A 69525-nucleotide genomic window follows, 5' to 3' on the forward strand; every position below is an offset into this window, starting at 1 on the left:
AGGGGGGCAAGAAGGCCAAGGGCATCGTGGCCTTTGTGGAGAAGAGTGTGGCCAGCAGGAGCAGAGAACTGATTGCCCCTCTGTGCTGGGCACTGGGGAGGCCCCACCTGGAGTGCTGTGTCCAGTTCTGGCCCCTCAGTGCCAAAAGGCCCCTGAGGGGCTGGAGCGTGTCCAGAGAAGGGAACGGAGCTGGGGAAGGCTCTGGAAAACATGTCTGCTGAGGGACGGCTGAGGGAACTGGGCTGGTTGAGTCTGGAGAAGGGGAGGCTCAGGGGGGACCTCATTGCTCTCTGCAATGCCCTGAAAGGAGGTTTTAGTGGGTGTGGGAGTCAGACTCTTCTGCAAAGCCTTTAGTGACAGGAAGAGAGGAAACAGCCTTAAATTGCAGTAGGTGAGTCTCAGATTAGATATTCAAAACCCCTTTTTCCACTGAGAGAGTGTTCAGGCATTGGAACAAGCAGCCCAGGAAGGTGGTGGAGTCTCTGGAAGTGTTCAGGTGTGTGGTGGGTTGACCTTGACTGGACACCAGGTGCCCTCCCAGCCGCTCTATCACTCCCCTTCCCATAGGGATGGTGGAGAGAGTAAGGTGATAAAAAAAAAACCAACTTGTGGGTTGAGATAAGACAGTTTATTTAAAGCGAAAGACAGCAGGGTTTGTTCTCTACTCCCCATGAGCAGCCATGGTCAGCCACTCCCGAGGAGCAGGGCTTGGGTACCTGTGAGGGTTCCTCAGCAGGCAGCCATTAGACAATGAATGCCCCCCTCCTGCTCCAGGCCTCAGCTTTTAGAGCTGAGCTGACCTCCCATGGTCTGCAATGTCCCTTGGGTCAGTTGGGCTCAGCTGGCCTACTTGGGTCCCCTGCCAGGCTCTTGCCCTCAGCTAAGGAAGGAATGTCCCAGGGTTGGTGCTGTGCTCAGCAGTGCCCAAAACACTGGGGTGTTCTCAACCCCCTTCCAGCTGCCAATGCCAAGCCCAGCCCTGGGAGGGCTGCTGTGGGGAACTGAACTGCAGCTCAGCCAGACTCAACCCAAATATCTCTGGCACATATTCTATAGAATCCATCCTTAGCTGTTGTGTGATAGATCTATAAGATATTACAAATAATAAGCAATAATAAGGCAAGTGTCCTCCTTAGGGACACCCCCCAAACTCCTGCCTGGGTTTGTTCCCTGGGGGTCTCTGCAGCAGCAAGCACAGCCCCACACTGACTGCTCTGGGCTGTGCAGGCATTTGTGGTTCTGCCTGTCTGACACACCCCCAACCTTGGGATGGATCTGGATGTCACTGGATGTGATGTCACAGGGGAGCTGTGATGTCATAGGATGGATGGGACGTCATAGAGGAGCCCTGATGTCCCAACAAGGATGCGATATCACAAGGGGATGTAATGTCACAACAAGGAGGTGATGTCACAGGAGAGATGTGATGTCACAGGGGAGCTGTTATGTCATGAGGAGGTGTGATGTCATAGGGGAGATGTCGTGTCACAGGGGAGGACGTGATGTCACAGGGATGATATGATATCACAGGAGAGGTGTGATGTCATATGATGGATGTGACATCATAGGGGAGATGTGATGTCACGGGAAGGGTGCGATGTCATATGATGGATGTGACGTCATAAGGGAGATGTGATGTCACATGATGGGTGTGATGTCATAAGGGAGCTGTGATGTCACAGGAAGGATGTAATGTCACAGGGGAGGACATGACATCACAGGAATTATATGATATCACATGTGAGGTGTGATGTCATATGATGGTTGTGACGTCACAGGGGAGATGTGATGTCACTGGGAGCTGTGATGTCATGGGGGAGATGTGATGCCACCACAAGGATGTGATGTCATAGAGGAGCTGTGCTGTCTCGGGAGGATGTGATGTCAGAGGAGAGGACGTGATTTCACAGAGATGATATGACATCACAGGAGAGGTGTGATGTCACAGGGGAGGATGTAATGTCATATGGGAGCTGTGATGCCATTTGCTACCCCGGCTTGGCTCCTCCTCGGAACCGATTAAGGTGAGTGGGAGGGGTCAGGCTCATTAGCAGGTGATAGGGGAGGCATAATAAGAGCCTCCAAGAGAGCGTGAGCGACCTTCGCTCACGCACCCCACACAGGAGCGGGCAAACAGGGGCGTGGCACGTCAGTGAGGGCGTGGCACGGCAGTTTGCACGGCAGTTCCCATAGGCAGGGCAAACAGCCAGGGCAGAAGCCTAAGGTATTTCTGCGGCTTTTTTCTCACAGCTCAAGGCAGTCATGCCTCCCAAAAAAATGAAAGCTGTTGCTCCTATTACCAGTAGAGGGGTGTCAATACAGACAGAACCCTCTAAAAAGGATGCAGCCACTCAGGCCTCTGGCTGCATAGACTGTTTGAGCCTAGAACTGCTACCAGAGGACAGCGTGAGAAACACCTGCATACGATGTGAGCAGGTGGATGATTTGCTATGTCTGGTGGCAGAGCTAAAGGAAGAGGTGGAAAGGCTAAGGAGTATAAGGGAGAGTGAAAGGGAAATTGACTGCTGGAGTCACACCCTTTCGATTCCTAAGGAAGCCCAGCAGGAGGTGGTGAAGCCCAGCCCCCCCTGCCATCAGGCAGACAGAACGGACAATATGGATGGGGAGGAATGGAAACAGGTGCCTGCTCGTAGAGGCAAAAACACCCCTCTCAACCCCTTTCACCTGCCAGGGTGCCCTTAAAAAACAGGTATATGGCCCTGGTTTCAGAAAGTCTGATGGAGGACAGTCAGGAGGAAGATCTGTCTACAAGGTCTTCTGGTTACCCCCAGTCTACTGGATCTGTTACAACTACGGGTAAGAGGAAAAAGAGAAGGGTTATTGTAGTTGGTGACTCCATTTTGAGGGGAACTGAGGGCCCTATATGTCGGCCAGACCCATCCCACAGGGAAGTTTGCTGTCTTCCTGGAGCCAGGGTGAGGGATATTACAAAAACACTTCCTAAGCTTATTCAACCCTCAGACTATTACCCGCTGTTGGTTCTCCAGGTTGGAAGTGAAGACATCAATAATAGGAGTACCAGGGTAATTAAAAAAGATTTTAAGGCTCTGACCCGATCACTTCATGGGACAGGAGCACAGGTAGTAATTGGCTCAGTTCCTGTGCTAGCTGGGATGAATGAGGAGATAAATGAGGAGAGGTTTAGGAAAGCACAGCTTACCAATAGGTGGCTTAGAGGATGGTGCTATCATCAAAATTTTGGGTTTTTTGATCATGGGGCAAACTCCATGTTGCCTGGTCTCGTCAAACCAGATGGGCTTCATCTATATGGGAAGGGCAAAAGAACTGTAGCCCGTAAGTTGGCAGGGTTAGTTAGGAAGGCTTTAAACTAGGTTTGAAGGGGGAAGGGGCGGCACCTGGGCTCTCCAGAAATAAGCCTAAGGGTGTAGAGCCCGAGTTGAGAATAAAATCAGTGGCCCAGCTGAAGTGCATGTACACCAATGCATGCAGTATGGGAAACAAACAAGAGGAGCTGGAAGCCATAGTGCAGCAGGAAAACTATGACATAGTTGCTGTCACAGAAACGTGGTGGGATGACGCACACGACTGGAGTGCTGCTATGGGGGGCTACAAGCTCTTCAGAAAGGACAGGCAGGGAAGGAGAGGTGGAGGGGTGGCTTTATATGTTAGAGAGTCTCTTGACTCTGTTGAAGTTGAGGTCAGCAGTGACAAGGTTGAGTGCCTGTGGACCAGAATCAGGGGGAAGGCCAACAAGGCTGACATCCTTGTGGGTGTCTGTTACAGACCGCCCAACCAGGATGATGAAGGAGATGAATTATTCTACAAGCAGCTGGCAGATGTCTCAAAATCTCCAGCCCTTGTGCTTGTGGGTGACTTTAACCTGCCGGATATCTGCTGGGAGCTTCATACTGCAGAGAAGAGGCAGTCAAGGAGGTTCCTGGAGTGTATAGAGGATAATTGTCTGCAACATCAGAGCTCTCTATGACATCACATCCACCTCTGGACATCACATCCTTCTCTGTGATGTCACATGTCTCCTATGACATCACGTTTCCCTCTGTGACATCACACGCTCCTCTGTGATATCACAGCTTCCTGTGACATCACATCCTCCTCTTTGACATCATATCTTCCCTGGTGACATCACATCCTCCTCTGTGACATCACATCCGCCTCTGTGACATCACAGCTCTCCTATGACATCACAGCTCTACTGTGACATCGCATCCTTCCTGTCACATCACATCCTCCTCTGTGAGATCACATCCTTCTCTATGACATCACAACTCCCTCTGATGTAACATCCTCCTTTGTGACATCACAGCTCTCCTATGACATCACATCCTGCTGTGTGACATCACAGCTCTCCTATGACATCACAGCTCTACTGTGACATCACATCCTTTCTGTGACATCACATCCTCCTCTGTGGCATCACAGCTCTCCTATGAGATCACATCCTCCTTGTGACATAGCATGTCTCCTATGACATCACATCCTCCCCTGTGACATCACATCCTTTTCTGTGACATCACATCCCCCTCTGTGACATCGCATGTCTCCTATGACATCACATCCTCCTCTGTGACATCACACCCTTGACTGTGACATCACAGCTCCCCTGTGATATCACATCCTCCCTGTGACATCACATCATCCTCTGTGACATCACATTATCCTCTGTGAGATAGCATGTCTCCTATGACATCACATCCTCCTCTGTGACATCACATCCTCCTCTCTGACATCACAGTTCTTTTGTGACATCACATCCTCCTCTGTGACATCATAGCTCCACTGTGACATCACATCCTCCTCAGTGACATCCCAGCTCCCGGTGACATCACATCCTCCTCTGTGGCATCACAGTTCTCCTATGTCATCACATCCTCCTTGTGACATAGCATGTCTCCTGTGACATCACAGCTCCCTTTGACATCAAATCCTCCTCTGTGACATCACATCCCTCTCTGTGACATCGCATGTCTCCTATGATATCACATCCTCCTCTGGACATCAGTTCCTCTTCTCTGACGTCGCATGTCTCCTATGAAATCACATCCTCCTCTGTGACATTACAGCTTCTCTGGGACATCTCATCCTCCTCTGTGACATCGCATGTCTCCTATGACATCACATCCTCCTGTGTGACATCACAGCTCTCCTATAATATCACATCGTCTTTGACATCACCTCTCCTATGACATCACATCCTCCCTGTGACATCCCATCCTCTCCTGTGATATCACATCTCCCCTGTTACATCACAGCTCTCCTGTGACATCACATCCTCCTCTATGACATCAAATGCTTCTCTGTGACATCACATGTCTCCTATGACATCGCATCCTCCCTGTGACTTCACATCCACCTCTGGACATCACAACCTCCTCTGTGACATCATAACCCCCCCTGTGACATCGCATGTCTCCTATGTCATCACATCCTCCTCTGTGACATCACATCCTCCTCTGTGACATCACATCCTCCTCTGTGGCATCACATGTTTGCTATGACATCACATCCTCCCTGTGACATCACACCTCTCCTGTGACATCACATCCTTTCAGTGACATCACTTCCTCCTCTGTGACATCGCATTTCTCCTATGACATCACATTCTCCTCTGTGACATCACAGCTCTCCTGTGACATCACATACTTTCTGTGACATCACATCTTCCTCTGTGACATCACATCCTCCCTGAAACATCACAACTCTCTATGACATCACATCCCCCCTTTGACATCACATCCTCCTCTGTGACATCGCATGTCTCCTATGACATCACATTCTCTTCTGTGACATCACAGCTCTCTGTGACATAACATCCTCTTCTGTGACTTCACATACTCCTCTCTGACATCGCATGTCTCCTATGACTTCACATCCTTGTCTCAGACATCACAGGTCTCCTATGTCGTTACATCCACCTCTGTGACATCACGTCCTCCTCTGTGACATCACATCTTCCCCTGTGACATCACATCCCCCTCTGTGACATGGCATGTTTCCTAGGACATCACATCCTCCTCTGTGACATCACAGCTCCCCTGTGACATCACATCCTCCTCTGTGACATCACATCCACCTCTGGACATCACATCCTTCTCTGTGATGTCACATGTCTCCTATGACATCACGTTTCCCTCTGTGACATCACACGCTCCTCTGTGATATCACAGCTTCCTGTGACATCACATCCTCCTCTTTGACATCATATCTTCCCTTGTGACATCACATCCTCCTCTGTGACATCACATCCGCCTCTGTGACATCACAGCTCTCCTATGACATCACAGCTCTACTGTGACATCGCATCCTTCCTGTCACATCACATCCTCCTCTGTGAGATCACATCCTTCTCTATGACATCACAACTCCCTCTGATGTCACATCCTCCTTTGTGACATCACAGCTCTCCTATGACATCACATCCTGCTGTGTGACATCACAGCTCTCCTATGACATCACAGCTCTACTGTGACATCACATCCTTTCTGTGACATCACATCCTCCTCTGTGGCATCACAGCTCTCCTATGTCATCACATCCTCCTTGTGACATAGCATGTCTCCTATGACATCACATCTTCCCCTGTGACATCACATCCTTTTCTGTGACATCACATCCCCCTCTGTGACATCGCATGTCTCCTATGACATCACATCCTCCCTGTGACATCACATCCTCCTCTGTGACATCACATTATCCTCTGTGAGATAGCATGTCTCCTATGACATCACATCCTCCTCTGTGACATCATAGCTCCACTGTGACATCACATCCTCCTCAGTGACATCCCAGCTCCCGGTGACATCACATTCTCCTCTGTGGCATCACAGCTCTCCTATGTCATCACATCCTCCTTGTGACATAGCATGTCTCCTGTGACATCACAGCTCCCTTTAACATCAAATCCTCCTCTGTGACATCACATCCCTCTCTGTGACATCGCATGTCTCCTATGATATCACATCCTCCTCTGGACATCAGTTCCTCTTCTCTGACGTCGCATGTCTCCTATGAAATCACATCCTCCTCTGTGACATCGCATGTCTCCTATGACATCACATCCTCCTGTGTGACATCGCATGTCTCCTATGACATCACATCCCCCTGTGTGACATCACAGCTCTCCTATGACATCACATCGTCTTTGACATCACCTCTCCTATGACATCACATCCTCCCTGTGACATCACATTCTCTCCTGTGATATCACATCTCCCCTGTTACATCCCTGCTCCCCTGTGACATCACATCCTTCACGTTTCTTTTTATAGATTTACACCCTAAATGGCTGTTTTTCAATGTTTTTTATTCCAAAATGCTTTCAAATCTTTGCATGTTTATGTGTTCTCTTACATAAAAATCATCCATAATGAATCCCCATACATGTGTCATTTGATATGGTCACTTTTCTGTGTTAAGTTCCCTGCAATACACTCTCCTTAAAATATGACAGCTGATCCATTTGGAAACTCACCAAAGGACAGGTGAGCTTCGTTTCTAGTTTCGTTCATTATCTCCTAAGATTTGATATTCAGGGACTGAAACATGATGGTCTCTCCTTCTGTCCTGATCTGTCTCCTCTAAGCCCTCCTTTTCCTGTTCCCGTGGCTTCCACTACCTTGTTAGCTTGTCATCCCCCCCAGCTTTACACCCCCAAATAACACGTTTTTCCTCTCCCCCTGTGAGCCATCACTACTTTTCTCTCAACCCTCTTCCATCCAAACCAGCAGTTTTTCCCTGCCAGTGCTGCTGCCTGGAGAACCAGAAATCCTGGGCTGTCCTTTGCCTGTTGATAAACAAAGCAGTGGCTTCTTCCCCAGGGGACTGAAAGTGTCACCTCCCCCAGAATGGGGCCTGGAATTCCAACCACATTCCTGACCTTGGGTTTCACAGTCACCCATCAGTTTGGGGGAGGGGAAAAGAAAAAAGGTCAAGAGATTAGAGCAGCAAGTAAACTGGGGCTACCTGTACCTTCATTTTCTCAAACTGTTCTGGAGAAATAAATAAAAATAATACTGGGGGGGGGGGAAGATAAAGCAAGTATCAGTTCACTGAATTTGATCAGGGAATACAGAAGAAGAACATGCCTGCAAACACACATCTGCACTAACTTATCAAACTGTACAGTGCAAAATCTGACCCCAAGGAGTCTGTACAAAACAGTGGGAATGGAATCAGAGAGGGGAAGGGAAAAATCGTCAGCAGTGCCTGTCCCAGTCAAGGGGCATCACTGAGCAGCACCTACATTTCCATGGCTCTCTGGGCAGGTCATTTTTCCTGTGTGCCAAACAGCACATCTGGAAGCTTCTTCCCACTGAAATACTACAGGCATTTCAGGGCATCTGAACAGCCAGATTCTTAAAGCACAGCTACCTCAAGGCAAGGGAAGAAGTGAGATTCAGTGGCACTTGGCAGAAGCTGCCCGGTGCATTGTGTCAAATGGGTATTTACCAAAAGGAGCAACAAGCTCAAGCCATCAGGGAAAGAGCCAGATGATGAAAGGGTGTTAGCTGCTGAGAATTTCTTTGGGAAGAAGTAGACCGTTACCTTGAGATAGAAATTTGCAATATACCATGGAACCTTATTCAAAGTCCAGCTGGAAAATACCTTCTTGTTAAAAGTGTGAAATAAATCCTAAAGTGTCATCAACTATGTGATTTCTCTTTATTCCCAATCACTAATTAAAGAAACATAACTCAGAAGTGATCTCACTCTGTTCTCCAGTGAGATTAACATTAGAACAATATTGTCACTGTCTCCTCGTCTCTTGTGTTCCTCACTGGAAGGCACTTGGTGCACCCCTGGATATCCTGCTAATGAGGTAAAACACTAACCCTTCTAAAGTTCCAGATTTTCCTCACCTGTTTGTACACAGTTGGACAAACTGAACCAAGTTATTACAAGTTATTACTTGAAAGTCATCTGCTGTATTTAGCATTAATTACTCCTTGTTCTGATCGTAGAGGAAAAAAGCTCACACAACACAATCTCTGTGGGCCCAACAGAGAAAACATCCCCAGGGTCTTGTTAGAGCACAAACCTGAAAAAAAGGGATGACAGGTCAGAGAATCACAGAATCATCAACGTTGGAAGAGACCTTCCAGATCTTCTAGTCCAACTGTCAACCCAGCACCACCAGAATCACCCCTAAACCCCATCCCAAAGCACTACATCCAGATGCCACCAGAATGCTTCCAGAGACTCCACCACCTCCCTGGGCTACTTGTTCCAATGCTTCAACACTCTCTCAGTGGAAAAAGGGTTTTTGAATATCTAATGTGAACCTTGCCCGATGCAATTTAAGGCCGTTTCCTCTCTTCCTGTCACTAAAGGCTTTGCAGAAGAGACCAACCCCCACCCCACTAAAACCTCCTTTCAGGGCATTGCAGAGAGCAATGAGGTCCCCCCTGAGCCTCCCCTTCTCCAGACTCAACCAGCCCAGTTCCCTCAGCCGTCCCTCAGCAGACATGTTTTCCAGAGCCTTCCCCAGCTCCGTTCCCTTCTCTGGACACGCTCCAGCCCCTCAAGGGCCTTTTGGCACTGAGGGGCCAGAACTGGACACAGCACTCCAGCTGGGGCCTCCCCAGTGCCCAGCACAGAGGGGCAATCAGTTCTCTGCTCCTGCTGGCCACACTCTTCTCCACAAAGGCCACGATGCCCTTGGCCTTCTTGCCCCCCTGGGCACACTCTGCCTCATATCCAGTCTCTGTCAAGCAGCACCCCCAAGTCCCTTCCTGCTGAGCAGCTCTCCAGCCCCTCTGCCCCCAGCCTGGAGCGTTCCAGGGGGTTGTTGGGAGCCAAGGGCAGGCCCTGACACTTGGCCTTATTGATCCAGCCTGTCCAGATCCCTCTGCAGAGCCTTCCTGCCCTCCAGCACATCCACACTCACACCCAGCTCAGTCAGTCTCCCAAACAGAACAAAGTCTGACCACCAGCAGTCCAAGGTGTCAGTTCTGCTGCCCCCTCCTTCCTTCACTCAGAATGGAAAACTCCATCATTTTGGGGTCTCTCTGCCCGTTGGCTCCGACCACCACATCCCCCACCAGTCCCAGAATCATGGAATGGTTTGGGTTGGAAGGGACCTTAAAGAGCATCTCAGTCCAACCCGCTGCCATGGGCAGGGACACCTTCCACTAGACTCAGAGCTCAGAGCCCCATCCAACCTGGTCGTGAACACTTCCAGGGATGGGGCAGCCAGAACTTCTCTGAGCAACCTGTGCCAGGATCTCACTACCATCACAGTCCAGAAATGCTTCCTAATATCCCATCTCACCCTTCCCTTTCTCAGTGTGAAGCCATTCCCCTCGTCCTGTCACTCCAGGCCCTTGTAAATAGTCTCTCTCCATCTTTCTTGTTGGCTCCCTTCAGGCACTGCAAGGCCACAATTAGGTCACCCCAAAACCTTCTTTTCTCCAACCTGAACAATCCCAATTCTCTCAGCCTTTCCTCACAGCAGAGCTGCTCCAGCCCTCTGATAACCTTGCTGCTCCCCTCTGGACTCGCTCCAACAGGTCCATGTCCTTCCTGTGCTGGAGCCCAGAGCTGGAGGCAGCTCTGCAGGGGTGACAACATTACAGCCCTGTGTGTTCCAGCAAGGACACTGTGGAACCTCCTGGAGTAAAGGGACCATTGTGACCCTGCAGGGCCTTCTGGAGCCAAAGGAACCCTGGGACACTGTGGAATCTCATGGAATCAAGGGAGCATTGTGACAATGTGAAAACTCATGGAATTAAGGGGCCATTGTGACACTGCAAGACCTCATGGAACCAAAGGAACCCTGGGAGACTGTGGAAACTCATGGAACCAAGGGTTCATTGTGCCATGAAGGGTCTCATGGAACCAAGGGAGCCCTGAGACATTTTGAGCCCTCATAGAATCAAGGGGCCATTGTGACACTGAGGAACCTCAGGGACTCAAAGGCCACTGTGACACTGCAGGGCCTCATGGAACCAAAGGAACCCTGAGACTTTTCAGAACCTCCTGGAATCAAGGGGCCACTGTGACACTGCAGAGTGTGAGGGAGACAAAGGGACCCCGGGACACTGCGAACCTCAAGAAATCAAGGGCCCATATTGGCACTGTGGAATGTCAAGGAATCAAGGAGACATTCTTACACTGCAGGGCATTATTGAGCCTAAGTGACCATTGTGACACTGTGGAACCTGATGGAGTCAAGGGGCCATTGTGACACTGCAGGGCCTCATGGAACTGATATAGGAGGCTAGGCCCCAAAGAGTTAACTGAGAGATTTGGGTCTGCAAACAAGTTGATTTGGGCCTGCAAACATGCTACCAATATTCAAAACTATCTGTACCCGTTCTGTTCTACTTACTGGACCAAAGCTTAAGGGAATAGTACAAGAACATGTAATAGACTTAGAAGCAATAAATTAGAAGTATAACAGGATCAGGTAGACATTTGAATAGGAGAAATAGGCCTGGAGCCAGGGCCTTTTCCAAGCTTCAGTGAGCGGGTCAAGAACAATGGAAAGGAAGAAGGGTCAAGCTGAGGAAGATGAGTTAGAGACCCCTGCCCTATGGATGAAGGCCGGAACTACCCCTCGAAATGGGGTGCCAAGAGAAGCACCGCCCTGAGCTCTGCCTATACTCCACCTATTTTTAATATGTATTGATAGATGTTGTAATTGTTTGAATATGCATTTAATCACATCTGAAAATTGTATAAAAGTGCTGATTTTCTGAGGAGCCGGTGAGCAAGTTTTTCCAGCAATAGCTGGCTTGCTCCCAGCGCTGCTAATAAATACCTTTGCTGCTCAAAAGATCAAAAGCCTCTGGGCAGTTTGTCTGACCGGTTTTACGGATTCATGATGGGCAGCCAGAAAGGGGATTTGGATACTGGGCAAGATTTGTCATGGGATGTCTTGGAAAGAACCAAAGTAAGGGTAGGATCACAGTGGTTTCTGAAGGACCAGGAATGAGAAAACACAGAGAAAAAGGAATGAAAAAGCTGGTCATGGTAAACAGGAAGATATTCAAGACATGTCCTTGGTTGTGCCCTGCAAGTGATCCCCACAGCCTGTCCTGTTTTCCTAATAACTCCATGGTCAAGAAGTTTCTGTGGGGAGGGACCTCTCTGCTCCTGGCACAGATTGTGGATCAAGTTCCAGCCACTGCAGCAGGAGCCACAAATAGTCAGGTCTTGTGTTCTCTGGGGGGCCAGACTCTGCCCAGACTGGGGGGTGTGTGTGTTGGAAGCACAAAAGAGTGAAGCAAATGCAAAGCTAAACACCCAATGGAGCCTGACTTTGTCCCTAAGTGGGGGATGAGAATTGGACCCAACATGTGCAGGGACAGATGGAGGGGTTTGTCCCCCTGGCCCTGCCCAGAAGGGACACCTTTCAGGAAGGGTTGTGGCCTTGGCTGTGCTGAGGGTTGCCCCGGGCAATGCAGCTTGGGATTGCAGTGGCACTGTCAGGGCTCTGCAGAGCTCCTGGCAGTTCCTGCCTTTGTCCCCAGCAATGCCAGAGACCTGCAGGGGTTGCAGTCAATCACTTGTGCTCTTTGGGACCCCGACTGGCTCTGCTGAATGTCAGCAGGCCTGGAGTTCCCAGACTGTTCCTGCATCCAGGGTCGGGCCTGCAGTGACGTTTGTGCAGCATTCAATTGGGGCAGTGGCAGGATGGCCATGGATCCATTCCTGCACAAACACAATGGGGCTCCATCCCAGGCAGGGAGAGAATGGGCCCACAAATTTTGGAAGGATAAGAACCAGAGAGATTTGTCACTGTGGAACCCCATGGAACCAAAGGAACCGTGGGACATGGTGGAACCTCATGGAATAAAGGGGACATTGTGACCCTGCAGCACCTCCTGGAACCAAAGGGAGTCTGGGACATGGCAGGGCCTGATGGAAACAAAGGAACCTCCTGGGAACAAAGGGACCCCGGGACACTGCAAAAGTCAGGGAGACAAGGGAACCCCAGGACACTGTGGAATCTCCTGGAATCCAGGGGCCATTGGAATCCACTGGGGCCTCCTGGAACCAAAGGGAACATGGGACACTGCGGAACCTCATGGAATCAAAAGGACCCCGGGACTTTGTCAGGGAATCAAGGGGCCAGTGTGACATCCCAGAACCTTTTGGAACCAAAGGGAACCAACGGGACATTGTGGAATCTCATGGAATCAAGGGTCCATTGTGACAGTGGGGAAAATGATAGAATCAGTGGGCCGTTGTCACACTGCAAGGCCTGATAGAGCCAAAGAACGTTGGGAAACAGTGCAATCTTATGGAATCAAGGAGCCATTGTCCCACTGCGGAGCCTCAAGAAAAAAGGGATCCAATCTTTGCCTCAGAGTTTGTCAACAAATTAAATTTAAGGAATTACAGAAGTGGGATTGAACCACTTTTGTCCCACAGGTTTTTATGATTGGTAAAATGAAAATATTTATATAAAATAATCCTTTATTCTTACAAATGATCAGACAAAAGATCTTAATCAGAATTATTTACTACACAATACAAAGGCTAAAACTACAAGTAGTACAGTATGAGATAGGATAGTGCACTATATTGAGGCAATTATTGAAACAATTATATTAAAGCTAGCCAAAAGAAATAATTATTACATAGAGATCTGATGGAACTCACCCAGACCAATGATCGTGGGGAGATTTCTTTTGCTCAGCCTTGAGGAGTGTCCTTGGAGGGCGTCCCCACCCAAGGCAGGAATCTCCACACATCTACCCCAAGAAGGGCTGTGTTAGAAGAAACTGCCTGAATGAAAGGGGACTGGACTTCTCTAGTAGGAAGGGATTGACTGCTCCTCACAAATGGACAGGCCAGTGAGCAGCTTCTCTGTCCCATCCAATTTCCAAAAGCAGGATGTGTGTTTGGAGTTGGGTGAACCAGGCTGGTTTGAGCATCATTCAACACCAAAACCATTCCCAGGGTGCCACCGGTGACTGGCAGATCTCACAGACAGCTTGCATGAGAGCTGGCACTGTTGGCATTGTCTGATGGCATTTTAGGCCTTCTCAGGGTAGGCCCTCCTGCCACCCGGGTCGAGAGGTTGGCTGTGAAAGTCCATCCTGGAGATGCACAGGGAGCCAAGAGTTGGGCTCCTGAGTGACATCCAACAATGGACAGGGGGATGGGACTGACCAGATGAAAGTGTCTCAGGCAGAGCAGGACTGGCAACACAAGGGGGAATTATTCCTGGCTCGCTGGGCCCAGGACACCTCAGGGCCTCAGGGAAGAGCTGCAACATCCAGCTGGGCTTGTGATCCAGGGCTGCATTTAACCATGGACACCAACTGCCAGGTTCTCCAGACCTGGGAAACATGTGCTGCCATCAAAGAGGCCAAGAGGGTAAAGCCCCTGTGGGGTGGGGGATGATGGCTGAACTAGAGATGTGGGCAGGCCTGGCAGATTGATCCCAGCACACTCCCCAAACCCACCAAGGCAAGCTCTACGGGCTGACCATGGTGGACACAACCCCTGGATGGCAGGAGACACCCCCTGTGCCTCCCACCACTGCCCAGAAAACCATCCTGGACCTGGAAAACAAGTCCTGTGGAGACACGGCCCTCCAGAAACACTGGAGTTGGACAGCAGGACTCTTTTCCAAAACAACCTTGTGCACACCTGGACCAGAGAGCTCAGCACGGAGTGGATGGATCATATTCCCTGTCAGGCACCAGCCTCTGGGAAAGTTGAATGGTAGAGTGGACTGTTCAAAACCACCTGGAAAGCAATGGGCACTGGGACCTTCAAACCTTGGGATCTGCATTCAGCAAAAGCCACCTAGTTAGTTAATCCTGTAAGCTCAAGAGACAAAACTCCAGGCCAGTTCAGTGTCTAAGATCAGCTAAAAAGGGCAGGTCTTTAATCAGGCCCACAGGCCCAGGGGAACACACACGACGCACCCTCCCAGGCAATGGTTCTACAGTTTTAGAAGATGGTCCATCCAATGCCAGAACTCTCCACCCCCCGGTTCTGCCCAGTTCTGCCCCCCGACAAGGCCCTTGGGGAATTGGGTTTGGGGTCTTTGGGACCCCTTCTTCCTCATCTTTATCTTCTTCACCGCACAGACAGTCCTTGGAGCGCCTCCAGAGTTCTGGGCTGGAAGGTTGCTTTGTCTCTTGTGGGATGTTTTTCAATAGAGGAGTTTTTCTACAATTCTACCTTGAAAAGAAGTCTAAACACGCTAAAGGAATTTAGAAAGTTTGATAACAAATGGGGTAATAGGGTTGGGTCTTCTGTGTAAACTACTATGCTAATGGGTGGCATATGATACAGCTACATTAACATCTACATTTAGTGCACAACTACTTTTAAAATATAAAAAAAGCAAAAATATCCAGAAACCTTTAAGACATCACACAAACCTAGTTAGGTAACTCTACCAGTTGAACTGGTCCTGCCCAAAAAGAACCTCTACGTACCATAGAAGGGGATAAACTCCCTGTGGTCCATATGAGGAATATGTTGGGGAGGACGGTTGGGATTAGTCCTGCCTTAAGCAAAGGCAAAGCCACCCATGGGATTGTTTCTGCTCAAGGACTTGGGTGCACTTGGTGGATGATGCAGAGGGATGGGGAAACACTCTGTGTACCTCCAGGGGATTTGATTTTTGGGTCAGAACAGTCCGTGAGGTTGAATTGTAGAATATTGTTTGCCCAATGATGCTCCCACTGTGTGCCAGAAATCCCACAAACAGTGAGGTGTTTCCTTATGTACATTTTTTTATTTTCTATGCTTTTGATGTTTTCTTAAAAAAAAAAGTCCTGTTTCCATTCCCTCCTTCTTCAGTAGCCCCATCTTGTGCGTCCCAGAGATTTAGTCTAAATGGGGACTCTCATATTGGTTTTGAGTGACATAAATAAACCTGCAATAAACTTTTGTTTGAGATTTCTTTCCTGAGCAGAGCAGGACTGATCAGGAAATGAGAACAGTTTTCTGGTTGTCCCAGCTTAGGGACTGGCCCTGTGACTGGAGCTGGAAGAGCTGAGACTATCTACTGTGCAAACTGGACTTCAGTGGAGGCAACGTGGACTTAATACATAGCAGGTTTTTGTTTTTTATTGAGCTGTGCCTTCCTTTGGTTTTGTTTGCTGGCAATAAATGAACATCCCTCTGTGTCTCAGGCAGCTCTTTCTCCAAGCCAAGCAGGTGGGAGTTGGTGCCAAGGAGCTGAAACCTGCAGGTCCAGCCTTGAGTGGAGGGAGCTCAGATTTGCCCACGGCTGCTTTGAGTGCCAGGGGTTTGATGAGGGAATGGTGGGGTGGGGATAGGGATAAAGTCTGATGGATTGTCAGACAGAAAGGGTCTTGATTTTCTTATCTATTCAGACTGAATTAGGAGGTGCCTGGGATCAATATCGACTGGGGATTGTTGATATCAGTGTAAAAACAGGAAAGAAGTAAACAGGACACAGAAAAAGACATCTTTTCTCATTGTTTCTTTAATACAATATATTCACTTGGAATGCACTTCTGAGATCTGTCTAATTAACCACAAAGGAATTGAAGACTTAGAAGTCAATTATTCCCAGGGGCTTCTCCGGTTAAGATGCCATCAGTGAGAACAGTGTGTGGAGGAATGAGCAGACAAGGAGACCATCCCTGGGAGTGGGGAAGCAGGAACTCAAAGTCACTGGTTCCAGGTGGCAACTGGACTCGGGGATGTTGCTGTGAGAGCTCCTAAAGGGTGTGATGATTTCAGGGGGAGTACAGTTAAATTTCTTCCCCTTGGCTGGTGCAGGGCTGTGTTTTGGCTTTGTGCTGAACACAGGGTTGATAATCACAGAATGACAGAATAGGATGAGTTGGAAGGGAGCCACAAGGATCATCCAGTCCAACCCTTAGCCCTGCACAGGACCATCCCCAAGGGTCACACCATGAGCCTGAGAGGATCATGGAAACACTTCTTGAGCTCTGCCAGCCTTGGTGCTGAGCCCACTGCCCTGGGGAGACTGGTCAGTGCCCAACCACCCTCTGGGGGAAAAATCTTTTTCTAATACCCAACCTAACCCCGCCTGACACAGCTCCAGGCCATTCCCTCAGTCCCGTCCCTGGTCCCCCCAGAGCAGAGCTCAGGGCCTGCCCCTCCTCTGCCCCTCCCCAGGAAGTGGGACCTGCAGTGAGGTCTCCCCTCAGTCTCCTCTTCTCCAGCTGAACACACCAAGTGCCCTCAGTGTCCTCACACACCTTCCCCCCAAGGCCCTTCCCCCTCTTCCTTGCCCTCCTTTGGACACTCTCTAATGGCTCAATCTCTCCCTTCCCTTGTGTCCCCCCAAACTGCCCCAATGGTGCAGGTGAGGCCGCCCCAGGGCAGAGCAGAGCGGGACAATCCCCTCCCTGGCCCGGCCGGCCATGCTGGGCCTGATGCCCCCAGGACAGGCTTGGCCCTCCTGGCTGCCAGGGCACTGCTGACTCAGGGCCAACTGGCCACCCACCAGCACCCCCAGGGCCCTTTCCCGGCCCTGCTTTCCAGCCTCTCCTTCCCAGTCTGTCCGTCCATGCGGGGTTGCCCCATCCCAGGGCAGAATCCGGCACTTCCCCCTGGTGAAGTTCTCAGGGCTCCTAATGAGCCGGGAGGTCACGGGATGTCAAAGAGCCCCACGGAGCTAAAGGGACCCTTGGGACACTGTGGAACCTCCTGGAATCAAGGGACCTTTGTGACATGTGAGGCCTCATGGAATCAGAGGAACCCTGTGGAATATCATGGAATCAAGGGGCACCTGTGACACTGCAGGGTCTCCTGCTCCAGAAGGAACCCTGGGACACTGTAGGATCTCATGGAACCAAGGTGCCATTGGGACACAGCATGGCTGCAGGGAATCAGGGCTCCAGAGTAAAAGTCCACGGCCTCATGGAAAAAATGAATTGTGGGACACTGTGGAACCTCATGGAAACAAGGGGCCATTGTGACACTACAGGGCCTCATGGAGCCAAAGGAACCCTGGGACTTTTTGGATCCTCATGGAGTCAAGGACCAGTTGTGACACTGCAGAGCCTCATGGAACTAAAGGAATTGTGGAGACCTGCTGATGCCTAAAATCTGTCCTGACACAGTTTTAAACTTTTACTATTCTTGGCTGTTAATAAAGACAATCTGACTGTGTCACTAAAAATAGAAGTTTTATTCTTCCGTCCTCCTCGTCCACCCCAAAATGGCAGAAAAGGCATGCAATGTTTACAGTAAAGCTTTTTTATCCCACCTAGCGCAGGAATTTCTAGGCTACAGGGAAGGAGGCATGCATGGACCTTTTTAACACACTGTCACACACTTTTTCTAACTTATCCACACTAGTCAAATTTTTCTAACAACACACTGTCATTCTTAATTATAAATTAATTCCTATTTCATAAGTGGGGTGAACTAAAGCAGTCTCTTCCTTCTCATTTTTAACTTTGGTAGCAGGTGTTCACCCCAGGTGTCCTTCCCCTGAAGTTGCAGCTTCTTCTCTCCCTCTCACAGAGTGCCCAAGGCCGTCTGATGGATTCCATCCCTATCTCTGAGGCCTCTCTCTGGGGAGCTGCCTCTGGCTCTCCAGCCTGAACACCTGCTTGGTCTCCCACCCCCCAGCTGTGATTCAGTTTTCTGGAATGATTATAAATGAATTAAAAAGCTTTTCTGGGCCATGATCTAGGCAACTGCTGCCGTGGATAACGTGGATTCCAGGAAGGCAGAAGAGAAGGACATGAAAGGGCCACCTGTGAGCAAAAGGTATTTTTCATGTTCAGTAGTCTCTGAATTTTTGTTACTAGTTTTCTGTTTCTGTTTCTGTGGAAGAGTTCAGTGTCCTCCCTCCTGGGAGGGATGGGAATAAATGATTAAACATGGAAAATGTTGTGGCTGAGCTGTTCCAACACTGCAAACTGTCATTTGTCCAGATGGTCTAAAGATGTCCAGATTATTGAAAACCTTCCATATGTTTCTTTTCAGGGAGAGAGAAATATTTGATGAAGAAATCCAGCAAAGGCAAAAGTGCAAGGCCAAGCCTCAGCCTGCTGAGAGCTGAGGAGTGGCACCAGCTGCCCCAGAATTACACAGGGAAAATAAGAAACACAGAGGTTTTGGAATGGGATCGAGCCATTTTCAATGGGATTGATTCACTTTGAGGTGACAGACTGATCCCTCTCGACTTTTGGGATGCAGAGCTGGGAGAGACTGGAATGTTAATGGTCCACAGCTCCAACACTCTCCAGCTGCAGAAGCAGTGGGGGCTTTGCTGCCCATGGGCAAAGGAACCACCTGGGGAAGGGGGGGTTAATGGGGCTGGGGGGGGAGAGGAGGGGCAGCACCACGAGCAGGTGAGTCCTGAGACCCTCCTGGTGTCCCCAAGACCATCTTGGTGTCCCCACCCCCCCCCTTGACACCCCGAGACCCCCCTGGTGTCTCCAATGTCCCCAGGGCCTCCCCATGGCCCCAATCCCCCCTTGACACCCCCAATTCCACTGTCCCCAAACCCCTTCCCACTGTCCCCACTGTCCCCACTGTCCCCAACCCTCCATCTCACCCCAGGAGCCCCCCCGGACCCTCTGACCACAAAAACACCCCTCCTTCCCCCCACGCTCACAGAAAGGCCAAGGGCATTTGGGGACATGTTGGGGACAGTTGGGGGGCTTTGCGGGGCACTGGGTGATTACTGGGGGATACTGGGACACACTGGGGGGAACCAGGGGGCACTGGGAGGGACTGGAGGTGAACTGGGGCACACTGGGGGACACTGGCAGATGACTGAGGAGTTCCTGGGGGATTACCAGGACACACGGGGGGACACTGGGAGGTTACTGGGCCACACTGGGGGTTACTGGGTGCTCACTGGAGGATCACTGGGCCACACTGGGATGCACTGGGTGGTCACTGAGGGGGTTACTGGGCCGTACTGAGAGTCACTGGGAGGTCATTGGGCTGTACTGGGGACACTGGGATCCCCTTACCCAGATGTGGTACATCTCGACCCTGGACTTTGGGGGGCACCACCAGGCCCCCTCCCCTGGGGGCTGGGGGACCCCCTGAACCCCACTGCTGAACCCTCCCTGTAGGATCTCTGTGTGCTGAGTTTCGCGGTCTCTGGGGTTCAGGGCGGGCATCAGGATCCCCTTTCCCTGAGGTCGGTCCGCCGGGCCGGCAGGGGCGCTGTGGCCCGAAAAGAAATGGCGGGTCCAGCACGTGACGCGGGGCCTCATGGGAGTTGTAGTTCTTTCATGAGCTCTCCGCCGGCGCGCCTGCGCAGTGCAGCCAGGGCGCTGGAAAAGCCCCCGAGCCCCGCAGCTCCCAAGAGGGCTCCAAGGCCCCGCGCTCTGCCCCTCGGGAACCCCCGAACCCCTCCGCTAAACCCTCCCGAGCCCTCCAGCCTTTCCACTCACAGTGCAGTGCACCCGCCGCCGCCTCCTCCATCACTTCCCCACAGCCAACATGGCGCTCTGTGCGCTCCCCGCCTCCAGAGAGACCCCCACAGTCAATCAGCGGGCGGTCTCGCCCAGGCATCGGGCGAGCGGGAGAGGAAGACTATGAGCCTTCATCCCCTGCGACCACCCGAGAGGAGCACCAGAGAGAAGTGCGCAGGCGCCAGAAGGCGCGTCCCGAGATTTACATGGAACACCGCGCACTCTCGGGGAGCTCGTGAAGATGTAAAAATGTGCAATGAATATGGATGAGCTAATTTCCCAGGAACTGGAACAGCCCTGTGTGTGCAGGGACACGGGTCAGGGGGTGCTCCCCCAGCAGCCCTCTGTCCCCACAGCAGGTTGGGAGCTCAGGGGGCCACCCCGGACCCCCCTTTCCCACCCCCCTCTGCCCCACAGCTGCTGCAGCACCAGCTGCTGGGTGGGGGGAGTCCCCCCATCAGCCCCCAGGGTTGGGGACCTGTGGAGAATCGTGACCAGAGCAAGCACAGAAAGGGTTACAGAAGCAGTGGACATTCCCAGGGCGGATCTGCCCCCTCCCAGAGCCCCAGGGAACCGCTCCAGGGCCCAACTGATGGGGGACAGGGGGGACCCATATGGGAACCCCCCGCCCTCTGTCCCCCTGCCCACTGTCCAACACCCCTTTTCTCCCCTCTCCCACCCTTTTCTCATCATCCCCACAGTCCTCAGCTCCCTCCCCGGCTCGGTTTGGGGCTGTTTCTTCCCCTCTGCCCTGCTCGGTTTCAGAGTCTCAGCCCCTTCCCTGCTCAGTTTGGAGGTCCCAGCCCCCCTTTTCTCCCGTTCTCCCCCCCCTTTTTCCACTGTCCCCTGAAAGAGAGCTGTTAAATATTGGGTGCTGAAAAAGCTGCTACATCGTGTCCATTCCAAATTAAGCCTGCATTTATTAGGATGGACTGGCATCCAAATGGCAGCAGGGACAGGGAGCAAGAATAGTCTTCTAATTGTCTTCTTTTTTAATCCTCTCTGCAGTCGCCGGTTTTCCCCTCTAAGAGGGCAGGAAAACAGGAACAGCCCTGGTGTGGTCGGGGAGCAGCGCTGACCCCAAAGGGCTGCATTTCCCCTGCCGATTGTCCTGCTCTGCCCTCCCCGGGGCTGGCTCTGCCTGGCGCTGGCCGGACGTGCCGGGGCTCCTCACTGAGCAAACCCCTTCCCAAACTTCAGGGGCAAGTCCAGCCCCCGGCTGGCCCGGGAGGAAGCGACAGCAGCGCGGGCCGAGCGGGCGGGATGGGGTCCGAGCAGCGGCGGGAAGTTGCAAGATTGCCAGCAAAGAAGTCAAAATAAAGTGAAGCAGCTAAAAAAGCCCGTGGTCTCGGCATGGGTGCGGGAGGAAGGGGAGCTCCGTGACTCCAGCCGGGGCTGCCCCCGGGGCGCGCGGGGGCCAACGGGGAACGGACAAATGGACAAACGGACGAACCGACGAACGGACCAACGGCCCCGGCGCTTCGGCAGCAGCAGCGGCGGCAGCAGCAGCGACTCTAGAGACGAGCTCTCGGTCTTTCTCCTGCTCTTGCTCTTCTTCCTCCTCTCCCTCTCCCGGTGTCCCACTGTCCCAGTGTCCCTGTCCCGGTGTCCCTGTCCTGGTGTCCCGGTGTCCCTCTCCCAGTGTCCCTCTCCCGGTGTCCCTCTCCCGGTGTCCCAGTCCCGGTGTCCCTGTCCCGTTCCCGGTCCCCCCTCCCCTTGCCGGCCCGGGCCATGGCCCCGGCCGTTCCCCTCTGCCGGGCGGGGCCGCCCCGTCCCCGGCCCTGGGCGGCCCGGCGCGGTCCCGCCCTCGCCCGGCTCCCGGCGCGCCGGTTGTGGCGCTGCTGGGCGCTCCTGTGGGGCGGGCTGTGGGGCGGGCTGTGGGGCGGGTTTTGGGGCGGGCTATGGGGCGGGTTTTGGGATGGGCTGTGGGACGGGCTGTGGGACGGGTTTTGGGACGGGCTGTGGGGCGGGCTCGGCCTCGCCGCCCCTTGGCTCCGCCCGGCTCGAGCCCGGCGCCTGCCGGGGCCGGCGGGGGACGCGGGCGCCGCGGCCGCTGCCGCCTCCTCGGCGGGTTCCCCGGGCAGAGCTCCGCCGCCGCTGCCCGCTGCGGGTGGGGAAGCCCGGCCCGGGCCGCTCGAGGGGCGCTCGGGGGCCGTGCCGGGCCCCGGCCCGAACGCTGACGGCCACGTCTCGCCCGCGCGGAAGGCGAAGGGGCCCCTGCAGAAGCGCTACCGGCTGGGTTCGCTGCTGGGCAGCGGCGGCTTCGGCCGCGTCTACGCGGGGACCCGCCTGGCGGACGGAGCCCCGGTGAGTGCAGGAGGAGGAGGAGGAGGAGGAGGAGGAGAGCGGGACGGGCGGCGAGCTCAACCCGCCCTTCCCCTTGGCTTGCAGGTGGCCATCAAAGCCGTGCCCCGGGATCTCATCCGGCGCTGGGGCGAGCTGGTGAGCGAGCGGGGCCAGCGGCAGAAAGCGGGGCGGGACGGGCGGGGACGAGCCGAGGCCCGGGAGGGTGGAAGCCGCCGGGACACCTGGAGGGAGAGTGGCCGTGGGGTCGGTGGGGGACGGGGAGCATCCAGGGCTGGCAGAGGGGGAGCAGGCAGACAGGCACGGCATCAGCCCCACTGACGACCCCGTGGTCCCCCCGCAGCCCGACGGCACCCTGGCACCCCTGGAGATCGTGCTGCTGGACAAGGTGTCCAATGGCTTTCGTGGTGTCATCCAGCTCCTGGAGTGGTTCGAGCTCCCCAACAGTTTCTTGTTGGTGATGGAGCGTCCGGAGCGCTCTCGGGACCTCTCTCGCGTAATCACGGCGTGGAGGTTCCTGCCGGAGGAGATGGCGTGGGGGCTGTTCCGCCAGGTGCTGAAGGCCGTGCGGCACTGCACCAGCTGCGGCGTCCTGCACCGGGACATCAAGCCCCAGAACATCCTCCTCGACCTGGCCACTGGTGAGGCGAAGCTCCTTGACTTTGGATGTGCCACCTTCCTTCAGGACACGATCTACACCCAGTTTGCAGGTGAGCCCACAGCCGGGGGATGCTCCTGGTGCCGGGCACTGCATGGCCATGCCCGGGTGTGGCACCAGAGATTGCCCCTTTGGCTGAGGGGGAATAGGATTAGTTCTTCAGCCGAGTTGGCTTTTGGATGGGGCTGGGGGGTGATTGTGAGACGGGCCCTGGCCTTGCTGCCACCCACCCTGTTCTGGGCTGGGTGTGGGGCAGGGGGGGGCCAACCTGACAAAAACCCCTGTGAGGGTAGCAGAGAAGGGAGTCAGAACTGTGCACCAGCTGGCTTGGTGTGCAGGCAAGGAAGGGCTTGGGCTGCTCCACTCGCCTTGTTTGCCTTGGCTTATGATGAATTGTTGGGGGCAGTGCAGTGGGGCGGGGAGAAGGCATGGCTTTTCCTCACCACTGGCTGGGTTTTTCCCTTGCATGTAATGGTTGGGCCTTGCCAGGGCTTCTGCTGCCCTCTTGGACATCAGTGGCTTCTTCTCCAACCCCAAGTTTGTAACCAAGAGTCAAGGGCCGGTGAGAAGGCAGTGGGGCACAGCGTGTGCCACTGGGGCAGGCCCCACCTTGCCAGGGATGCTGGGGTGAGGCTCTGGGAGCAGGCAGCATCCACCTGATGAACTCCATCTGTATTCCGTAGGAACACCGTCATACAGCCCGCCAGAGTGGATCTGCTTCAGACGCTACCGCGGCGAGGCGGCCACGGTCTGGTCCCTGGGCATCCTGCTCTACCAGATGGTCTGCGGGAAGCACCCGTTCTGCAGAGGCACCAACACCATCTGGGACCAGCTCCCGTTCCCACCACGGGTCTCTCGAGGTGGATACCAATCTTTGTGGCACGGGGGGAATAACGGTGTTGGGAGAGGGCAGCGGGCTCACGAGGACGCCGCTCTTGAAGCTGTTTCTGTCCCATGGTTGGCTGGAGGAGGTGGCCTGTGTCCTGCCATCCTGCTCTCCTCCAAAAGGGAGAATCAATGGAGAAGTTTGGGCACAGCTCTGAGCACAGCCAGCACAGCCTGGGCACGTGGACAGTGGGACAAAGGGGACAGGATCCTTCTCCAACTGACCGGCGATTTTCCCCCCAGGGTGCCAGCACCTTATCAGGTGGTGTTTGTCCATCCGCCCCTCGGACAGGCCATCATTGGAAGACCTATTGTGCCATCCTTGGGTGCAGGGCATTCACCTGCTCTAGAAGATGGGAGAGATCCACGTGCTCACTTTGATCCAGGGGCCTGGCAAGTAACACCTCCACACATCTCTTGGCAATAAGAAGTAAAGAAAACCAGATTTTTTTGTCATGCCTGTAGCACTGAGGGGGGATCATCACATGGGAACATGCACCTCTTTGTGCTGGAGCTGGGCTGCAGACCCGGTCTCCCAAGTGCTGGTGGCCACCATCCAACCTGGTTTTGCTCATCCTGCTTCACAGACAGCTGGGCCCTCGGCAGAACACTGACAGCCTGGTCTGGCCCCCAGGGAAGGAGAAGGGGCCTCTGGAGAAGCTGTGCCGGGTGGGGCTGCTGCTGGAGACATCGAGGACGACATCAGGGATGACAAGCTCTTTGTTGTTGACCTGGACTGAAGATGATGGGCTTTGATTCTGGCCCCTTCCTCCAAGCCGTGCTCCACACGCCGTTTGCAGATGAGTCCACACCCAGGGGGTGCTCCCGGGCATTGCTCAGCCTGGCTGGGCACCGAAGGTTCCCCCTTTGCTGGCGGGAACCCGATGAATTCTTCAGCCGGCTGCCAAGCTGCTTCTTGGCAGGAGGGTGGGCTGGGCTCTGGGCTGGGTGTGAAATGGGAGCCCGGCTCTGCCTCCAGCCTCTGCCACTGCCCCTTTGCTGGGCGGGGCTGGGGCAGGGGCAGCCAGCCTGCCAAAAACCAACCCCCGTGGGGGGAGCAAAGGTGGGGCTGCAGAACACCAGCTGCTTTGGGCTGCAGGCCAGGAAAGGCTTGGGCTGCCTTGGCTTAGGAGCCTTTCTTTGGGCCAATGCAGCAGGGCAGGGAGAAGGCCTGGGTTTTCCTGAGCTGGAGGAGGTGGGGTTTTTCTTTGGCCTGGAGGGGTTGGGCCTTCCTCAGAACCCTGACAGAATGTTAACATTTTACCTTTTTGTCTTGTTTCCACTTTTTGTTTGTAATCTCTTGTCATGAATTTGTTGTTTGTTTTCGAGGGAAGAGTAGGAGCTGGTGCCCAGTCCGGATTGGGAAGGGCTGGGACCATCCCTGGAGAGGATCTGACGTCCCCTCTGAGAAGGCTGAGGACATCCTTTGGGACACGCTCTTCTTCCGGCAGCAGATCTTGTGAGGTAGATCCTCATCTTGCCCATCTTGTCAGCAGGAGTGGGATAATGGCTTTTGGGAGATGGCAGCAGGCACATGAACATCCCACTCTTGCACCTGCTGAGGAGGTTGATCTCCTGGGCTTGGCTGGAGGAGGTGGCACCTGTGTTGAGTAATTTCTGAAATCCAGTCGATCTGGGATGACCCCAAATGACAGTTTAGTTTTCAGCTTGCTCGAGCTGTATCTCAGCTGTTCTCTGAACAGTTCTCTCCCCCACCTGCCTGTTACTTCCCAACTGCTCCCTCTTTTCCCTGCAACGAGTTCCCAGCTCCTCATGGTCTCCATCAAACCATTGATAGAAGAAATAGAAACTCTACTCCCAGTACCCTGGAGTGCCCAAATGAGGAACAATGTAATCCTGGAGAAGTCCTAGAGAATTAGATAAGGGATGTCCCAAACCAGCAGGATGTAAACTAAGCCCTGTGTACCCAGTTAAAGGAAACACAGTGGTGCTGTGACAGAGAAGGCCTGGAAGGACCAGAAAAGGACTTCCAACAGGGGTGTGACTATGTAAAGCAGAGTAATGAATATGTATTCAGTAAGCAAGGCTATCAAATGCACATGTAAACAATGTGTGTAATAAAAAGCCCTGTCTGTCATTTGGCACACTGGATTAGAGGAACTCTCCTCTGAACCTCCAGCATGCTGAACAAAGAAGAATGCCCTTTTTAACATCTCCAAATTGGGGTTAAGAAGTTTGTTTCTGCTGCTTTTGGGTGTAATTTTTGGCCCCCCAGACAGGACACCTCTGCCTGATCTTCCACAGATCTGAGGGATCTCTGGATCTTCAACCAGCACCAGGACTTTGCTGGAGAAGAGCACAGATCCCCAGCCCAGTCTGGGACACAGGTAAGATCCCACTGGATAATAAGGCATTCTTTTTGGGAATCCTGCCCATGTCAAACACATGGATCTTTCAGCACACTGGGTGGGCTCTTTGGTATTTTGGGAATCTTGCTCATCTGAGACCTGTGGATCTTCCAGCCCTTTGGGTGGGTTATTTGGTATTTTGGAATTTGGTATTTGGCTTTGTTTTATCAATCAATATTGTTGTGTTCTTATTTGTTTCTGTATTGTAACATTTTGGGTCTACTGTTTAGAGATGGGGAGTGGGCAGTCTGAAGGGGGAATTGTGAAGAGGTCCCCACTTGGTTGCATTTTGCAATTTTGGATGAAGTTTGGCAGCCCCCCCAGAGGAACAGCTCCCAGGGAGAATTTAATGGAGTGTTGGAATCAATGGGTGGCTGTTCTGGAACATTGAATTCTAATCCATTGTTACAGTTGGTGCTGTTTCAGAACGGGAACAGAAGTGGAAGGAGGTTATATCTGGTGATGTGTTTTTCACTTTGCAGAACCCTGTGAAATGGCAGAAGGATTGTGGTGTGAATGCAGCACCCTCAGAGCCCTTGGTGTGATCCCAGAAAGGAAAATCAAGGGAAATGGTTAAAGCCTTGTTGTTCAATGTGGAGCACAGGAGAACTTTGTTCTCATCGTCTCCCCGATAAGGAGGAGGACTCAGATCTTCTGGTTGGCCCCACGGGCAGGTTGAGTGGGGGAACAGAAAATCAAGATGCAGAAACCAATCTTGCAGGGGAACTGGCATGTGAAGAGGCAGATTTAGCATGTCCAGAAGGAAAGGGAGAGAGAATGTGTCAGAGAGAGAGCAGTGCAGCTGCAGGAAGAACTAGAGCTGAACAAGGAGGGGTGGGAGTGGCCCCCCTGTGTGATAGAACCCAGACTAAATGGCAAAAGCCTTCAAAATGATGATTCAAACCCAGGATCTGGGCTAGAAGGATCCTATGTTAGAAGTGTTGTTTGGTAGTAGGGAGAAAGCAATGGTTGTTAAAACTAGTCAGAGGTTCTTGGAAGAGCAGATTTTGGTGGGGAATATACAGAGTACATTGGACATTCCCTTTCCCACTGCAGATCCTGAATGGGATCCTAACATCCCTATTTTTAGAGAAAGGTTCAATAGATACCTGCAGTGGATGTTGTCTGCAATGAAACATGCCAGGCCAAAGGCAATGAACACGTCAAAATTCTCTGCAATGAAGCAGGATCACAGGGAATAGCCTACTGAATTTTTAAATCATCTGGAAGAAACAGCACAAAAATATACTAATATCCATCCTGAAACACGGGGGGAAGGACTCAACTGGCCCCCATATTTGTGGGGCAGTCCTCAGATGTGGTTAGGAGGGAATGACAAAAAGCTGAGGGACAAGATCAAGATAATTTAGGGACATTGTTGGAGGTTGGGAGAATCAGTGGGAATCAGCTAAGCAGGAAGGAGTTGCAGTTCTGGAAGAAATCCCTGAGGAAATGGTGCCCCCAGGGAGAGGAAGAGGATGAGAGCATGGGCAGCCTGCTTCAAACATCCCCCCAGGAGACTTGGGATCAATCCCTGTGCATCCTGTAAGAAAGATGGACACTGGAAATGGGATTGTCCACAACTGAAACTTCAGAACCCTCCGAACCCTCTCCTGGCATCACTGAAGACGACTGAGGGGGCACCAGAGGATTCTTCCCCATCAGAACATCTGGTTCCAGCCAAGCTAAGTACAATTGGTTGTGGCTGTGGGAACTTGTTCCCCTGTCTTAAATAAGGGAAAATGAAACTCAAGTCACAATTCTGGAACAATTGTCTGGTGTGCCAGGGAATTGAGAAACTGGGCCATTTTTAATGCTGTGGATTTGAAATTGGGAAAACAGTGGTTGGCTCCCCAGTGTTTGTATTTCCCCAATTCCCCAAAGCCTCTGCCTGGGAGAGATCTCTTGGAAAAATTAAATGCCACAATCCAATTTAAAAATGGTAAAATATAGGTTATTATTCCAGAGCCTAATTCTGTGGAAGATTCTAGTTTTGCATGAGAGTCTCCAAAAGCAGAACTAATCCATCTGCCAACGTCACCTGGGGATGCAGTGATTCCAATAGGATGGGCTGGAGAGGTGCCTCCATGATCCAAAAGAGCAGAACCCGTGAGAATTCCAGGGAAACCTGGAGCAGGGTTGGTCAGGCCAAAGCAATAGCCTTTGAAAATGGAAAGTTGTGAGGGATTCTCACTCTCTGTAGAAAAACTGATGAAATTTTGCTTGTTAAAAGAATGTGAATCTAAATGTAATGCTCCAGTTTTGCCAGTCAAGCAGGCAAATGGAAGGCTATCCCAGTTAGTCCAAGACCTCAGAGCTATAAATGATAGAGTAGAAGATATACAAGCAGTTGTAGCAAATCCTTACACTTTGCTAACTCCCCTAAATGAAAGTTTAATGTTTCACAGTATTAGATTTGAAAGCTGCCTTTTTCTGTCTCCCTTTGAGTTGTGAAAGTCAAGAGCTTTTTGCTTTCAAATGGGAAAATCCAAAGACAGGGAGGAAAACCCAGCTGACTTTGGTGGTCCTCCTGCAGGTGATGCCAGCTCAGCTGATGCTAAGGAAAAACCTCAGGAGCAGTTAATTGAGTGTGAGATAAGGAAAGGGTTTGATTTGTGCCAAGGCACAGATGTTACAGGGTGCATGCCCGCTGTGCCTGAGATGTTACATTTTATAATACTACCTGTCCAGTCCCAAGTGTTTCCACCCCGTAGCCTTTGCTCTGGTCTGCTCCGGGCCCACTCCCTGGGAATTGAGTCTGGGGTGCATTTCGGGACCCTCTCTTCATCACCATCACCATCCTCAGAGCACAAAGGGTACACGGTCACCCAGTTCTTGACTCTGTTCTGTTGTTCAGGCCAAGATAGGAGTGTTCTCTAAACAGCACAGGCCTTGCCTTGACAAGAGACTAAACATTTCTACTGAATTCAGGGGTAGGATTGATATGGGGAGCATGGAATGAGATTGGAGCGTTGAGGAATGTGTAAACTAAAGGGTGCTAAAGGGTGAGGAATACAATATAGCTACTTCTAAAATCTACTTCTACTATAATGACATATAAAGCTTATAAAAATTAGCAAAGTCAAAAAACCCCTAAAAGGGTCTTAAGGCATCACAGGGGTTTAAAAATATCCCCCCAGTATTTGGAACTCAATTGGCAAAGGAACTGGAGGAATGGAAAAGTCAAAACCCTCTTGGAGCCTTGTTCCAGTGTGTGGATATTTTGATAGCCACTGATGCTGAGCAGCAATGTTGGGATCAGACACTATGGAATTTCCTTGGACTGGGTGGATATGGGGTGTCCCAAACACAAAGTGCAAGTAGTCCAGACCCCAGGAGCCTCCCTGGGCTTTGGAATTCTCCAAGGACAAGGGAGGCTGGGCCAGGAATGAAAGAAGCAACCTGTCAACTGCCCCAGCCCCAGCAAAGGAAGCCCAGAGCAGGATTGCTTCCAGACTAGAGGAGAAGTGTATTGGGGCACAGCTGACTCAGGAGACAGCCCCTGGGAAAGTCCTGGTTGGGAATTGTTTCCCAGTGGGGGCAGCTTTGTCCAGTGTGGAAAACAATTCTCTGGATGCACAGGAACTCCCCCAGCAGGTCATGGAATTGGGGGCACTCCTCTGCAGTGCCTCAGCCCAGAAAGCAGAACCAACTGTGCTCACTCCAGCTTTGGGATTGAGTCAAGGAGAACAAGTTAATCCTTGGACTTGCTTGAAGATCTCCAGAAACCAACAGAGGCTGCTGTCCTGCATTGCAGAGTGCACCAAGAGGGGGAGACCAAAGCAGAACTGGGGAATCATTTGGCCCATAATTCTGCCAAAGAGGCTGCAGAAAAAGGCACTTTAGAGAGTAAAGTTTTGTCTTTAATAACCCTGACAGAGATACCTCTCCCAGTAGAAAAAAATGAGTCTAGTGCTAAGGATTGTCAGCTCATTGAAACCTTAGGAGCAAAATTTGCTCCAGGAGGCTGGGCAGTTACCCCAGGTGGGCAAATAATAGTCCCTGAACCAATCTGGTGTGACCTGGTGGATGGGGAACATGAGAGTATTCCTTGGAGTGAAGTAAATCATTGAAACATTTGCACAAGGGGGTTATAAGTCCAAAACTGCCCCCAGTTGTACAAGCAGTGAGTCAGCAGTGTGGTGTGTGAGAGAAATGATCCAACCCCTGCCAATGCAGTGGGAACAGGTGATGTAAAGTGTAGAAATGTTCCAGGTGAATGTTGGCAGATGGATTTGACTGAATTGCCCAGAAAAGGGGGGTGTAAAGATCTCCTAGTCTTGGGGGATACCTTCTCTGGGTGGCCAGAGGCTTTTCCTTGTTGCACTAAGAAGGTTTGGAAAGAGACTGCAATCCTGTTCAATGCAATCCTCCCTGTATTTGGGATGCCTTTGGGAATGTCATCAGAGGTTCCCACTTGACTGTAGAAACAAAATGCTTCACTCTTGTTTTGCTCTTCTGAACACAGTTCAAACACTGTTGACATGGGAGGAAAATTTACATCTCTTTTTAGTGCCAAATGTGATCCAAGTGTTGTCTAAAAGTGTCTGTATTAAGTAAGCAAGACTGTAATGAATCTGTAAACTGTGTGTGTAATGTAAAGCCCTGTCTGGCTGTCCCTGAAGTGCTGAGACTGAACAACAGCCCCTAAGCCAAAGCTGAGCTCTAGATGAACCTTCCAACCTAATGGGCTGTGTCTCCATGTATCTGCTCATCAGCTAAAACTGGGTCTATTTGTTGGTAAAAATGTGGTGTGATGGGACTCCACCTGTGTATCTGCTCCTGACCAAACAGGTGTGCTTATTAGTCAGATCTGTTAGTCTGGGCTCATTAGTGAATCCTGTTTGTACCTGTTCATTAACGAAATATGTCTGATTGTGAGCAAAATGTGATCTTTATCTTTCTGTATCTGGAGAGTGGTCAAGGCCATGGCAGTCGATGTCTGGCCTTGTTTGGCAGCAGATGGGGCAGGGGGAGCCTTGGTTTGGGAGAAGTAGAACATTGCTCCCAGTATTCTGCTCTGGCCAAATAAGGAACAATAGAATCTTAGAGAAGTCCTGGAGAATTGGATCAGGGCTGGAACTCAAGCAAACAGGATGTGAGCTGAGCTCTGGGGACCCAGAGAAGATCAAACCAAACATGATGGTCTCTGTGGGGAAAAGCAGTGATGCTGAGAACCGAGGTCAAGAAGGGGACACCTGACTTTGGGGGGGGCACCAGATGCCAAAAAACCCACCAGAGACCCCCAAAGAAGACCCCAAATGACCAAATAGGTACTTGCAATAAGGGATGTGACTGTGTAAAGCAAAGTAATGGACATGTGTTAAGTAAGGGAGAATATCCAATGCCTCTGGAATCAGTGTGTGTAATCCCAAGCCCTGCCTGTGTCCCTGAGCAGGCTGGATTAGAAGAACTCTCCTGCAGGCGTCCATCACGCTGCCCTAAAGAATGCCTGCTTCTTAACACCCCAAACTGGGGTGAAGGGCTTGGGTTCTGCTGCTTGTGGGGATCATTTCTGGCCCCCAGATGGGACCCTGTGCCTGATCTCCCGTGGATCCGAGGGATCTCTGGATCTTCACGCCGGCCCCAGGACTTTCCTGGAGAAGAGCACAGATCCCTGGACTGGTCTGGGATGTGGGGAAGATCCCATTGGATAATAAGGCATTCTTTTGGGGAATCCTGCTCATGTAAGATGTGTGGATCTTCCAGCACTTTGGGTGGGTTATTTGGTATTCCACGATTTGGTGTCTGGCTTTGTTTTCTCCACTGATCATTGTTTTGTGTTTGTATTTGTCTCTGTACTGTAACATTTGCACAGGTGGGTTAGGGGTGCAAAACTGACCCAGTTGTACAAGCAGTGAGTCATCAGTGTGGTGTGTGAGAGAAATGATCCAACCCCTGCCAATGCAGTGGGAATAGGTGATGTACAGTGTGGAAATGTTCCAGGTGAATGTTGGCAGATGGATTTGACTGAATTGCCCAGAAAAGGGGAGTGTAAAGATCTCCTAGTCTTGGGGGATACCTTCTCTGAGTGGCCAGAGGTTTCCCCTTGTGACACCAACTGGGCTGGGGAAGTGAGTGGAATACTGTTGAATCCAAGAATCCCTGAATTCGAGGTACATTTGGGAATGTCATCAGACAGAGGTTCCCACTTGATTGTAGAAGTGGTACAAGAAGTCAAATCAGGGATGCATTATTCCAGAATTCCAAAGGCCAGAGCCCCTTGGGTAATTGAGAGGTTGTCTGAGAAGAAACAAAATGCTTTGGTCTTGTTTTGCTCTCCTGACAATAGTTAATTGGGTGTTGACTTGGGAGCAAAATTTACATCTCCTTTTAGTCTCAAATGTGACCCAAGTGTTGCCTCCAAGGGATTGTTGGGTGTGCACTCCTTTACCTGAAAAGACAAGAAGCCATTCACCATTTCTGCCTCCCCTATTCTGGTAGAAATGATTCCTGGTCACTGGGTGAGCACTTGTGTTCCCCAAAAAGTAGACCCAGCAGTTAGTGTGCAAGTACCCCCCCATCTCTGACAATCCTGCCTGTGTCCAAAGCTGTGACCCCCTAAAGGGACAGGAGAACTGGATTGTGTTAATGAAAGGGGCACGTTTGTGGGAAATCACACCCAATGTCCTCAAACCCTTCCTGCTGGGGAAATGACTGATCCTTGGCTGGTCCCCAATGGAACAGGGTGGTGTTGGCTGTGTGGAAATAACACCTCTGAAGGGTTGCCCCAAAGCTGGAAGGGCATTTGTATTTCAGCTTGCATCAGGACTCAGTGCTGTAGCTGTTCTAATGCCTCGAGCTGTAAAATGAAATAAAGCTCCTAAGGCACTCCATCCCTTTAGGAGCTTTGTCTGAAGAAAAGGAGGGATTTGATGTGGGACATAGAACACTGCTCCCAACATTTCTCTATGGCCAAGGAAGGCAAACCATAATCTTGGAGAGGTCCTAGAGAATTCGATCAGGGATGTAACTAAGCAAACAGGATGGAAGCTGAGCTCTGTGCACCCAGAGAAGATCAAAACCAAACGTTACAGTCTTTGTGGTGAAAGGTAATGACACTGTGTCTGCTCAGAACTGAGGTCAAGAAGTGGACACCTCAACTTTGGGGGTCACCACATGCCAAAAAACCCCCACCAGAGACCCCTGAAGAAGACCCCAAAGGACCAACTAAGGACTTGCAATAGGGGGTGTGACTGTGAAAAGCAAAGTAAGGGAGAATATCTAAGGAATATAGAAACTGTGTGTGTGTGATGTAAAGCCCTGTCTGCTGTCCCTGAAGTGCTGAGGCTGAACAACAGCCCCTGAGCCAAAGCTGAGCTCTAGATGAACCTTCCAACCTACTGGTCTATTTATCCATGTATTTGCTCCTTAGCTAAAACTGTGTATGTTTGTTGGTCAGAGATGTACTGTGTGAAAAGACTACCCCTGTATCTGCCCATGAACAAAATAAATGTGCTTATTAGTGAGATCTGTGAGTCTCAGCTCATTAGTGAATGATATTTGTATGTGTTCATTAATCAAATCTTATGTCTGATTGTGAGCAAAATGTGATCTTTATCTTTCTGTCTTTAGAGAGTGGTCAAGGCCATGGCAGTCGATGTCTGGCCTTGTTTGGCAGGACATGGGGCAGGTTGACTGCCTTGGTTTTCCCCTTAAGCCCTGGCCAGGCTCTGGGTGGAACCCAGGAGGAGAAGGGAGCCAGATGGTTTTGCACACTCGTAGCTCTGTGAGCTTGTTTCTGCAAGGCCAGAAAAGCTGGACCCCCTCCCAGCAGAGATGGAGCCCTCCCCTAGGAGTGGACGCCCTGGGTGGGATTTCCCGTGCCCGGGAGGGGTTCTCCAACCCTTGGCTGCGACCGGGGCTCCCCCGCTGCTGTGCGGGCCTGGCTGAGGGGAACAGATGAGGGAACTGGGCAGGGACTTTTCTACTCACTCCAGGCACTCTTGGTAGGAATGATGAGGTGCATTGCTGAGCTCAGCCTTTTGTCATTCTTTGCTGCTTTGCACTGCAGTAAAATTACACACTTGTTCTCCAAAGTTGGTGTCGGTGTCTCTTGTGCTGACCCTCGTCGTGGGCAAAACAGTTCCATGGGGCCCTGCAGTGTCACAATGGTCCCCTGATTCCATGAGACAACATTCCTAATGTACTGTCTAGACTAGAGGAAAATCACAGGAAGAGCCCTGGTTTGTTAGGACTTGCTTTGTCTGAATGACCCCTGTGGTGCTTTTGGTGCTGAGTCCTTGAACCTCAGGTACTGAGGGGAGATTGCACAAACCTTTCCATTAGTCAGAGTCAGAAGGAGAACCCAAAATATCTCGAAGCATTAATGGGTCCCACTGAGGGGCATTCCCAATACAGGCTCCTCGTGGACTCGCTGGAAGAGAGAATTGGAGGCCATGATTGCACAAACTTCTCTTGAGATTCAAAAGCAAAACCCAAAGGACTTTGAAAACCCTGCAGTCCCTTGAAGCATTAAGGACTTTCCTGACAAAGGGCCATTCCTGACAAAGCCTCCCCAGGGACTCTCCAGCAGATCCTTGGGGGCCGTGAGTGCAGGGAGGCAAAGGCTCTGTGCAGGCAGCTGAGATGTTGAGCCCAGCCTGGCTTGGTTGGAGGCAGCAGAAAGGCCCAGCCCTGTCCCCCAGCCCGGGGAAGGCAGATCCTGTCCCTCCCGCCTGGCTCAGGGCTCTGCCGGGGGCACTGCCTTGGGGGGTGACGCTGAGGGAAGGACAAGGGGGTGCCAGTGCCCAGCCTGCCCGGGCCCTTTGCTGTGCCCTGCCAGCAGCAGCCTCCCCGTGCTGTGCCCAGGCTGCTCCTTTCAGCTGTGGGCACAGACAGGGCCCAGCTGTGCCTGCTGCTGTCCCATCCTGCGCTCAGCACGAGGGACGGGGCAGCCCAAAGAGAAGCCCCGTTGCTGGAGGGAGCCCAGGCCCTCGGGCACAGGGGATCTCCCAGGGCCTGTGCCAGCCAGGGGCCTTGTGCTGGGCTGTCACAGGCCAGGGCAGGGGCAGCTGGAGAGCCCCTGGCCCAGCCTTGAGTCACGGGCTGAGCCATCAGCTCCTGCAGAGAGAAGGGACCTCACAGGCCCTTCCCCAGCCACCTTCCTGCTCTTGGCCTGTCCCCTCCAGGGGCACAAGTGACCTCACAGCCCCTTCACAGCCACCAGCTTCCTCTTGGAGGATAAGTTCCTGAGGCACAACTGACCCCTTGATACTGTACCCAACCATCCCCCTCCTTGTGGAGGACCACACACACATAAACTTTTGTCCTCAAATTTGTCCAGTAGATTCCCAGGATTTCCATAGGGAGATGTTCCTCACAGGAACTGCTGTGTTTGCACTGGTGCATTTGATAGCTCCACTTCTGCCTCTCTCTCTATTCTCCTTTCAAAGAGCTCTCCAAGGAGAAGATTCCTTGAACTGTAGAATAGCAGAGGCTGGCAGAGCCCCCTGAGCAGCACTGCCCTGGCTGTGGCTGGGCTGCAGTTCCCTCTGCCCAGAGCAGCCCCTGTCCTGCTGGGTTGGTGCTCGTGGCTGCAGCGCTGTTGGTCCCAGCCCAAGGCTTTGGCTGTCCCTGGGCAGTGCTGGCCCCACAGGAAGTGTCTCTGCAACCACCCCCACCCAATGGGCTGGGCTGGGCAAGTGTTTCACAGGGGACATGGCTGGGACAGCTGGGCTGGACTGACCCAAGGGATATTCCACTCCATGGGATGGCATGATCAGCAATAACTGAGAGAAAGGAAGGGAGAAAGGGCAGGGAGGAGGGGGAGAGACATGGATGCTCTTTATTAATACATTTGTCTTCCAAAGAAACCTCTCCATGGACTGAATTCTTGCCTCCCAGGGGTTTTCTTTGTTTCTGCCTGCGGCCTCTGCTTTTTCCTTCCCCCTCCCCAGTTAATCTCCCTTTATGTTGACCAGTGATTTTTTCCCCTGCTTTCCCCCTGTTGTCTGACTGAGGAGGGGAAGTGAGGGAGCAACTTGGTTGTCACTGGATGGCCAGACAGGTTTAACCACAGTCACCTTGCCCAAACCTTCTCTTACAGGCACCCCCAGAAATGTCAGGTGTCCACACCTGAGCTTGGTCACGCCCTGCTCACCCCCTCCCCCAGGGCTGTTCAGAGACAGGAGTCCTTCCCTTGCACACAGTTCCTGGCAGCAGGGCAGTGTCTGCCTGGGCTCCTGCTGCCACTGCCAGGGACTGGAAGCCCCTCAGCCCTGGGGGCTGTCAACTGCTCTGCCCCTCTCTGAGATGCCCCATGGCCTGAGGGATGGACACAAGGAGCTCTGTGCACAGAAGCACATCCCAGGGCTGCATCCAGAGGCTTTCCCAGGGCATGTGACTCTCCAAGTGAGAGCTTGTCCCTCTGGATTTATGGCCCCCCAGGAACAGCTGATGTTTGTGCTCACTGGGGTTCATCTCCCCACACACACATAGTGCCCACACTGAAGTCTCCTCAGGACTAAGCAAAGATGGATTTTTGACCTGATCACTTGATATCTCTCTGTGGAGAGACAACCAACCTCTTGCAGGTGGGGTGAGAGGCCAGGGCTGGGAATGGGGGTGGCAGGGGCTGCTCTGTGACAGTGGCCCTGGGGCACCTTCCCAGGCTGTCCCTGAACAAAGACACAGCCCAGCCCCTGCTCTGCTGCTCCCTCAGGGCTGTGCCAGGAGCTCTGGCTGTGCCAGGACACTGCTGTGTGCCCCCACCCTGCACACCCCCACTCTCAGCTGGGCACTGGCATTTGCTTTGCCAGGGCATTCCTTGGGCACATTGCTGACAGGGACTGTGGAGGAAGAGCCTGAACCCTTCCTGCCCTGCCCTCAGGAGATGCCCTTGGCTGATGCAGGTGCTGGTGTGGAGCCCAGCTCTGTGCCAGCAGTGCCAGGGCCTGTCCCTGCCTGTGATCCCAGCACGGACACGCAGCAGGACTGTGCCCAAGCTGTTAAGAAGGGGTCACCCAGGAAAGCTGTCCATGGAGTTGCTGCAGAGACCCAAGAAAGAAAGCAGCAACCTCTCAGACATAAGAGGACTGAGACCAATTCCTTTGATTGTGGTGGGGGGACCTCTGGTCTGGCATCACAAAGGTCAGACAGTGAATACTCTGACCAGGAACAGGAATGGAGGGTCCCTGCCTTCGGCCAGGAGGAGGAAAGGGATGGTCGGGTCTGCTGGACTGTGTGGGTTGGATGGCCTGGCACGTGGGATCCACAGAGGTAGATAAGGGTGCACAGAGCACACTGATGCCATCGAGGCACAGAAGTGCAGAACCCATCTGGATCTCTGGAGTGACAGGGGATGCCAGGAATTGTCAGTTTTGGAGGCTGAAGTGACTTTAACGGGACAATTGGGAAAAGCACCCCACTGAGACTGGCCCAGAGGCCCCTTGTATCCTTGCCATTGATTACCTCAGGAGGGGAGACTTCAAAGATCCCAAGGGGTATCGATGGGCTTTTGGTGTGGCTACTGTGGCTACAGAGAAGGTCAAACAATTACCTACCCTGCCTGTCCTCTCAAAGGATCCTCCCATTGTGGGATTGCTGCAAGTCGAAGGCCAATAAGTGCCCATTGCCACCAGAACAGTGCCCTGAAGGCAGGATGGCACCAACTGGGACTCCACAATTCCCATTCAGGAACCAGTTCATCGACTGCAGAAACAGGGAGGGATCAGCAGGACCCGCTCACCCTTTATCAGCCCCATATGGCCAGCGTGGAAGCCTAATGGGGAGTGGGGTCTGACAGTGGACTATCGTGGCCTGAAAGAAGTCACGCTGCCTCTGAGTGCTGCTGTGCCGGACGTGCTGGAACTTCAGATGAGCTGGAGTCAGAGGCAGCCCAGTGGGGCCACAACTGATACTGCCCATGTGTTTTTCTCCATTCCTCTGGCAACAGAGTGCAGACCACGGTTTGCCTTCACCTGGAGGGGTGTCCAGTACACCTGGAATCAAGTGCCCCAGGGGTGGAAGCACAGCCCAACCATCTGCCAGGGACTGATCCAGACTGCACTGGAACAGGGGGAGCTCCAGAGCACCTGCAATCTATTGAAAATGTCACTGTATGGGGCAAAACAGCAGAAAAAGTTCTTGAGAAAGGGAGGAAAATAGTCCAAATTCTTCTCAGAACTGGTCTTGCCATAAAGCAAAGCAAGATAAAGGGACCTGCACGGGAGATTCAGTTCTTGGGAATAAAATGGCCGGATGGATGCTGCCCTGTGCCCCTGGATGTAGTAAACAAAATAGCATCTACGTCTCCACCAGCTAACAAGAAGGAAACACAAGCTTTCCTAGGCCTTGTGGGTTTCTGGAGGATGCACATTCCAGGTTACAGTCAGCTTGGGAGCCCCCTCTGTCGAGTGACCCGGCAGAAGAACCATTTTGAGTGGGGCCTTGAGCAACAACAGGCCTTGGAGCAGATCAAACAGGAGACAGCCCGTGCAGTAGCTCTGGGGCCTGTTGGAACGGGAACAGCTGTGCAAAATATCCTCTACAAGGCAGCTGGGGAGCATGGTCTCACCTGGAGCCTCTGGCACAGAACACCAGGAGAAACCCGAGGTCGACCATCAGGGTTTTGGAGCCGGGGTTATCGAGGATCAGAAGCCAACTGAAAAGGAGATACTGGCAGCCCCTGAGGGGGTTCGAGCCGCCTCAGCAGTTGCTGGAACAGAAGCGTGTCTCCTCTTGGCACCACGTTTGCCTGTGCTGCACTGGATGTTCAAAGGGAACATCCCCTCAACTCATCATGCAACCAGTGCTCCATGGAGCAAGTGGAGCAAGCTTTGATCACACAGCGAGCCCGAATGGGAAAACCCAGTTTCCCGGGGATCCTGGAAGAGATTATGGACTGGCCAGAAGGCAGGGATTTTGGAGCACTGCCTGAAGAGGTGACTCGTGCCCAAGAAGCACCACCATATAATTGTTGAGAAAATCTTAGATGATGCAGGACATATTCTGCATCAGGCCTGCTTGCACAATCCGGCCTGCGTGCCGGACGGCAGGGACCTGTGTTCTCCAGCAGCAGATGTGTGTCCTTGAGCAGCAGATATCAGAAAGCTGCATAGAGGAAAACAAAGAAGGAGGTTGTTATCCAGGATGTGAGAAACCAGAAGATGGGGGGGCCTGAAAATGTGCCTTGACTAGTAGAGCCAATAAAGTTACAGATATAGTGTGTGAAAGTGAATGTAACCAATAGAAAGTTAGAACAGAGCGTGTGAACCCTGTAGGACCCTTGATAATGTGTGTATTTTTGGAATAAAGTTAGAGCATTGCCTGTACCTCTATGAGGATGTGTCTCTGACTCTCGAGCTCGTTTTTTGCATCTTCTCCTTTTATCTGGCGCCCGAAAAGGTGATAAAAAGCGCGAAACGGTAGAAGAATGCGGTTAGCCGGTTGATCTCCTTGCGGTGAGACGCGGTCGGAGACGCGAGAGGCTGAGCCGGTTGATCTCCTTGCGGTGAGACGCGGTGGGAGACGTGAGAGGCTGATAGAAGCTGGACAGAGGCGTTTCGGTCGTGGGCCAGTCGGCGCGAACCGAGGTAGGAAGGGTCGCTACCTTCCCCCTGTCATTTGCTGCAAGCATGGAATCGGAGTTTGCTGCAGCTAAAAAGCTGCTGTTAGCTATCCTTGCTAAGCAAGGTGAAACAGTAGCTGAGAAGGTGTTTGACAAGCTTATTGCTTGGACCTGTGAAAACGGTTTCTTTAAAGTGCCCCCTCTCCTTTTCGCCTTTGAGGAATGGCGGGGTTTGGGAGATAGACTTTGGGACTTGAAAACCCTCGCTGCTACTACGAAACTTCTAGGCCGTGTAGTCATCCTGCTGAAGGGGGGAGTGCGTCGCGGCCTGGCACACACTGCCCCGACCGAACCGTGTGAATTCGAACCGTGGCCGCCGCCACCCCGTGCAGAATCGTGGTGCAGACGAACACCAGAGAGACGCTATGATCGGAAGACTCTCACGGCGTAGCAGAGTAGGGCGAGGCAGCACCGCGGGGGTAAAGCAGGAGTACCCGAGAGCCGGCAGGAGAGCAGCCCGGCCGCAGCGGTGCAAGAAAAAAAAACAAACAAAACAAACAAAAAAACCAACAAAAAACAAAAAAACAAAAAAACCCCAACAACAAACCAGGAGCGGCCCCAGAGGGAAACAGGGATGGAGCAACCCCGGAAAAGTATCACTTCTTGTTGAGAAGGGGAGCAGGCTAGAAGGCTGCTTTCCCGTGTTTCTGTTAACTCTCGTGTTGACTCTGTTGTCTGTCCGGTGTGTCGTTGTGCGCTCACGGTGTTGTTAAAAGCGAAATCTCTCTCTTTAGTCCTTCTACTCACTCGTAGGTAACTTAAACCCAAAGACTTGCGTTTACCTGCAAGCTAGTCTGCAGACAGTTTTAGGGAATTTTTCCGGGAAATGAGTATTTGTACGAAAATCTTAGTGAAATGCCTTATTCTTAGCTGTATTTTACCCCTATAAAACCTTTCTGAAAAAACATCGTATTCAGAAAACAAACAAACAGAAAACAAACAAACAAAAAAAAGCAGGGTTTTGACAAAAAGGATAAAAAGCCCTCTTGCAAAACTTTGCCTTTGCCTTAGCAGAGAAAGAGATAAGGTATTAGTGGCTCACACAATAGAGATAGTTTGTTGCCGAGCAACTGAGTAGGAGACCTCCTCTGGCCGAACTCAAAAAAAAAAAAAAAAAAAAAAAAAAAAAAAAAAAAGGGGGGGTGTAGAACCCTCCTGCTTTACAGAGGCTGCAACTTTGCAATCTTCTGATTGGGGAAAATTTGAAATTCTTTTGTGAAAATTGTTTAATAGTCTAGGCTCTATTTTGCAGAAATTCCACAGATTCATTCTGTAATCCGAACCCGTGAGATTAAACACTCCTGTTCATCTATTCCAACTTGGAGATTACATCTACATTCAACAGTAGGATGCTGACCCCCTGTATGCTGACTGCAAAGAGATTATGATTACCTGCAACCACGGCATAGCATGCAAGTGACCCTGGCTGACCCAATGAAGCAGGAACAGCTAGAGCCTATTCTGATCTCTTCACTAAAAATGGATATGGTTGCAAAGATATTATTGTCTACCCTTTTACTATTAGTCCTTTATTGTAGATATTCTATGTTGTTTTCCTTGTTTTTCATCAATATGCTGCTTAACTTGTTCAACAATGGCATGGTCCAACCACAGACCATGCGGTGGGAATGTATTTGTGCTTAATTGGATGATGCAAACGCTGATAGACGGGAACTTCATCCCTGACACAACCATCTTGTATAACTTGAGATTAATTGGTATTTTGCTATTAGTTGACAACTCTCCAAAAACATTTGACAGAAACAGTGAAAAAGAAGATGATGATAAGACAGACCCCTGAGATACAGCATGCCACAGGCAAATCATATAAAGACCTGTCCTTGCACAGGACACTAAGTTCAAAGTCAACAAAGCTAAGCTTTTTATTTATGCAACAACTAACCTAACAGTTTAATTTCAGTACAAAAAAAAAAAAAAAAAAAAAAAAGGGGGGGGGAGAGTGAGGAAAGATAAGTTCATGAAATGGTCTTGCTGACTGTTACTTGAGGTTGCTTGCCTAAATAGCCAGAATTGTTTTAAACATGGTGGAGAAGAGGAGCTTTTGAAGTTTTTGTAGTGACTATTGACAAGTTCTCTTTGAAGTCCAAAAGCCCATTTGCATAGAGAAGTGTGTGTTTTGCTTTAAAAATATGAGTATATATTTATCTTTAAACTATAAGAATGTTTGTATGTATTTGGGTTTTGAATTGAACGTGAAGCAGAAATATGTTTATGTTTTCCAAGTTATACTTTCATAAAAACAAGAAATGCATAATTAGATCTTACTCAGATGAGGGCAAAACACAAGAATGATAATTTCTCAGTTCACAACCAGAAAACACAGCAAAATACAACTCAAAAGTATGTTTGTGTGAGAGCATGAAGTGATGGCCATCACGCATGAAAGTTGTGTGAATGTATGCATATGAATGTATGAATATATGATTATTAATATATTCTGGTTTTGCTCACAAATGCGTAAACCATATTACCTTACATATGCATAAGCACCTTTGGATAAAGAGTGGGAGGTACATAACCCTGAGTTAAATGAAGTTTCATTTGCAAAATAAAAGTTCTCAAGAACCACATGGAACAAAGAGATGAACCAAGCAAAAGACCATCAGTCAGGCCTGGATTGTGCAAAAGAAAAAGGGGGAATTGTTGAGAAAATCTTAGATGATGCAGGACATATTCTGCATCAGGCCTGCTTGCACAATCCGGCCTGCGTGCCGGACGGCAGGGACCTGTGTTCTCCAGCAGCAGATGTGTGTCCTTGAGCAGCAGATATCAGAAAGCTGCATAGAGGAAAACAAAGAAGGAGGTTGTTATCCAGGATGTGAGAAACCAGAAGATGGGGGGGCCTGAAAATGTGCCTTGACTAGTAGAGCCAATAAAGTTACAGATATAGTGTGTGAAAGTGAATGTAACCAATAGAAAGTTAGAACAGAGCGTGTGAACCCTGTAGGACCCTTGATAATGTGTGTATTTTTGGAATAAAGTTAGAGCATTGCCTGTACCTCTATGAGGATGTGTCTCTGACTCTCGAGCTCGTTTTTTGCATCTTCTCCTTTTATATAATGAGTTCCCAGAAAATGAAAGAGGGGATGCTCTGTTTACTGATGGATCTTGCCGAGTGGTAGGAAACCATGGGAGGTGGAAAGCTGCTGTGTGGAGTCCCACACGACGGGGCGTTGAAGCTGCTGAAGGAGAGGGTGAGTCGAGCCAGTTTGCAGAAGTGAAAGCCATCCAGCCAGCCCTAAAGATTGCCAAAGGAGAAAAGTGGCCTGTGCTACACCTCTACACTGACTCCTGGATGGTGGCTAATGCCCTGTGGGGGTGACTACTGCAATGGAAGAAGGCCAATTGGCAAGGCAGGGGTAAAGCCATCTGGGCTGCTGCATTGTGGCAGGACATCACTGCACGGGTGGAAAACACGACTCTGAAAGTGCATCACGTCGATGCTCCCGTGCCCAAGGGTCGTGCCACTGAAGAACATCAGAACAATAAGCAGGTGGATAAGGCTGCCAAGATTGGAATGGCCCAGGTAGACTTGGACTGGGAGCAGAAGGGTGAGCTCTTTATAGCCCGATGGGCCCATGGAACATCAGGACATCTGGGAAGAGATGCGAGGTACAGGTGGGCTCGTGATCCAGGGGTCGACCTGACCATGGAGGCCATCACACAGGTCACTCATGAATGTGACAAGTGTGCAGCAATTAAGGGAGCCATGCGAGTAAAATCTGCCTGGAATAGAGGGCGGTGGCTGGATTTCCAATATGGTGAGGTCTGGCAAATTGATTACATTGGACCACTGCCACAAACACACCAGGGCAAGAGCTACAGACTCACCATGGGGGAGGCAACAACTGGCTGGCTGGAAACATATCCTGTAAACCAGGCCACTGCTCAAAACACCATCTGAGGCCTCGAGAGGCACATTCTGTGGTGACATGGGACCCCAGAGAGAACTGAATCAGATAATGGGACTCACTTCTGGAATAATCTCACAAGTTCTTGGGCAAAGAAACATGGCACTGAATGGATCTATCATATCCCTTATCACCCACAAGCCTCTGGAAGACTGAGAGGTATAATGGACTGTTGAAAACCATGTTGAGAGCATTAGGTAATGGGTCATGGAAGCATTGGGAGGCAAATTTAGCTGAGGCCACTTGGCTGGTCAACACTGGGGGATCTGCCAACTGCCCTGGTCCTGCCCAAACAAAACCCCTACACACTGTGGGAGGGGATAAAGTCCTGGTACTACACATGGGGAAGTGGGGGGGGAAGTCAGTGTGGGGTTCTCCTCCCATGAGAAAAGGCAAACCCATCCGTGGGATTGTCTTTGCTCAGGGACCAGGGTGTACCTGGTGGGTAATGAGGGAAGATGGGGAGACCTGGTGTGTGCCTCGAGGAGATTTAACCTTGGGGGAAAGATGATCTGTGTTCTGAGTTGTGTGTTGCAGGAGGTAAAGTAGCAGGAATGACATGAACCAATGAAGAACCAATTGTGTGAGGAGGAAGGAGAGTGCGATGATGACCCGGGACGGGCTGGTGTCGGTGCCCAACGATTGATTGTGTTGCTTCTGCTGTCCTGAGTACCCATCCTGATGGAATGGAGCCCAACATCTGGAGGGGTGGAAGAAGGCCATGAAAATGGGAAAATAAGACCTATCTGTAAAAGGGCGGGGAATAGCAGTTAATGAAAATGTATAAATATGTACGTTGGGTCTAAAGACAGTTTAGGAATGTAGTCAAAGTAGCTTGTGTTGGTAAGGAGGGATCTCAGTAATGCAGAATAAATACAATGGAATAGTCAGAAGATAAATAAATTATGTGGGGTCTCAGTATGACACAAATGGTGTGGAATAAGGGGTGGAGACTGTATTGGGTCTGGCTGAGCTGCAGTTCATTTCCCCAGAGCAGCACTGCCAGTGCTGTGCTCTGCACTGGGAGCTGGAAAGGTGTTGATAACACACTGGTGTTTGGGCCACTGCTGAGCAGGGCTGGCACAACATCAGCACTGTCACATTCCTCCCCAGTCGAGGGCAAGACCCTGGGAAGGGACGCAGCCAGGTCAGCTGAGCCCAACTGACCCAATGGACATTGCAGACCATGGGAGGTCAGCTCAGCTCTAAAAGCTGAGGCACAGAGCAGGAGGGGGGCATTCATTGTCTAATGGCTGCCTACTGAGGAACCCTCACAGGTACCCAAGCCCTGCTCCTCGGGAGTGGCCGACCATGGCTGCTCATGGGGAGTAGAGAACAAACCCTGCTGTCTTTGGCTTCTGTGTGCACAAGCTTCACTTTGCTTTTGGCTTTAAATAAACTGCCTTATCTCAATCCACTATTTTTTTTCCCACCTTACTCTCTCCCCTGTCCCACTGGGAAGGGGAGTGATAGAGCGGCTGGGAGGGCACCTGGTGTCCAGCCAAAGTCAACCCACCACACACCTGAACACTTCCAGAGACTCCACCACCTCCCTGGGCTACTTGTTCCAATGCCTGAACACTCTCTCAGGGAAAAAAGGTTTATTTCTAACATCTAATCTGTGCCTCACCTGATGCAACTTAAGGCCATTTCCTCTCTTCCTGTCACTAAAGGCTTTGCAGAAGAGACCAACCCCCACCCCACTAAAACCACTTTTCAGGTCATTGTAGAGAGCAACGAGGTCCCCCCTGAGCCTCCCCTTCTCCAGACTCAACCAGCCCAGTTCCCTCAGCCGTCCCTCAGCAGACATGTTTTCCAGAGCCTTCCCCAGCTCCGTTCCCTTCTCTGGACACGCTCCAGCCCCTCAAGGGCCTTTTGGCACTGAGGGGCCAGAACTGGACACAGCACTCAAGGTGGGGCCTCCCCAGTGCCCAGCACAGAGGGGCAATCAGTTCTCTGCTCCTGCTGGCCACACTCTTCTCCACAAAGGCCACGATGCCCTTGGCCTTCTTGCCCCCCTGGGCACACTCTGCCTCATATCCAGTCTCTGTCAAGCAGCACCCCCAAGTCCCTTCCTGCTGAGCAGCTCTCCAGCCCCTCTGCCCCCAGCCTGGAGCGTTCCAGGGGGTTGTTGGGAGCCAAGGGCAGGCCCTGACACTTGGCCTTATTGATCCAGCCTGTCCAGATCCCTCTGCAGAGCCTTCCTGCCCTCCAGCACATCCACACTCACACCCAACCTGGTGTTGTCCACGACTTTCCTGAGGGGGCACTCGATCCCCTGGCCCAGATCATCCACAATGATGTTAAACAGGAGCAGCCCCAACCCTGAGCCCTTGGGAACCCCACTAGTGACCGGCCCCACCTGGATTTCCTTCCATTCCCCACCACTCCCTGGGCCATCAGACACTTTGTCACCCAGCAAACAGGTCCCTGGGTAAGCCATGAGCAGCCAGTTTGTGCAGGAGATGCTGGGGGAGATGGTGCCAAAGGCTTTCTGGAATTCCAGAGAGACACATCCCAGCCTTTCCCTCAGCTGCTGAGCGGGTCCTTTGTCAGAGAAGGAGATGAGGTTGGTCAGGCAGGACCTGCCTTTCCCAACCCCACACTGGTTGGGCCTGATCCCCTGGTTGTCCTGCCCGTGCCATGGGATGGCACTGAGGAGGATCTGCTGCATGGACTTCCCTGGTCCTGAGGTCAGTGGGACAGGCCAGGAGTTGCCCAGATGCTCCTTTTGGCCCTTCCTGGGGATGGGCATCCCATGTGCTTGTTGCCAGTCAGCTGGGACTTGTGCAGTTGTGCAGCACTGCTGGGCAATGAGTGAGAGTGGCTTGGCCAGCTCTTTCTCCAGCTCCCTCAGGACTCTTGGCTGCATCCCATGTGGGCCCAGGCACTTGGGGGGGTCTCACTGGCAGAGCAGGTCACTGACCATTTCCTCCTGCATTCTGGGGGCTTCACTCAGCTCCCCATCACCAACTGCCAGCCCTGGGAGCTGGGGATGCTGAGGACAACTGCTTTGGGTGTTAAAGACTGAGGCAAATGAAGCAATAAGTAACCTCATGGAACCAAGGACCACTGTGACACTGCAGGGCCTTCTGGAGCCCTGGGACACTGGGCAATCTCATGGAATCAAGGCAGCACTGTCATCCTGGGAAAACTCCTGGAATTCAGGGCCCATTGTGACACTGCAGATCCCCATGGAATAAAAGGAACCCTGAGACACTGCAGAAACTCCTGGAACCAAGGGAGCATTGTGACATTGAGGGGGCTGATGGAATCAGGAGTCCATTGGGACAATCCAGGGCCTCATGAAATCAAAGGAATTCTGGGACACTGTCAAACCTCCTGCAACCAAGGGTTCCTGGTGACACGCGTGTCCTCCTGGAACCAAGGGAGCCCTGAGATATTTCTGAACCTCCCAGAATCCAGGGGCCATTGGGACCCTGCAGAACCTCCTGCATTCAAGTGGTCCTTGTGAAACTGCAGGCTCTCCTGGAACCCAAGGATTCCTGGAACACTGCAGAGCTCACGGAACCAAGGGGCCACTGTCCCACTGCAACTGCTTCTGCAGCACAAGGGACCGTGGGACAATGGGAAATCTCCTGGAATCCAAAGGGCATTTTGGGACTGCAGGGCCTCATGGAACTAAAGGAACCTTTGGAGACTGTGGAAGTTCATGGAATCCAGGGGCCATTGGGACATGTGGGGCCTCCTGGAAGCAAAGGAACCCTGAGAATTTCTGTGGGAACAAGTTAAGGCAGCAGCAGCTGCATTCAGTTAATCAGGATCAACCAGGAGTGTTTTGGCCTTGACTGGTGTTTTCCATCCAGAGAATGCTGTTTGCCAAAGTGGAAACCACTTGGAATGCTCTGCGTGGCAGCCTGGGTTTTTCTGTGGTGGCTGAACACAGCCAGCACATGAGGGGAGGGGAATGTGTGGGATCAGGGCACTGCTTTGGGGCCATGCTGGGAATTCCAGTGGACTAAAAGACAAAGGCCAGGTGCTGTTTCCAAAGGGACCCCAGTGAAAGGGGGACACTGGAAAGATGGGAGGACAAGTCCCACAATGGAACTCAGTGTGAGCAGCCTCATTTCCTCCTTCAGCATCCACAGGAGAGGGGGCAAAAACTGGGGGTTGGGACCCCAAAACTGATTGGGGGGGATATTGGAGATTGAGGGGACAGTGGGAAATTGGGAAGAACAGGGAGAAGGGTGGAAAAGGGGGGGTGGTCTGGCAGGTCAAACAGTCCCATGGGGGTCTTTGGACACACTGGGGTTGGCAAAGGGGGGTGGCCCCCAGAGCTCCCAACTTCCTGTGGGGTGCTGGGGGCTGCTGGATCCAATCTCAGCCTTGGATTATCCCAGCAGTTTCAGTTTAGAGGAATTACAGAGCTGTGACTGAACCAGTTTTGTCCCACAGGTTTAAAGGATGGCAGATCAGATCTGTTGATAGAAATGAATTATTTAGGGTTACAATTGATCAGACAAAAGATCTTCATCACAATTATTTACTGCACAATAGAAACACTAAAACTACCAGGAGTACAGGATAAGATAGGACAGTGCTCTACACTAAAGCAACTGTTGAAGCAATTCTACTCAAGCTGGCACCAAAGCAATAATTCTTAATTAGAGATGGATGGAACTCCCCCAGACCAACGCTCGTGGGGAGATCTCTGCTCTCAACCTCCAGCAGTGACCTTGGGGGGTCCCCAGCCAAGGCAGGAATCTCCACACACCCCCAGGAAGGGTTCTGTTGGAAGAAGCTGCCCCTGGGAAAGGGGACTGGCCCTTTCTGGTCAAAAGGGATGGACTGACAGTCACTGGACTCCAGGGGTTGCCTCCCCATCAGGGGGTTCATTTGGGGTGGAAGCAGCGGCCGAAGCTCTTCCTGCAGTCGGGGCACTCGAGGGCTTCCCTTGCCGGTGGGTCCGTTGGTGTTTGGTCAACTTAGAGCTCTCAGTGAAGCTCTTCCCACACTCCCCACACTTGTAGGGCCTCTCCCCGGTGTGAATGCGCCGGTGCCTGACAAGGTAGGAGTTCTGGTTGAAGCTCTTCCCACACTCGGTGCAGAGGAAGGGCCTCTCATCCGTGTGTGTCTGCTCATGCCTGCGGAGATCTGAGCTGGTCTGAAACCTCTTCCCACACTCCCCACACTTGTAGGGCCGTTCCCCAGTGTGGATGCGCTGGTGTAGGATCAGTTCAAAGCACTGGCTAAAGCTCTGCCCACATTCCCCACACTTGTAGGGCTTCTGCCTACTGTGGATGCGCTGGTGTAGGATCATTCCAGACCTCTGCCTAAAGCTCTTCCCACATTCCCCACACTTGTAGGGCTTCTGCCCAGTGTGGATGTGCTGGTTCTTGACGAGGGTGGACCTCTGCCTGAATCTCTTCCCACATTCCCCACATGTGTAGGGCCGTTCCCCAGTGTGGATGCGCTGATGTTGGATCAGGATGGAGTTGCAGTTGAAGCTCTTCCCACATTCCCCACATGAGTAGGGCCGTGCCCCAGTGTGGATGTGCAGGTGGGTTAGGACGGTAGGAGCTCTTCCTGAACCTTTTCCCACATTCCAAGCACCTGAAGGGCTTCTCCCTGCTGGGAGGATGCTCAGGGACCACCAGCTCAGAGTTCCCCCTCAAGCTCCGGCCGCCTTCCCGGCACAGGCTGGCTCTTTCCTCCTCAGAGCACCCTGGGCTGGCTTTGGAGCCCCTCCTGCGGGGGGATCTCCGGCCCTTTTCCTCCCCGCTGCCTTCCTGCGCCGGGGAGCCCTTCAAAACGGCCTCTCCCACCAGGCTCTGCCGGGGGGATTTGTCCTCCGGGCTCTCCGTCCTCAGCTCGGGGCCTGGGGCAGGAAGCAACAAGGACAGGGAGGGGATTTGCCTCCGGCCCACAGGGAAGGCCAAGGACATCCCCCCAACTCCGGCCCCGGCAGGACGGCGGCGCCAGCGGGGTTGTCCTGCAGCCGGGGCCATGCTCGGCTGACAGAGCCAGCACAACACCCGCCCAAAGGGACACTGACTGCCTCCTCACCTGCCTGGGGGGCCCAAGGCATCTTCCTCTTCCTCGCAGCCTCCTTCATCTGCCCAAGCTTTGGGAAGGAGAAATCCTGATGGGGGGGAAAACAAGGGCTGAGTGTGTTGGCTTGGGGGTTCCTCCTGCCCAAGTCCATCTCTAGAACTCACCGGGCATCCTGTGACCATAAAAACCTCCAAAACACCAAGATTCAGCCCAGAAAAACCCAAACAATCAAAATTCAGGCAAAAGCTCCTCAGAAATAGTGAGAAAACTCCTGCCCATCCAAACTGCAAAAAGTTGAGATTCAGCTAAAAAGTACTCTAAAATATGAAGATTAGCCCAAAAAAACTCTCCCAGGAGTTCCCCCTCTCTGGTCTCTCCCCTCTGGGGTTCAGAGGGTCTCCCCTGTCTGGGATGCTGGGGGTCCCATTTAGGGATGCTGGGAGGGTTGGGAGTCCCAAGGGTCCCTTCTCCTCTGACTCTCACCTTCAGGGTGCCACGTTCCCAGACATTCCCCCTCTCCAGGGTTTCCACCTTGCTGTCCTGGGGATCCCACCTTGCTGTCCTGGGGATCCCAGGGGTCCCCACTGTCCTACTGTGCTGCTCTGAACCAGCAGAGTAGTTGGAGAACAGCTGGTGGTAAAGTGTGGTCTGTGCCAAGTGTTTTAGGGCTCTTTGGCCCAAAGAAATGTCTGTGCCCTGAGAACATTGGATCCAGCAGCCCCCAGCACTCCACAGTACGTTGGGAGCTCAGGGGGGCCACCTCCCTTTGCCAACCCCCCTGTGCCCAAAGACCCCTGTGGAGTTGTCGGACCTGCCAGACCACCCCCCCTTTTTCCACCCTTTTCCCTGTTCCTTCCACTTTTCATGGTCCCCTCAATCCCCAGCCCACCCAGGATCACTTTTGGGGTCCCGACCCCCCCTTTTTGCCCCCTCTCCCACCCCTTCCACATCATCCCCCCACTCCCCAGCTCCCTCATGCTCAGTTTGGGGGTCCCACCCTCCCCTTTCCCCATTCTTCTGACCTCTCCATCCATTTTCCATTATCCCCCAAACCTCAGAGCCCCTCCCCCCTCCACTCTTGGGGGTCCCACTCCCCTCCCACTCAGTCTGGGGTCCCACCACCCCTTTATCCTCTCTGACCCCCCTTTTCTCACTGACCTCCCCCTTCCCACCCCCCACTCACCCGAGAGCTCCTCGCCCGCAGCCGGGGGGGCTCCCAGCACCACCAGTGCCCAGAGAAGTCCCCCAGAAAAGGGGTTGGATGGGGTCCTGGGTGGGCTCTGAATGTTTTTGGGGGTCCTTGGGGGGCTGTGTGTTAGGGTGTCCCACTGCCACCTCCCCAGCCCCACGGAGCCGAGCAGTGCCACAAAATCACTCCAATTGACTGAGAAACCTCGACACAAGTTCTTTATCCCGTCACCTTCTCAGCTTATCCCTTCCCGCTCCCAGCCCTCTACGCTGGCTGTCTCCCTCCTCCCTGTGCCCACCAGTCACAGCTGCAGTTCTTTCCTCCACTGCAGTCTGGGGGCCCTTCTGAGGAGGTGCTCAAGGAGTTGGTGGTGCCGATTTCCCCCTGCTGCAATTCCTTTCCCCCAGGTATAGCTCAGAGTGCCTGACTTCCCTCCTGTGCCTCTGGGCCAGCCAGTTCCTTCCTCCTGGCATTGTCTTCTCTTCTCCATCAGTGGGCAGCGAGGGGCGTTGGATGGTCCCTACGAACCCCCTGCCCTCAGTCCCTCCTGGGCTGGCACATCTCCCAGCCTGTGTCACGGCACCGGCTGCTGCCAAGGGACGGCCCTGCTGCAGTTTGCACTTAAACCCAACAAAATGGGGGGGGGGGGCAGCCCTGCAAACCAGGGCTTTGCTCCCACGGCTCTGCAGGGGCTTCCCATGGGCTCTCGGCCTCCTTTGGGCATCCCCTGGTCCGGTGTGGGCTCCTCCTGGGTTGCAGCTCTGCTCCATCCTGCACTCACCCAGAGCTCCAGCTGGTTCCGTAGAGCAGCGATCCCCTGGCCCCCTGCCAGTGCAGGCACCTCACCAGGGCTGTTCCTCGAGCTTATCTGGCCCCCTGCCAGTCCGGGGCTGTTTCTCCAAACCACCAATCCAAGTGTGCCAAACGCCCTGGTTGGTCAGTGCCGGCTGGGGCAGCGGGCACTCGCTGAGGGGATGAGAAAACTGCACCCAGGGCTGGGCTGAAAGAGGCTTCAGCACCACTTCTGATGGCCCAGGGGCAGCATCTGGCTTCTCCCAAACAGAGAGAGGGCACTTGTTCCTCTGCAGGGAGTCAAGGGCAGGAGGGTGACTCCTGCTGCATGGATGGAATGGCAGAGGATCCCTTGGGTCCCCAGGATGGACCAGCACTCGGGGATACAAACTGCCCTGGGGCTCAGGATGCAGCTGCCAGCACAGATTTCCCTGTAAAGTCTGCAGGGAGTCAAGCTCTGCAGAACAGATTGTGCCCAATGGATGGGATTGCAGAGGGGCCCTCAGGTCCCCAGCAGGAATCAGCAACCAGGAAGAGACACAAAAGGTCACCACAAAGATTTCTGGGGGAGTGTCCCGCAGGGAGGGGACAGTGTCACCCCACCAGGGCAGGGCTGGCAAGTGGGAGGCTGCTCCAGGGCTCTGCAAGGGGCCTCGTGCTCTGCTGGGCCCCAGCACTGGCTGATACCAACACCCCCGGCTGCCCCCGGCCCTGGGCAGCTCTGCTGCCACAGGCTGTGCCCTCACCGTGGCCCTGCAATGGCCCTGCCTGTCCCTCACCCGGGGCCCTGCCCACATCCCTGTCCCTTGGCTCTCTCTCTCTGCCAGCTCAGTGTGGGGCACACGGGCTGGGGGTCCCTCCCAAGCCCCCCGGGCAGCCGGCGTTGGCTGGGGGGATGTGAGGGCTGGGCCTGCTCAGCACAGCCCCGGCCTCGTGCCCAGCGCCTCTTTCCTGACCCCCACAAGAGCTTCCCGGCCCCCCCAGGGCTCCCCTGCTGCTGCCTCTGCTCCTGGCCCTGCCTTTGCTGCTCCCTTGCCTGGGGCAGCGGCTGCAGGGGGGGATGGCAGCAGCTTCAGCTCCACGGCACTTCCTGGGGGGAGCTCAGCCCGGGGGGACGGGCAGGGACCTGATGGGGATGGACAGGGGCCCAGCAGGGACAGCCAGGGCCTGCAGGGGAAGGCACAGGGACAACCTGGCCCCCCACACTGCCAGGGCTGTCTCTGCTCCTCCTTGCAGGCTCCGTGGCCAGGCACAGTTGGTGTTCCTGGGTGCCCACCATCTCAGCACTTGCAGCCGCTCAAATCAGCGCCCGCAGCTCTGCAGCAAAGCCCCAGCTCACCTGGCACACAGGGGATGGACACAGCACCTGCTCGGGGATGGGCACTCACAGCTTTGTGCCTTCCCCACCACAGGGCTCTCCTTCCTCAGCAGCACCTCTGCCTTGCACTTATTCTCAGCCTCACCTCAGGGACAGCTCTGGGCTCACCTCCGCGCCACTTCTCAGCCTCACCTCAGGGCCTGGGCTCAAGGACAGGAACCTGCAGGGAGGGGACATCAGGTGCAAGCTGAGGGCTGCCTGCCTGCACTGGCCTGGGGGCTTCTTTCTCCTTCTACAACCAGCCCAGAACTCAGCCTGCTTTGCTAACACCACACATTTCCAGACTAACCTTGCAGATAGATATGGACAGACATCTCTATCCCCCTGGGGATGGAGCCTCAAGCATGTGCTGCCACAGGAATGGGAATCAGAGAATCACAGAATTAGACAGGTTGGAAAAGACCTCTGAGATCATCAAGTCCAACCCTGGATCCAATCCTGCTGTGCTTCCCAGACCATGGCACTGAGGCCACATCCACTCTCACCTTCAACACCTCCAGGGACGGGGACTCCACCCCCTCCCTGCCCAGCCCATTCCAAGGCCTCATTACTCTCTCAGCAAAAAATTCCTTCCCAATATCCAACCTAAACCTCCCCTGGCACAGCTCCAGACCCAGCCCTCTTGTCCAACTGCTGCTGCCTGGCAGAACAGCCCCACCCCCACCTGGCTACACCCTCCTGGCAGGGACTTGCAGAGAGTCAGGAGGTCTCCCCTGAGCCTCCTCTTCTCCAGCCTCAACATCCCCAGCTCCCTCAGCCTCTCCTCACACCACTTGTGCTCCAGAGCCCTCCTGCCTTCCAGCACATCAACACACCCCCAGCTTGGGGTCACCTGCACATTTGCTGATGAAATGCCTGGTTCTGCAGCAGCTGCAGATGCTCAAGGGGCAGCAGGACCAAGTCAGGGGCCTGGGGGGCTTTGGGGTCTGGGAGGGTCCTGGGGGAGCTGGGGAGGGGCTTTGGGGATTGGGGGTACAGACCAGGACAGACCAGCACAGACCTGGACAGACCTGGACAGACCTGGACAGACCTGGACAGACCTGGACAATCCAGTACCCCCTCACTGCTCCCCAGATCTCTCCTGGAGCTGGGCCACGTTGTTGGGGGACACCTGAGCCCCCCCCAGTGCCCTCCCAGTACAGCCCAGTGCCCCCAGTACAGCCCACTGTGTTCCTGTCCCAGGGTGCCGGGGGATCCCTCTTTGGGGGGGTTGGAAGGGATTTGAGGGGGGGGCTGTGGGAGATCTGGGGGGGTTGGATGGGGATTTGGGGGTTTTGGGGGGGCTTTGGGTACATTTAGGGGAGTTAAAAGAGGTCTTGGGGGGTTAAAAGAGATCTGTGAGGGAAGGGGATTAAAGGGAAAAGGGGGGTGAGGAGACATTTGGGGGGGTTAATGATGTCTGGGGGGAAAGAGGAGGGGCAGCACCAGAAACAGGTGAGTCCTGAGACTCAAAACTCCTGAAAGCCCCTCAGAAATCCATCCCTGGAGTCATCAAAACCTCATCAAGGACACCCCAAATCTCCTCAGAGACATCAACTTCGCCCCCCGGAACCCCAAACCCTCTCAGTGACCTGCAAAACCCACCTGGGACTCCCCAAGCCCTTTCAGGGACCCCATAAACCTCTTCAAGGGCCCTCAAAACCCTCTGGGACTTCCGAAATCCCCCTAGAAACTCTCAAAACTGCTTCAAAGACCCCCAGGACCTCCCAATTCCCTTGGAGACTCCAAAACTCCCTCAGGGATTCCCAAACCCCTTCAGGGACCTTCAACATCCACCCTAAGTCCCCTCAGGACAACAAACCCCCTCACAGACCCCCCAAAACCTCCTCAGCGACCCCTAAAAGCACCTAAGGGACCCCAAAACCACACAACAGCAGAAGAGCTTTCTGTAAAGGAAGGGAGCAAAGAATCTGAGAAGGAGGAGACCAAGGAAAAACTGAAGCAAAGCAATAAAATCATCTTGGCCCTTGCAGTTTTTCCTTCACCTTTTTCTCACTTTTCCCTTTTTTAGGGTTATTTTTTTGTTGGGTGGTTTTGATTTTTTTTTCCCGAGGGACTTTCTCGGAATCGAATCGAACATCCGGGTTCTTGGGAGGCCCCCGGGCCCCGCGGCCCCCGAGAGGGTTCCAAGGCCCCGCGCTCTGACCCTCGGGAACCCCCGAACCCCCCCGCCAAACCCTCCCGAGCCCTCCAGCCTTTCCACCCACAGCCGCGCTCCCCGCAGCCCCCGAGGGGATCCCCAGACCCCGCTCTCCCGCACCCCCCCAGCTCTCACAGCACAATGCGGGCCCCGCCGCCATCAACGATTCCCGGAAGTCGACACGGCGCTCTGCGCGCGCACCGCGCTTAGAGAACAGCGCCGCAGCCAATCAGCGCGCGGCCACGCCCCCGCACGGCCACCGCCGCGCCTGCGCTTCGCGCGGGGCACCACGGGAGTTGTAGTCCTTGCGGCGGGTCACAGCGGCCATTTGCACGTGCGGAATGAGGATAATACGTTTTTCGGTTTTCTTCTTTTTCTCTCTTTTCTTTTTTTTTCTCTTTTTTCTTTCTTTCCCCCCCCCTTTTTCTTTCTCTTTTTCTTTTTTCCCTTTTTTCTTTTTTCTTTCTTTTTTATTTTTTGTCTCATTTTTGCCTGTTTTTTCTGTCTCTTTTTTTTCTCTTTTTTCTCTTTTTTTCATCCTTTTTTTTCTTTGTATTTGCTTTTTTATTTTTTTTTACATTGTTTCCTATCAGTTGTATTTTCAAGGAAAATTTAAATACATATCAAAACAATCTCCACGTACATATCTTACAACAACAGATAATCTGCCATTGTTCCAGGTCCGAGAGGATTCCCAGGATCACAAACACTGAGATACAAAAGGTGCTCACACAAAAAACAGCTTTTCCTGCTTTTTTCCACAGGTAAAGCAAGTGTGGAAGGGGCACTTGGCCCCAGGCAAGATGCTTTTACAGCCACTTTAGGCAGCCCAAAGTGGATCTGGCTGGGAAATGGGATTATGCCCATGCTTTCAAGGATTTCCACAGTACATTGAGGGGAAACATTGAGGGCCATTTCTTCACCTGCTGAAGGGATGAGAAGAGGGGGGAGCAGGTGCTGTGGCCCCAGAGCTTCTCTCTGCTTTGGGGACACTTCTGTGTTTTCCTCTGTCCATTGAATTCCCAACAAAGAATCAAAAAGCTACAGGAACTCCAGTCTGGAGTGGCCAGGACATGTGGAAGCAGGGGAATTTTTCTTCCCAGCTGGGATTGAGAGTGCAATTTCACACTCCTTTGGAGAGCATTAACTAAGACAGCCCATTTCTGCCCAGGGATCTTCCAGGGGGAACTCAATCCGGGCTCTGGGCAGGTCCCTGCAGGGGCAGAAGCTTCCTCTGCACATTTGAGGGGATAAAGCTGCTCTAACCCTGCACTCCAACCACTCCACAGCAATTTAGGACCTCTGAGGCCAGTTCCCCACTGTTTCCACCCCAGCAGAGACCTGAACACATCCCGTGGGCACTGTGTGACCACCCCTGGCATTAACACCCTGCAGGGATGAAGACACTGACTGTAAATACACTTGTCTACCTGGAAACCTCCACTTTGTTTGCTACTATACAGCAATAACATTTTCTATTCATATTGCAGCTACAGACTTAACAAATAGAATTGCATATATTGTGCTTTAGACATTAAAATGCATTCCAAAGTCAGGCAATGCTAAACAATGAAAGTCTTAAACTCTCCCCCCCAAACCAGCCCCACTTTCTGGTTTCAGAACCAGCCCACTTCCTCACTCTCTTCACAAAGGGAGAAACTCTCCACTTTTGAAACAAAAATTCCCTCCCCAAAAGTGATCAGAAAGAGTCTACTAAGGCACTACTGCAAATGGAAGTTGTCTAATAACCATTCCTTCTAACTCAGGAAGGGGAGGAGGTGAAGAAAGTCACAACAAATGTTTGGATTCCTTCCTCTTCGACGTGTTCTCTTCCCTATCTGACGCTCTGGGACATGTGCAGGGGGGTCAGCATCTCTTCAAAGATGGCTCCTTTCACATCAGAGCCCCTCAAATTGGCTTCCTGGAGGTCACAACCTGATAGGTCACAATTTGGAAGGGGAAAAGAAAAAGAAGTGTCAATGGAATGCACCCAGAACTCTGTTCAAAGCTTTACTGGAAGTCCATTTACCTGAACTCCATTGTACTCTGAAACTGGAGAGATCAATCAAAAGCCACCAATCCCCCAAATTCCCAGCTGACTATAGAAGAGAAAGGAATAGGATGGAAAATGAATCCCAACTCACTTCCAAATCAGTTCCTGCCAACGTTGCTCCCCTGAGGTTACAGTTCTTTAGTTTGGCGTTTCTCAGGTTAATTCCTGTCATCTGACTGCCCTCCATGGCCACTCCTTTCAGGTTGGCACCTGGAACACACACAGAAAGGAGTTCTGTGAGGAAAACCAGGCAGAAACACAGCAGCTCCACAGTGGTGCTGCCTCAGAGCTGTGTGGATTGGAGGAGGACAAGGGGATTTGGGGCTGAGATGGTCACAGACTCAGTGCAGCCCTTGTGGGCCCTTCTCAGGGTTGGACAAACCACAGCTGGACCTTTTCTGGGCCATGGAAATGGACAAACACAGGCTTCAGTTGGCACAGATTGACAAGGCAAAAGCTTCTCACCTTCCAGATTAGCTTGAAGGCCTGAGGGGTCCTCAGAGTTGCAGCCTTTCAGGGACGCTCCCTCTGCGTTGGAGCGCAGCATCTTCCCCCCTGGCAGGTTGGCACACTGGCACAGACAGGAGTCACTGAGAGCCGGAAGAACAACACCAAAGACAGTCAAGGATACAGTTTTAATTTCTGCTTTGGGAGTCAATCCCATTAAATCATTATTGTGAGGAAGTGTAAAAGCTTTGGGAACCAGAACAACTCTAGATCCTCCCTTTGGATTCCCATTAACTCAGTGCAGGTGCAAAGTGACTCCACTTGGTCCCACACTCTCCCACCCCTTCCCCATCATCCCCCACTCCCCAGCCCCCTCATGCTCAGTTTGGGGGTCCCACCCTCGTTTTTCCCCACTCTTCTGACCTCTCCCACCCCTTTCCCATCATCTCCCAAACCTCAGATCCCTCCCCCTCCACTTTTGGGGAGTCCCACTCCCCTCCCACTCAGTCTGGGGTCCCACCACCCCTTTACCCCCTCTGACCTCCCTTTTCCCACCGACCTCCCCCTTCCCACCCCCCACTCACCCGAGAGCTCCTCGCCCGCAGCCGGGGGGGCTCCCAGCACCACCAGTGCCCAGAGAAGTCCCCCAGAAAAGGGGTTGGATGGGGTCCTGGGTGGGCTTTGAGTGGGTTTAGGGGGTGCTTGGGGGTCTGTGGGGATCCCAGTATGATCCCAGTATGATCACAGTTCCCCCTGCATGGTCCCAGTTGCTCCCAGTTGCCTCCAGCATAGACCCTGTCAATCCAAATACGATCCCAGTCTTCCCCCAGCATGGTCCCAGTCAATCCCAGTTGCCCCATTGCACTTCCAGTCACTCCCAGTTGCACCCTTTATGCTCCCAGTATGATCCCAGGATGAGTTCAGTCACCCCCAGTATGATCCCAGGATGACCCCAGCACAGGCCCACCTGTTCCCAGTATGATCTCACTTCCCCAGTGTGGTTCCAGTTGCTCCCAGTCACCCCTACTATGACTCCAGTAGCTCCCAGTATGATCCCTGTCACTCCCAGTCTCTTCCAGTATGTCCCAGTTGACCTCAGCCTGCTCCCAGTCAGTCTCAGTATGCTCCCAGTCAGTCCCAGTATGCTCCCAGTCAGTCCCAGTATGATCCCAGTCACTCCTGGTCTCTCCTAGTATATCCCACTTGCCCCCAGTGTGGTCCCACTTGCTCCCAGTAGCTTCCAGCACGATCCCAGTTGCTCACAGCCACTTCCACTCACCCCCAGGTGGGTCCTAGTTGCTCCCAGTATGATCCCAGTCACCTGCCGCCTGATCCCACTTGTTCCCAGTATATCCCAGTTCACAGAATCACAGAATTAATTAGGTTGGAAAAGACCTCTGAGATCATCAAGTCCAACCTATGACCCAACACCACCGTGTCAACCAGACCATGGCACCAAGGGCCACATCCAGTTGTTTCCTAAACACCTCCAAGGACAGTGACTCGCCCCCCTCCCTGGGCAGTCCATTCCCACGTCTAATCACGCTTTCAGTGAAGAAATTCCTCCTCATATCCACCCGAAACCTCCCCTGGCACAGCTTAAGACTGTGTCCTGTTGTCCTGTCACTTGTTGCCTGGGAGAAGAGGCCCATCCCCTCTGGCTACAACCTCCTTTAAGGTGCTTGTAGAGAGTGACAAGGTCTCCCCTGAGCCTCCTTTTCTGCAGCTTAACCCCCCCAGCTCCCTCAGCCGCTCCTCACAGGACATGCACTGCAGATCCTTCACCAGCTCTGTTGCCCTTCTCTGGACCTGCTGCAGCACCTCAATGTCCTTCCTAAACTGAGGGCTCCAGAACTGGACACAGAACTTGACGTGTGGCCTCCCCAGTGCTGAGTCCAGGGGGACAGTCACTGCTGTGAGAACGCTTCTGTTCCACGTTTTCACGGCGTTTGTGACAGATCAGACCAAGTGACCTTACGGGGACGGTTCTACCCCTGGCACAGGCGGTGCAAGCCCAGCAGTTGTTCCACGGGACGTGCTGAGGGAGAAAAGCGCCTCCGTGTGCGGAACAGCCGCGCTCCCGAGCGGCCCCGAAGGGCCCCGGCACCCGCTGCCAGGCAGCGCCGGGGGCGGGAGCTCCGGGATCGCCGCCGGGAGAGCGCGTCCTGCTCCCCGCGGGAGCGGCGGGGGGGCCGCGGGACGGGCCCTGTGCACGGGCTGTGTCCGTGTGTGGGGACACGGCTGGGCGGGGGCACCGCGGGGTGTCCCTGGGCCAGGGACGTGTGTCACAGAACCGCGGGATGGGGCGAGTGGGAAGGGACCTTGAAGATCATCCAGTTCCAACCCCCCAACACCTGCAGTGGAAGGCTCGGAGCCTCGTTCCCCTGGCCTTGAACGCTGTCCTTCAGTGTGCAGGGATACACGGCTGTGTTTGGTGCAGCGTTTGTACAGGTGTGTATATGCACACAGGTATTTCAGTGTGAAGCTGTGCAGGAGCCTCCCTGGGCACTGCCCTGTACCTTTGGACGTGTGTACACCTGTGCCTGTGGTTGTTTCCGTGTGTAGAAGCTCATCCCATGAGTGGTTGCACACAATGTCATGTAAGGCAGGCTCTGCTGACATCCTCCTGGGCAGTTTCAGTGTTGCCATCTGAGGACTTCCCTGCTCTGATTTCACCAGCTAACTCCTGCCGTGCCAAGTTGTGGCAAGGCAGGGCAGGAGCAAGAAAACCAGTCTCTGTGTCCAATACAGAAGGTGGGAGGGTGGGAGGGCAATTCCCTCTGGGGATGGATTCTGCTGATGAACAGTGTTCTGTCTCTTGGGCTGTGGGGTTGCTGCAGGGTTGCTGCCAAAGGTGTGTGCAGATGGACAGAGAAACAAGGTCAAGATGACCAAGTAAGAAATGATGAGGAAACACACGGCAGAACACTTTACAACTGTTGTGATCTTGGCCTGCCTGAAAAGAGGATGAAGAAAAAGTTTTAAGATTTGTCTTGTAATTTCATAGTCTTTTTTTTGACTTTAAAGTGTTCGAAGAAAACTGTAGGATGTTTTTGCAGCTCCTTCTGTTGTAAACTAATTTTAAAAGGTGAAAAAAGAACACAAAGGTCTTGAGTATTTGTCTCAGTAGTTAACAAAGTCCAGTGAAAGGTCAGTAATGGTTGGGATATAAATGGATGTTAATTAGGCATTGTCACTGGAACCCGACAACAATAATTTCTGTGGAAAATCACAATTTTCCTCCCAGAAGATTTATTTTGCTACCCAGTGAAGAGACTCTCTGAGTAAAATACCTAATTAATATTTGTCAGTGCAACCTACAAAGCCCACACATGGGTCTCTTGTGTTTGCCACTGGGTGCTGTGGGGAGAGAAGTGGTCACAGTGTTTTTCCCAGTCCCTTATTTTACTGGCAGAGGATCTGTATGGCTTTTTAGCAGTATTAAGGCCAAACATAACTCCAAGTATGTTTAGTTAGAACAATGAATAAACTCTCTGATTGAAAATCAGGATTAGCATTCCCTTTGTTGCCAGTAAACACTTTGATGGGTGGCTTGAGCTCCAAAATACATCTGAGATACTGTTGTTGATACTTAAATTTGTCATTTTGGCAATATCAGCTGAAGACCAAGAAACTTTGTTCTCCTCACAACAACCAACTCCCATATTAGTCCATTGGATTTTTCATGCTGATTTTGCCAGTTCCAAGTTAATGTCTGTTTTCTAATGTTGCAGCAAATCCAAAGACAATTTAGATATGCCAGCAGGTTGTCTTCTCCCAAGAGCTTGTTCAATCCCACTGGATTTTTGGGATTCATAAAAGTGTCATTTAAACAGCTGTTTTGATGGGCAACACCAGGAAATTTTAGGATTTTTTCCAAAAAACACCTGCTGAATGCAGTTTGATCCTTTTCTAGTAGTTTGTAATTGCACTGTCTGAAAATTTGACTGCAAGGCAGCAGGTTAACTGAAAAGCAGAGTTTCAGGTTTATTTTAGGTATGGGATGACTTTGGCAACCAGTGATGGGTTGTGCCAGCATGGTCCCAGCTGCCCTCAGAATGCTCCCAGTCACTCCCAGTATGACTCCAGCCACCTTCACTGTGGGCCCAGTTGCTCTCAATATGATCCCAGTTGTGCCCAGCATGGTCCCAGTTGCTCCCACTTCCTCCCAGTGGGATCCCAGTTGCTCCCAGTTGCCCCTAGCACAGATCCAGTCGCTCGCAGTATGATCCTGGTCTGATCCCAGTATGGTCCCAGTATGATCCCTGTACGATTGCAGTTGCCCCCTGCATGGTCCCAGTTTGTCCCAGTTGCCTCCAGCATAGATCCAGTCAATCCAAGTATGATCCCAGTCTTCCCCCAGCATGGTCCCAGTGAATCCCAGTTGCCCCACTGTAGATCCAGTCACTCCCAGTTGCTCCCAGTCACCCCCAGTGTGGTCCAAGTCACTCCCAGTGTGGTCCCAGTCACCCCCAGTTGCAGACACTCCCAGTATATCCCAGCTGCCCTCAGCATGCTCGTAGTCACACCCAGTTACTTCCACTTGCCCCAGGATGGTTCCAGTTTCCATCAAGATGATCCCAGTCAATCCCAGTTTATGCCAGTTGCCTCCAGCATGCACCCTGTCACTCCCAGTTACTCCCAGTTGCTTCCAGCATGATCCCAGTTGCTCCAAGGATGTTCCCAGTTGGCTTCCAGCCTGGCCCCACTGGCTCCCAGTTCCCCCCTGTGTAGTTCCAGCCACTCCCAGTTTGATCCTGGTCCCTTACAGTCACTCCCACTGTGATTCCAGTATGGTCCTGGTCACTCCCACTCTGATCCCAGTCACTCCCAATAGGATCCCAGTTGCCCCCAAGGTGGTCCCAGTTGCTCCCAGCCCCTCACCCAGGATGGTTCCTTTCATTTTCAGGGACTCCCAGTCTGAGTCCAGTCTGGCCCCAGTCACTCCCAGTCACTCCCTGGAGGATGCCATTTGCCCCCTGCATGGTCCCAGTTGCTCCCAGTATGATCCCAGTATGAGTCCAGTCACCCCCAGTATGATCCCAGTAACTTCCAGACACTTCCAGTACAAAGCCAGTTTGATCCCTCTCACTCACCCCCAGTATTATTGCAGTCACTCCCAGTATGACCCCAGTATGACCCCAGCAGGGGCTCAGCTGCTCCCAGTATGATCCCAGTTGCCCCCAGCGTGGTTTCAGTTGCTCCCCTTCACCACTACTATGGTTCCAGTCACTCCCAGTATAATCCCAGTCACTCGCAGCCACTCACCCCACTGTAGTTCCAGTCTCTCCCAGTCTCTCCCAGTATGGCTCCAGTATGATCCCAGTGACCCCCTGTGTGGTGTCAGTCACACCCAGGATGAACCCAGACATTCCCTGGCACTCCCAGGATAAAACCATTTGCCCCCAGCAGGGTCCCACTTGCTCCCAGTCACCCCACTAGAGTTCCAGTCCTTCCCAGTAGGATCCCTATCACTCCCAGTCTCTCCCAGTATATCCCAGCTGACCTCAGCATGCTCCCAGTCAGTCCCAGTACACTCCCAGGCAGTCCCAGTATGATCTCAGTCGCTCCTGGTCTCTCCCAGTATATCCCAGTTGCCCCCAGTGTGGTCCCACTCACTCCTGAATGCTCCCAGTAGCTTCCAGCATGATCCCAGTTGCTCACAGCCACTCCCAGTCACCCCCAGTGGGGTCCTAGTCACTCCCAGTATGATCCCAGTCACTTCCAGCGTGATCCCACTTGCTCCCAGTATATCCCAGTTGCGCCAACATGGTCCCAACTGCCCTCAGAATGCTCCCAGTCACTCCCAGTATGACCCCAATCACCTTCACTGTGGGGCCCAGTTGCTCCCAATATGATCCCAGTTGTGCCCAGAATGGTCCCAGTTGCTCCCAGTTCCTCCCAGTGAGATCCTAGTAGCTCCCATTTGCCCCTAGCATAGAACCAGTTGCTCCCAGTATGATCCTAGTCCAATCCAGTATGATCCCAGTACAATCACAGTTGCCACCAGTATGATACCAGTGACTTCCAGACACTTCCGGTACAAAGCCAGTTTGATCCCACTCATCCCCAGTATGGCTGCAGTCCCTCTCACACACTCCCAGGATTATTGCAGTCACTCCCAGTATGATCCCAGCATGACCCCAGCAAGGGCCCAGCTGCTCCCAGTAGGATCCCAGTTGCCCCCAGCGTGGTTCCAGTTGCTCCCAGTCACCCCTACTGTGGTTCCAGTCACTCCCAGTATATCCCAGTTGCCTCCAACGTGCTGCCAGGTGCTCCCAGTATGATCCCCGTTGCCCCAGTTCTGGTCCCACTGGATCCAGTTGGGGTCTCGGTGTATCCCGGTGTCCCCCCTGTCCCCCCACCCCGGTGTCACCCCCTTTTCTCTCCCCACAGAGCTCCTGAGCCGCCGGCGGCCGCAGCCCCTCCCCGGGGCCTTGGGCCCAGCCTGGACCCCCCCCGTCCCCGTGAGGGTTTTGGGGGGTCGTGTGTCCCCCCTCCCCTGCTGTCACTCTGCCTCTGCCCAGCTGCTCCCAGTGATCCCAGTACAGCTTCCCAGTTCTCCCCAGCCCCGGTTTTTAGGGGGCAGTAGGGGAGGGGCTTGGGGGGATCCCAAGGGGTGGAGCCGAGTTTGGGGGGGCAGAACTGACCCCGGGATGGATCGGGAATGGGGACCCCCCTTTGTTCCCCCTGTGTCAACCCCCTCTGGGAGGGTCTTGGTGGGGCACCTGCCCCTTAAAAGGCACTCAGCTCACCCCAAAAAGTGCTGGGACCCCCCTAAATCTCCCCACCGGCCCTGGAGAACCCCCCAAACATAGTCAGAGCCCACCCAGGATCCCACCTAACCCCTTTTTTTGGGGTGGTGGGACCCCAAACTGAGTTGGAGGGAGCTGGGGATTGGGAGGATGATGTGGAAGATGTGAGAGGAGGGAAAAATGGGGGTTGGGACCCCCAGAGTAATCTGGAGGTGGGGTGGGGATTGAGAGGACCATGGAAAAGTGGGAGGAACAGGGAGAAGGGTGGAAAAGGGAGGGTGGTCTGGTGGGTCAGATGGTCCTATGGGGGTCTTTGGGCACAGGGGGGGCTGGGAAAGGGGGGTGGCCCCCTGAGCTCCCAACTTCCTGTGGGGTGCTGGGGGCTGCTGGATCCAATCCCAGCCTTGGATCCTGCCAACAGTTTCAGTTTAGAGGAATTACAGAGCTGTGACTGAACCACTTTTGTCTCTCAGGTTTTAATGATGGCAAATCAGATCTATTGATACAAATGAGTCATTTAGGGATATAAATGATCAGACAAAAGATCTTCATCACAATTAATTACTGCACAACAGAAACACTAAAACTACCAGGAGTACAGGGTAAGATAGGACAGTGCTCTACACTAAAGCAATTGTTGAAGCAATTCTACTCAAGCTGGCACCAAAGCAATAATTGTTAATTAGAGATGGATGGAACTCCCCCAGACCAACGCTCGTGGGGAGATCTCTGCTCTCAACCTCCAGGAGTGACCTTGGGGGGTCCCCAGCCAAGGCAGGAATCTCCACACACCCCCAGGAAGGGTTCTGTTGGAAGAAGCTGCCCCTGGGAAAGGGGACTGGCCCTTTGTGGTACAAACCTCAGTCCACTCAAGTGCAAAGGGCCGCCATGACCCCCCTCCCCAAAGGGACAAGACAACTGGGGAAGGAAAGAGGGGCTTGGCTAACAGAGATCAAAGATTCCATGAGGTAAAAGCAGGTTCCGTTCGGGCTGAGGGCGCTGCGGCCCCGCCCGTGCGAACACTCCTGAGGGCGGGCGGGCGGAGGGCGGGGCCGCGGCGGAAAAGGGGAGGGGGGTGCTCTGTACAGGCGGTGCGCGCGCAGAGCGCCGTGGTTGCTTCCGGGAAGCAAAGATGGCGCTGGCTCCGTGCTGCACTGTGAGCTGGCGGGGCCTGCGGGAGAGCGGGGCTCTGGGGATCCCCTCGGGGGCTGCGGGGAGCGCGGCTGTGGGTGGAAAGGCTGGAGGGCTCGGGACGGTTTAACCGAGGGGTTCGGGGGTTCCCGAGGGGCAGAGCGTGGGGCCTGGAACCGCGCGGGGGGGGGCTCTACCAAGGCCCTGGCTGCACTGCGCATGCGCGCCGGCGGAGTCCTCAAGAGGGAACTGCAACTCCCATGAGGCTCTGCGCGAGCCGCCATTACTTTTCCCGCCACAGCGCTCCGGCCGGGCTGGCGAACCGACCCCAGGGAAAGGGGATCCCAGTGACCCCCCCGAACCCCAGAGACCCCCAACACTCAGCACACAGAGACCCCACAGGGAGGGGGGTCCGGGGGTCCCTTAAAGCCCAGCAGTGGGGTTCAGGGGATCTCCCAGCCCGCAGGGGAGGGGTCCTGGGGGTGCCTCCCAAAGTGCGGGGGGGAGATGTAGCACACCCGGGTAAGGGGATCCCAATGCCCCCAGTATATCCCAGTGACCTCCCAGTGATCCTCAGTACAGCCCAGTAACGCCCTCAGTGACCACCCAGTGTGTCCCAGTGACCTCCCACTGCCCCCCAGTATGGCCCAGTAATGCTCCAGTGTGCACCCAGTAACCCCCAGTATGGCCCAGTAACCTGCCATTGTCCCCCCGTGTGTTCTGGTAATCCCCCAGTAACTCTCCAGTCCCTCCCAGTGCCCTCCCAGTTTCCCTCAGTAACCCCCAGTCCCTCCCAGTGCCCCCTGGTTCCCCCCAGTGTGTCCCAGTATCCCCCAGTAATCCCCCAGTGCCCCACAAAGCTCCCCAACTGTCCCCAGTGTGTCCCCAGATGCCCTTGGCCTTTCTGTGAGCGTGGGGGGGGGGGGGCGTTTTTCTGGTCCGAGGGTCCAGGCAGTGCTCCTTGGGGGAGATGGAGGGTTGGGGACATCAGGGATGGGGTGTGAGGACAGTGGGGAGGGATTTGTGGACAGTGGAATTGGGGGTGTCAGGGGGAGATTGGGGCCATGGGGAGGCCCTGGGGACACTGGAAACACCAGGGGGGTCTCGGGGTGTCAGAGGGGAAATTGGGGACACTGAAAGGGTCTTGGGGACACGAGGGGGGTCTCAGGACTCACGTGCTCATGGTGCAGCCCCTCCCCTCCCCCCTCAGGCCTCAATAACCCCTCCAAATATCCCCTAACCCCTGTTTTCCCTTTAATCCCCTCCCCCCACAGATCCTTTTGACTCCCCAAAACCCCTTTTATCTCCCCAAAATGCACCCAACCCCCCCCAAATCCTTATCCAACACCCTCCAGATCCCCCCAAATCTCCCCCCCCCCTCAAATCCCTTTAAACCCCCCCCCCCCCCCCCCCCCCAAAAGATGGAGCCTGGGACAAGAACAGTGGGCTGTACTGCGGGCACTGGGCTGTACTGGGAGGGCACTGGGGGGGGCTCAAGTGTCCCACAGCAACGTGGCCCAGCTCCAGGAGAGATCTGGGGAGCAGTGAGGAGGTACTGGTCTGTGCTGGTCTGTGCTGGTCTGTCCTGGTCTGTCCTGGTTTGTACCCCAAATCTCCAAAGCCCCTCCCCAGCTCCCCCAGGACCCTCCCACACCCCAAAGCCCCCCAGGCCCCCCCAGGTCCCTGACTTGGTCCTGCTGCCCCTTGAGCATCTGCAGCTGCTGCAGAACCAGGCATTTCATCAGCAAATGTGCAGCTGACACCAAGCTGGGGGTGTGTTGATGTGCTGGAAGGCAGGAGGGCTCTGCAGAGGGACCTGGCCCAGCTGGATCCATGGGCTGATTGCAAGGGGATGAGGGTCAAGCAGGCCAAGGGCCGGGTCCTGCCCTTTGGCCACAAGAAGCCCCGTCAGCCCCCCGGGCTGGGGCCAGAGTGTCTGGAGAGCAGGCAGGCAGAAAGGGAGCTGGGAGTGGGGATGGGCAGGAAGCTGAACAGGAGGCAGAGTGTGGCCAGGTGGCCAAGAGGGCCAGTGGATGGTGGCCTGGCTGAGGAAGAGTGTGTCAGCAGGAGCAGGGAAGTGATTGTTGGGCTGGAGTGAGCGCTGGTGAGGCCACCCCTGGAGTGCTGTGTCCAGCTCTGGGCCTGAGTTGAGGAAGGCCCTGGAGGGGCTGGAGCAGGTGCAGAGAAGAGCAGCGAGGCTGGGGAAGGGAGTGGAGCACAAGTGGTGTGAGGAGAGGCTGAGGGAGCTGGGGGTGTTGAGGCTGGAGAAGAGGAGGCTCAGGGGAGACCTCCTGACTCTCTGCAAGTCCCTGCCAGGAGGGTGTAGCCAGGTGGGGGTGGGGCTGTTCTGCCAGGAAGCAGCAATAGGACAAGAGGGCTGGGTCTGGAGCTGTGCCAGGGGAGGTTTAGGTTGGATATTAGGAAGCAATTTTTTGCTGAGAGAGTAATGAGGCCTTGGAATGGGCTGGGCAGGGAGGGGGTGGAGTCCCCGTCCCTGGAGGTGTTGAAGGTGAGAGTGGATGTGGCCTCAGTGCCATGGTCTGGGAAGCACGGCGGGGTTGGATCCAGGGTTGGACTTGATGATCTCAGAGGTCTTTTCCAACCTGTCTAATTCTGTGATTCTCTGATTCCCATTCCTATGGCAGCACATGCTTGAGGCTCCATCCCCAGGGTGATGGAGATGTCTGTCCATATCTATCTGCAAGGTTAGTCTGTAAATGTGTGGTGTTAGAAAAGCAGGCTGAGTTCTGGGCTGGTTGTAGAAGGAGAAAGAAGCCCCCAGGCCAGTGCAGGCAGGCAGCCCTCAGCTTGCACCTGATGTCCCCTCCCTGCAGGTTCCTGTCCTTGAGCCCAGGCCCTGAGGTGAGGCTGAGAAGTGGCGTGGAGGTGAGCCCAGAGCTGTCCCTGAGGTGAGCCACTGGGCACGAGGCCGGGGCTGTGCTGAGCAGGCCCAGCCCTCACATCCCCCCAGCCAACGCCGGCTGCCCGGGGGGCTTGGGAGGGACCCCCAGCCCGTGTGCCCCACACTGAGCTGGCAGAGAGAGAGCCAAGGGACAGGGATGTGGGCAGGGCCCCGGGTGAGGGACAGGCAGGGCCATTGCAGGGCCACGGTGAGGGCACAACCTGTGGCAGCAGAGCTGCCCAGGGCCGGGGGCAGCCGGGGGTGTTGGGACCAGCCAGTGCTGGGGCCGAGCAGAGCACGAGGCCTCTTGCAGAGCCCTGGAGCAGCCTCCCACTTGCCAGCCCTGCCTTTGTGGGGTGACACTGTCCCCTCCCTGCAGGACACTCCCCCAGAAATCTTTGTGGTGACCTTTTGTGTCTATTCCTGGTTGCTGATTGATGCTGGGGACCTGAGGGACCCTCTGCAATCCCATCCATGGGGCACAATCTCCTCTCCAGAGCTCAACTCCCTTCAGACTTTGCAGGGAAATCTGTACTGGCAGCTGCATCCTGAGCCCCAGGGCAGTTTGTATCTCCGAGTGCTGGTCCATCCTGGGGACCCAAGGGATCCTCTGCCATTCCATCCATACAGCAGGAGTCACCCTCCTGC

General features: G+C 53.3%; 2 protein-coding genes and 3 long non-coding RNA genes across 8 annotated transcripts; 2 read left to right on the plus strand and 3 right to left on the minus strand.

Moving 5' to 3' along the window:
• Positions 1-18082: 18082 nt before the first annotated feature.
• LOC135405628 (uncharacterized) lies at positions 18083-20474 on the minus strand. 2 transcript variants are annotated; one of them, XR_010425876.1, is made up of 2 exons: positions 20337-20474; positions 18083-19218 (listed from the first exon to the last, which is right to left on the minus strand). It is a non-coding gene; the product is annotated as an uncharacterized LOC135405628 (long non-coding RNA). The 2 variants fall into 2 exon arrangements; XR_010425875.1 differs by having other exon boundaries at positions 18083-19242.
• Positions 20475-22088: 1614 nt separating this feature from the next.
• On the plus strand, positions 22089-24930 carry LOC135406330 (serine/threonine-protein kinase pim-1-like). Its single transcript, XM_064640740.1, has 6 exons — positions 22089-22664; positions 22749-22799; positions 23005-23371; positions 24003-24179; positions 24448-24601; positions 24796-24930. The coding sequence occupies exons 1-5, from the start codon at positions 22089-22091 to the stop codon at positions 24552-24554; spliced, it is 1278 nt and encodes a 425-aa protein (XP_064496810.1). The 3' UTR covers positions 24555-24601; positions 24796-24930.
• A 292-nt stretch (positions 24931-25222) lies between these two features.
• LOC135405614 (uncharacterized) lies at positions 25223-34057 on the plus strand. Of its 3 annotated transcripts, none has more exons than XR_010425845.1 (3): positions 25223-25668; positions 26445-26552; positions 27056-34057. It is a non-coding gene; the product is annotated as an uncharacterized LOC135405614 (long non-coding RNA). The 3 variants fall into 3 exon arrangements; XR_010425844.1 differs by having other exon boundaries at positions 26470-26552; XR_010425843.1 differs by lacking the exon at positions 25223-25668 and having other exon boundaries at positions 26293-26552.
• A 14508-nt stretch (positions 34058-48565) lies between these two features.
• Positions 48566-50261, minus strand: LOC135406331 (zinc finger protein 239-like). Its single transcript, XM_064640741.1, has 2 exons — positions 50255-50261; positions 48566-49664 (listed from the first exon to the last, which is right to left on the minus strand). The coding sequence occupies exons 1-2, from the start codon at positions 50259-50261 to the stop codon at positions 48892-48894; spliced, it is 780 nt and encodes a 259-aa protein (XP_064496811.1). The 3' UTR covers positions 48566-48891.
• A 7053-nt stretch (positions 50262-57314) lies between these two features.
• On the minus strand, positions 57315-57793 carry LOC135405710 (uncharacterized). The gene is made up of 2 exons (XR_010425968.1): positions 57734-57793; positions 57315-57524 (listed from the first exon to the last, which is right to left on the minus strand). It is a non-coding gene; the product is annotated as an uncharacterized LOC135405710 (long non-coding RNA).
• Positions 57794-69525: the final 11732 nt, after the last annotated feature.

Source organism: Pseudopipra pipra, chromosome W, assembly GCF_036250125.1.
Source record: "Pseudopipra pipra isolate bDixPip1 chromosome W, bDixPip1.hap1, whole genome shotgun sequence".
Classification (NCBI taxonomy): Eukaryota; Metazoa; Chordata; class Aves; order Passeriformes; family Pipridae; genus Pseudopipra; species Pseudopipra pipra.

Coding starts and splice junctions, on each gene's coding strand:
- LOC135406330 (XM_064640740.1), top strand. CDS start 22,089: ATGGCCCCGGCCGTTCCCCTCTGCCGGGCGGGGCCGCCCCGTCCCCGG. Junction 23,372..24,002: donor GATCTACACCCAGTTTGCAG/GTGAGCCCACAG, acceptor TGTATTCCGTAG/GAACACCGTCATACAGCCCG. Junction 24,180..24,447: donor CCCACCACGGGTCTCTCGAG/GTGGATACCAAT, acceptor TTTTCCCCCCAG/GGTGCCAGCACCTTATCAGG.